The following is a 72,089-nucleotide window of genomic DNA, read 5'->3' as shown; positions in this document are numbered from 1 at the left end:
CTAAGAACTCAGTTGCAAATTCAGTTCTAGCTACAGTCTGACTGTAGGCCTCGAGCGCTGGATCAAATCCTAGATATAAATAAAAAATTGTCATTTTAATATTTCTACCTGTTTTTTAAGGTCCTAGGGTTGATCTAAGCTCACTAGGTTGACCCGGTGTACAGTTGGTCTTCACTTGGAATTCTCTGGGCCTTGCACTGGGCCTTAGGCCTATGTCCCTGTGCATCATCCAGAGTTGGTGGTCTAGGGGTAGAATGGTCATTTACTATATTGGTACATGATCCTAGGTCATATTAGTCTTACAGTGCTGTCCCCAACTTGACAGTGTTGCAGGACCAACACAGGCAGGGTTTCCAAATCCTGCGGGGCCTACTTGGGTTCCCAAAGCATTCCCACATATGAACAAATGTGGGGAGGGGCATTCTGGTCATTTTCCACCTCCCTACACTATATCATGGCCAATGGGTGAAGTCCCCCAAGTCAGATCAGCAAAATTGCCAAATTTCTCACACTGGGCGATGTCTCTGGCTGATGTCTGCATCGCCCAGTGCATCACCCAGAGATTTCAAAAACATGAACAGGCTGAGTTTCCAAGGTTGTTGGCCATGGGCAGTAGCCACATCATTCCCCCATGCATGTTAGGTCATCATGTACCCCCAGGGGTGTTCTGTACACTGGTCCTTGTGGATTTTCAACTGGGCCCACCACTTGGCTGCCAGAGGCTGCCTAGACAGCCCAGTGAATAGTAACCCACGATTTCTCCAGGTACCAAACTTGGTTTCAGCTGCATGCAAGGTTGATTACAGGTTTATTACAATGATTCAAGTCTGTTACCACTTAGGGTCAAGTCCCATGCAGTCAGGACAAGAAACCAGGACTTCAAACAGCCTGTTTTCAGTGTAACTGAGTAGTGCAGCCCAACACAGCCTGGTTCGGTTCCAAATGCAAAACCAGATGTGAAAATCACAATAAAAACCTCAGATCTTCCATGCATCATGCTTGCATGGCAGATCTGAGACAGTACATGTCAGTCCCTAGCTGTTCTGGGCTGCCAGTGACCAGATAACATTCAAATGCATAGAGATATCAAGAGGACAGCAGTGATTCATCAAGGCAGGAGGTATGGATAGAGGTGTTATACCTGAATAGATGTAGGGCTACTCGAATCCAAGGCCTTAGAGGGCAAGGCTGCTTCCTCCCTTCTTCTTCTTCTCTTTTCTTCTTCTTCTTCCGCTCTTTTCTTCCTTTTCTTTCTTCTCCCTTCCCCCACGACTTGAACAGTATCCAAGGGTCTAAAATGAACCCAAGGCACTGGTATTTATAGGCCCAGCCTTGACTAGGGTCTGTTTGGCTGTTAAGGCCCTTTTTTAGAATGCATTTTTTACTGCATTCTCAGCCATTTTGGGCACTCCGGTGGGGTCCACAGTGATCCAGGGGTATGAGGTGGTCCCTCAGACTCCCCTCAACCTATGGAAGGTTCCCATGTCCAATATGAGTGGTTCCCACAGATTAAATCCTTTAAATACTGTTATTTTGCACTCTGGGTGATGTCTGCATCGCCCAGAGAATTCAGCAAGGCTGAAACTCTATGGGCTTGCATGGGGGTTTGACCCAGGGTCAGGGCCTTGTACCCATATGCCATTTAGGGTCTTTTACACACATTTCTAGGAGTGGGACCCACAGTTGTGAAGAGGAGAGAGAATACCTGGAGTCCAGGCAATACATTATGCTATGAGTCAGTGCGCATTGCAAGGGTCAGTTGTCCATCTTCCTCGACAGTATGTAGGAAGACTCCGCACAGGGTTTCTTCATCAATTTCAATCACCGGAGTGATATTCCACGAGATGCTTGGTTGCCATGTCGGGGTTCCTGTCCTTCATTAAGATTTCATCGATCGGGCAAAAGGGGTTTGACAGCTTAGTCATTGGACCCCATATGTAGATATGGGTAATTCGCAATGGCCACAGCCATTGATATTTACTCATGCGAGTTTAGAATCACCAACGAGGGAATTCACTAGTGTGTCGTGGGGTACTTCGCTGCTAAAAAAGGGCACTAGTTTGATTACTTTGAGATCGTGCGACCTACTCTCCAGGTATATAAAAAGCACCACATACTGATGATTCGCGACCACGAGCGATAGGTATATTAGTTCTCTCAAGGGTAACCTTGTTCTATCCTATTAGCCTACCCATTGCTTGCATCATATAGGAAATTAGACCATATACGATTAGGATACGCCATAAACTAACATAGTAGGGCCGAAAGCAAGATTCTCAGTGGTCTAGCTTTCTTAATATGGATTTCCTATCATAAGAAGGGGCTCTATTCGTCCCTCGATAGTCCCTCGTCAAAAATGATATATCCGTCTGGGCTAGTGTATTGAAAAAAAAATTTTACCTCGATTATCCCTCGGAGAATGATACACTATCTAGTATGGTACGTCAATGATAGAGCTTTGATCGTCCCGCTATACAAGGCATCCTGTATTAGCAAAGGATAGACCATTGAGAGATTCTCAATTAGGACGTTTTGTTTGTTGTTGTGTAATGATTCCAATTTGACCTAAACCATCGAACAATGAAGGATTTATGGTGTCACTATAATAATCTGAGATTATAAGGGCCTTCCCTGATTAATCCTGGGTGTCGGTGTAATTACACCATTAATTACCTAAATAAGATGGAACCAAGAGGTCAAAGGCAAATTTTTGCACAGACTAACCTTGTTTGTATATATTTGTTTATGTATATCTTATAGTACAAATAAAAAAATATCAAATATCAAATCATAAAAAAAATCTTCTTAAGTCCTAAAATAAGTTTTGTCAAGCACAATCCACAATAAGAAATATTCCTATTACTCGTGTGGGTCCGTCATGATAATGGGCTAACCCGAGTTGGTCCAATTTGATCCCCAGAGGTCTTAAGTACTTCCATTCCTCCACTCAAGCAGAGTCTAGTAAGGTCATCACCCGATGTGGGCGCCATGAATCCGTCAAATGTCAGCCTGTCAATTGAAGTATTGAATCAGGAAATGGTCAGCATGCGAAAAGAAATAACAAAAATGAAACAGTTGGTCACGTAGATGGTACAGGTGATGTAGGGCCACCAGTTTCAAAAGGGAATACTTCTTTTACATTGCAAGCCTGCAAAGCGGTAGAATCGCTGAAGAAAGTTCTTCATATTCCTCCAATGGAACAGGGACAGACACTGATTGAGGACATCACTGTCACCCAAAGGCGTTAAACTACGATCGTTATCTTCATGAGCATCAGTTTTGCTGGCCTACTTAAAATGGGTCCAGTACCCAGCTCTGGTTAGAAGAGCACTTTTGATAGTACAAACTGCATAGTCCCGTGACAAAGCAATGATAGTACTTCGCTCTTATGTAGATAGGATCTCACTGAAGACGTCATTGGGTCTGCATCCCTTAGGTCTTTTCATTCAGTCAAATTTCCTTCTGTTATCTCATCCACCATGTGTTTTCCATTAGCCGTCAATGAATATGTTTTCTTGTCCTTCTACTCGTTCTCTTTCTTTTCGCTTTCATTCAAATAGCAGTTTATGATGATCTTATGACAGATAGTTTAAAAAAAAATCTACTACCCATTTTTCCAATGTCAAAGTCTTGATGGTCAAGAATCTGGAGCTTTCCATACATCTGATCCCCTTCCAACGAGCCAAAAGCTTAAATGAATATTTCATCTCATAAAGCCTATTAAGGGAGGGCCCCTTTGGCACTAGTCATCCCAAATAAACCCTGAGATAGCAAAATACGCTAGTCCTCAGTTGTGTTGTAGCCTTTTCCTTTAAAAAACTTACTTTGGCCCACCTACACCGCATTATCCATGTATCCTCTTGCTCATCAAAATGTCCCACTAGCTTCTAGGGTCCAACCGGAAGGAGTCTCCATGTTGAAGAAAAATGTCACAAGGGCAATACGTTTCCGAAGGATAAAAAAAAAAAAAAGAGTAGCTCTGTCTCCACAACCAAAGTTGGGCCAATTTTAAAAAAAATGAGAGTTCCATAAAAATAAAAAAAAAGCAAAAAAAAATAGATGATGAAAGAGTTCGGAAAAAATGAGAGTTTAAAAAAAAAAAAAAAAAAAAAAGAGAGCAAAAAAATGAGAGTTCAAAAGAAAAAGAGAGAGGATGGATTAGCTCAAGATCTTGCAAGCAATTGGGAGCAATTAGACCGTGGGGAAAAAATTGCCAGTTATCCTTTGAAGACAATATTGTCAAAATTGTCAGTCAATCTTTGAAGGTAAAGCCCTCAATTAAAATGAGAAGGATTGTCTTACTTCTCGATTACACTTCTAAAGAGAAAAATTGTCAAAATCCAAAAAAAAAAAAAGAATTCAATTACCAGATTCCTGGTAGAATTTGGGAGCAAAAGTGTCAAGTCATGGTTGGACCCTAGGGGCATATTTGAGCCTCTACCATCCTTCGAAACCCAGTCCTACGCCCCATTACAACCTAGTAAAGCCCTCTCGAACTAAATGATGATGAGACTCTCATCCATAGCTTCGAGCTCACCCAGCTATGATAGAACTTAATTATCAAGGCTATGACGTTGGGACATCTTTGTCCTGAACTACGTTCGACCTGATCCCTACTTAGGGTACATAGTCAACTTGATAAAAGAACAATCAAGTTCATTTAGGTCAAACTACGGTTCTGGGATCATGTCATGGTTTCCCTGGGAAACGAATTATAAACCAATTAGGGTATTGCACCCCCTGGGTTAACCTATGGTTTCCCATGGACGCCCTATTTTAATTTTAGGGTTCCCATGGGCGGGTTTGCCCTAATCGCCCATGGGAACCCTAGTGCATCCCAATTAGGGTTTGGTCTGATAAACCAATGACCTGTCCTTCTCTTTTGTGTCCCATGAAATTATGGAACCCAAAAGAGATGGAAAAATTCATCTCTATTCCATCTCATGGAAAGAGGGATCCATCCCATACCCTAATGCGCAACGGAACCAAATCGATTCGGGTTTCTTTCGCATCCCATGAATAATCAATAATTAACAACAAGAGGAATTAACATAGAATTGCTAACCTGATGAGCCTCAAGTGTTGCTCCTCTAATAGACAATGGTTTTTCCTCCGATGAGCACTCCAAGCAAACAGATCTGAACCTCCAATGGCGCAGCAAAGCTTCTTCAAATAAATCCTAGATGCTCTTCAATTCTTCAAACAGATCTGGGTTTACAAAACCCTATCTCTCAAACAAAGTAGAGAGCAAGAAATAGAAGAAGAGATCACAAAAGAGAGAGGGGAAGCCAAAAACCATCCAAGAGGGGGGGGGGGGGCAAGCAAAAACGTGGAGCCTTGTACCCCCACCCCCCTCTGCGTTTTTGGTTCCTTTATATAATACTAGGGTTTTTCAATACCCTGGATGGGAAAATAAAATCCCAGTGAGAGTCAGACTCTCTCTCTCTCTTTGTTTGGCTGTTCTGTTTAAACTCAAAGTGCTTCTAATTGGTGAAGAAGTAGAATCTAATAGGGAATGATATAATTAATTATTTTATTTAATTGATGGATAATTGCAATTAGCATCATATTCATTAATTAAATAAAGAACCAATTATTTTAGCAAATTCCAAATAACTCCCTACATGATAATAAATTATCATGTACAATCCCCCCCCACTAATCAACACCATCATTATGGAATCTAGGGCATGTACACTTATACTGCCAAACCCCATTCCATAGTACATGTCCATATAAGAGTGTCTGTGTATCTGATCGGGTCCCGCAAAACTCGATAAAACACTTTATTCAAATAATTACATATAATCTATTATTTTATGTAAAATAGATTCTACAAAAACCATTTCCAAAACAGCACTGGATCTAGATTTCAATTCGATCGTACACAGACAACTTCAATCTTGGAGTTCCTCAATCGGGCAGTGGTGACCATGTTGAGAAACTCCTTCACTCACAAAGTGTTCACGCATTTTCAGAACACCGGCTTAGACTCACTTGAGTCTTAGTCATTGATGAACCAAAGAATACGGTCAGACTTTGCAGCGACAAGGTTTCCTCAGGTAAAAGGTCTCGGTCACACATGTCTATCCCTTCCTACATTTGGCAGTAATATATATGGGAATCGACAAAGTAGATTCTTCGCCAATACACACATCGATCATGTGAGTACTCGCATTCGTACCTGGACATCACATGTCTAGGTATACCCAATGCGACGACCATATGATAAGGGTGTCCAGCCCAAACCCTAGTCGTGACTACCATTTTAAGTAAAACTTATGGACACATAATGCTCAAAAACTTTATATCGCATGTGATAATATTAAACCAAAATGTATAAAAGTTCAACACAAAGTAAAATCGGATTGAACCAAACCGAACCGGGTTTGATGGACACATATATCCAACAATCTTCCATATGTACATCAAAGCCAATTTCCCATACATTTCCAACCCATGCCCTCCATGTGTTTCTCAAACACTCTAGGAGACAAACCCTTTGTCATGGCATCTGACATATTTTCAATAGTGTCTACTTTGGAGATACTCACGTCGCTCTACTAGATAATCTCTCTGATGAGATGATACTTTCACTACACGCGTTTGTTCCTCTGATGAGCCCTAGGCTCCTTAACTTATGCAATGGCCCCTCTGTTGTCACATAACGGGGGAATAAGGCCTTTGACAAGATCAAGGACTACTCCAAAAATGTTAGGAACTTCTTAACCCAAACACCTTATTAGCCGCATTACATGATGCAAGGTGTTCTTAAAAATTGGGATAGGCTGTAGATTTATGTTTTGCACTCCTCTATACAATGACATCTCCACTCATTAGACTCGTAACGACTCACAGTATCTGCTGCATAACAAATGTTCGGCCTCGTACACAACACAACGTACATAAGACTCCCTACTGCAGAAGCATAAGGAATCCTCTTCATCTCTTCAATATTCGTCTGAGACTGAGGACATTGAGATCTAGAAAGACTGACTCCACGTCAGAAAGGGACACTTCCCCGTTTGGAGTTCTCCATGCAAAATCTGGCCAAGATTTTGTCTATGTAGGTAGCCTGTGACAAGCCTAGTATCTTTTTTTGGCGATCTCTCACGAGTTTAATCCCAAGGATATAGCTAGTTTCACCAAGGTCTTTCATCGAGAATGTTGTGGATAACCACTGTTTCACTAATGAAAGAAACCCCACACCGTTACCCACCAGCAATATGTCATCTACGTATAAAACAAGAAAACATACTGCACTCCCATTGATCTTCTTGTAAACGCATGATTCATCCATGTTTTGATTAAAACCAAAAGATTTGATTGATTGATCAAACCTGATGTTCCAGCTTTTGCAAGTCTGCTTCAACCCATAATGGACCTCTGTAATTTGCACACTTTTCTTTCTTCCTTCAAGAAAGAGGACCCCTCTGGCTGTTGCATGTAGATTTTTTCTTGAAGAAATCCATTCAGAAATGCAGTTTGCACATCCATCTACCAGATCTCATAATCAAAGTATGCAGAGATAGCCAATAAAATCCTGATGGACTTCATCATCGCAACTGGTGAAAAGGTTTCCTCATAGTCTATACCCTCTTTCTACGTATAGCCCTTTGCCACCAATCTTACTTTGAATCTTTTGACCTTTCCATCCACGCCCTTCTTCCTCTTGATGATCTATTTACATCCAATTGGCTTAACGCCAAGTGGTGGATCGACTAGAGTCCAGACCTTGTTGGAATGCATCGAATCGATTTCAGAGTGCATTGCTTCCAGCCACCTAGTGGCATCAACATCCTTAAGAGCCTCAGAGTATGTTATCGGTTCATCATCCGATTCAACCGACACCATGTGGAACTCTTCCACTGTTTGTTCCTCTTTGATTAGAAGAGTAAACCTGGTGGGTGGTCTAATAGTCCTCCCACTGCGTTGAGGTTCTTGAGGTGTTGGTATTTCAGCGGGTATGTCAATTGGTCTCACTTCTGGAAGTGAAGTTCCTGAGTTATCCAATAACTCTTTAATGACTAAAGGTTCGGACCTCTTGGTCAACATTTCTTCCTCCAGATATGTGACGTGTTTACTTACAATGACCTTTTGGTCAACCGGGTCATAAAAGTAGTAACCTATCGTGCCTTTGGGGTAGCCTAAGAAAAACCATCTTGAAGTCCTAGATTCTAACTTGTCTATCTTTTGCTTTTGCACATGTGCTATGCAACCCCATACCCTAAGATGTTGAATGTTGGATTTACGCCTTTTCCACAACTCAAAGGGTGTTTTAGCTACAGACTTGGATGGAACCCTATTCAAGATATAAATGGCCATTTCTAAAACGTATCCCCAGAAAGAGAGAGGTAGCTCACTATAAGTAAGCATCGTCCAGACCATATCCAATAGAGTCCGATTGCGTCGTTCGGATACACCATTTTGTTGTGGTGTTCTTGGATTAGTTAGTTGACTAGTTATCCCTTGCAATATGAGATATTCTCTAAATTTATCCGATAGATACTCCCCTTCATTATTTGATTGTAAGGACTTGATGCGTTTATCGAGCTGTCTTTCGACCTCGGCTTGGAACTCTTTGAATTTATCAAAAGGCTTCCATTTTCTATGTATCAAGTATATATAATCATATCTAGAGTAATCATCGGTGAAAGTTATAAAATACTCATACCCATACCTTGCTTGTATATTTATGGGCTCACACACATCAGTATGTATTAACTCTAACAGATCTATGGCTCTAGTACCTTTATTGCTATAGGGTTTCCTAGTCATTTTATCCTGAAGGCATGAATCACAGGTAGGGAATGGTTCCACCCTCAGACACTCTAAGGGCCCATCCTTTACTAATCTACTGATTCGGTCCAAGTTAATGTGACCTAATCTTAGATGCCATAAAAATGTTGAGTTTACTGAAGCTGCTTTCCGTTTCAAATCAACATTCGAAACAACATTCATTCTAATAGGGCAACCTAAGAAGTACAATCCACTTTGCACATATCGAGATGCCACAAAAGAATTATTAAAACGAATAATTAATTTAGAATTAAAGGAAAAACTATACTCGTCCAAAATGAGTTTGGAAACTGAAATAATCTTCCTCTTAACTCATGTATAGTATGAACTAAAATTTAAAATATAAGTTCCCACAGCCATCGCCATAGTTTCAGCTCCAGTGCCCATCCGAAGACGCACCTCATTATCTCCTTGAACCCTTGCAAATCATTGCAAATGTGAACAGTGGAACTACTATCCCCCAACCAAGAATTTGTCAATTCAAAAGACAAATTAGACTCATAAAGAACATAAACATCACATGTACCTTCTTTAGCAGCCTCAAAATCATCTGGCTTTTTGTCTTTCACAGTAGCCAGAAATGCACGACAGTTCCTCTTCCAGTGACCATTCTTCTTGCTATAGAAGCACTTGCCTTTAGCTTTATTGCCAGACTTCCCACCCTTGGGTTTCAGGGGCTTTCCCTTATTTTCCTTTTTCTTCTTCTTCCCTTTTGAAAAAGGCTTCATATCAGTTGCATTGACCTAAGCCTTATCCTTTTTCAAGGAAGCTTCCGCCTCTACCAATGCATTAGCAACCTCGGTGAGCTCCATCTCCTTATCTGACATCTTGTAAGACTTCTTAAAGGGTGCATAGGCAGAAGTGAGTGATGCCAAGATCACATCAGTCTTGTATCGTAGACCAAAATCAGTCCCCATAGATTCCAATTTCTCAAATAGATTAATCATTTTCATGACATGGTCCATCACTGGAGTCCCCTGGGACATCTTGCAATTATGGATCTGACCCACTACATCTGAGTGTGCATTTGTCAGCTGCCTATTGAACAATTCAGAAATCTTATCCATTTTACCGCCTGAGGTGCGTATATCCTTGACTGAGTCCAGAACTGATTTTTCCAATGATCCTAGGATGTAAAGTGATGCATTGGAGTCCTTCTTGAGGAAATCCTGCATCTCTTCATGTGCCTCAAAATCATTCGGATCAGGTTGAGGAGGAACTTGTTCATCAAGAACTGTGTATAGTCCTTCTACAGTCAGGAGCAATTTAATGCTTCGGTACCAATCGACATAATTTGTACCATTTAATTTGTATTCACTAATGAGTGTTAACAGGTTAGAATTAACGACAACCATTGAGTAATAATCTATACATGTACAAGTAAAAACACATGCATATTAACAACCATTGATAAAAAATTGAGCATACACATCAATGGTCTTTCATGATCTAGGTCTCCCTCATGACCTAAAAATGAATTGGTTACCTACTACCCTTGCATGCATAACTTCCCCTGTCGGTAGTCATTACACACACTGTGGTAGTGTGGACTAAGCTATCTGCCTCATAGGCTTCCAATATTTTCGACCACCTGGGTGTCAATGCCCAGATCCTGTCGGCTGACATACACCCAAGTCATGCATTTACTTATTGCATTAGTTAGAATCATGGACTCATGAAAGATGGCCCACTGTCACAGTGCCCCCTCACTATCCATATCCTAACGTATCTAGATAGAGGTAAATATAGATAACCATGTGATAACGAGCCTGGCAATGTCCTGTCGACGTATGCGGGGTCATATCACATAATCCCTACGTTTATCTTCAATAGGAGGCCATGGACATGTCTACTAACTTAGACTAGCCCATATCATATATGTATTATGATTAAAGAGGGATTAAGCAACTCTCACATGCATATCATGGATGGAATAAAATAACATAATTAATCAACATCAATTAAAAGTGATTATGAGATGGCGGCATTTTTATCAGAAGCAATTAAAGAACCCTCCCAATAAAAATAAAACTAATAACTTTCTTTTAATTATGGGTGCATCAATCATGCCATGGATGTCACGCCTCGATCATCTCTTTCTCCCGATCACGTCTTCAAAGTAGGTGACTTGAATCTCCATAAGCTTTAAGCACCACATGTGGATCATCATCAACATGCCCTGTGAGTCCTAACTCCTCTAAAATTATAATGGAAACCTAGAAAAAAATATTCTATACACTTTCCTTTCCATAATAAAGAAACCATGCATGGAGAAACCAACCCACCATTTTGGGCTGCCCATAGGATGGAGTACATTTGTTTATAAAATAGAAAGAGGGAGAGAGAGAAAGAGAGAGAAGCATCACATCCACCCATAATCCCAATGCATTACATACATGATACATCAAATTACCATTCACATTATTAGATAGTCAATCCCATAATCACATAGACAATGTAACATTATATATGGGGCCCACAATCACATGGATCATTCTAGAAATAAAACATCACATTTCATGTGAAAACATGTACCAAATTCACAATAGAATCCAATTTATTCCTAAGTGAGTGTAGAGAAGAATCTATTCACCCATCTTCTTCCTCCTACCCATAAAATAATAAAACAAATAAAAAATCTTTTTTTTTTTATTTTGGAGGGAAAAACACTGCCAAACATACTGGGCAGCAGTCGCACAAGGCACCATGGGCAGTAGCCACATGGCACCACTGGCACCGTAGGCGGCAGCCACTGGCACAGTAGGCGGCAGCCACTGGCACCGCAGGGAATCTAGGGTACAAACAATTTTGTTTTTTAATTAAATCTGGAATAATGGGTTTTAAACCCTATGATGGAATAAAAATGAAAATATTACAAAAATAAAATTCCATCATCTTACATAGACAAGGTTGTTACAACAGCCATAACCACCCATGTGCACATGGTAAGGTTGTTACATGAATAACTACCTTGTAACCACCCATGTGCATATGAGAAGGTTGTTACAACCATTATAAGCCATGTGCATAAACATCCATCCATATTCTACCATGAATATTTAAATAAAAAGATTGCATCCCATATACAATAATTACATCCAATTAATTATATGATATCCATGGGTGAGAAAAGAGGCTCTAATACCACACTGTAGGTCAAACTACGGTCTTGGAATCATGTCATTGTTTCCCTGGGAAACCAATTATAAACCAATTAAGGTATTGCACCCACTGGGTTAACCCATGGTTTTTCATGGGTACCCTATTTTAATTTTAGGGTTTCCCATGGTCGCCCATGGGAACCCTGGTGCATCCCAATTAGGGTTCGGTCTGATAAACCAATGCCCTGTCCTTCTCTTTTGTGTCCCATAAAATTATGGAACCTAAAAGAGATGGAAAAATTCATCTTTATTCCATCTCATGGAAAAGGGATCCATCCCATACCCGAATGCGTAATGAAACCAAATTGATTCAAGTTTCTTTCGCATCCCATGAATAATCAATAATTAAAAAACAAGAATAATTAACATAGAATTGCACCTGATGAGCCTCAAGTGTTGCTCCTCCAATAGACAATGGTTCTTCCTCCGATTAGCACTCCAAGTAAATAGATCTGAACCTCCAATGGTGCAGTCAAGGTTCTTCAAGCCAATCCTAGATGCTCTTCAGTGCTCAAACAGATCTAGGTTTCCAAAACCCTATCTCTCAAACAAAGTAGAGAGCAAGGAGTAGAAGAAGAAGAAATCACAAGAGAGAGAGGGGAAGCCAAAAACCATCCAAGAGGGGGGGCAGGAAAAAACGTGGAGCCTTGTACCCCCCCCCCCCCTCTGCATTTTTGGTTCCTTTATATAACACTAGGGTTTTTCAAAACCTTGGATGGGAAAATAAAATCCCAGTGAGAGTCAAACTCTCTCTCTCTCTCTTTTGTTTGGCAGTTCTGTTTAAACTCAAAGTGCTTCTAATTGGTGAAGAAGCATAATCTAATAGGGAATGATATAATTAATTACTTTATTTAATTTATGGATAATTATAATTAGCACCTTATCCATTAATTAAATAAAGAACCAATTATTTTAGCAAATTCAAAATAACTTCCTACATGATAATAACTAATCATAAACAACCCCCCCACTAATCAACACCATGATTATGGAATCTAAGGCATGTACACTTGTACTGCCAAACCCCATTCCATAGTATATGTCCATATAAGAGTGTCTATATATCTGACCGGGTCCCGCAAAACTCGATAAAACACTTTATTCAAATGATTACATATAATCTATTATTTTATGTAAAAATAGATTTTGCAAAAACCATTTCCAAAACGGCACTAGATCCAGATTCCGATCCGGCCATACACAAACAACTTCAATCTTGGTGTTCCCCAATCGGGCAGTGGTGACCATGTTGAGTAACTCCTTCACTCACAATATTTGCGCATTCCCAGAACATCGGCTTTGATTCACTTGAGTCTCAGTCATTGATGAACCAAAGAATGGGGTCACACTTTGCAGCGACAGGGTTCCCTCAGGTAAAGGGTCTCGGTGACACGTGTCTATCCCTTCCTACATCTGGCAGTACTACATGAGGGAATCGACAAATTAGATTCTTCGCCAATACATACATCGATCATGTGAGTACTCGCATTCATACCCTGACATCACATGTCTAGGCATACCCAATGCGATGACCATATGAAAAGGGTGCCCAACCCAAACCCTAGTCGTGAGTACCATTTTAAGCAAAACTTACGGACACATAATGCTCAAAAACTTTATATCGCATGTGATAATATTAAACCAAAATGTATAAAGGTTCAATACAAAGTAAAACCGGATTGAACCGGACCGAACCGGGTTTGATGGACACATAAATCCAACAGTTCGGTCCTCCAACATATACAATCCTCCATTCATCCATTTGCTTCTTATCTCTTCTACTCTCCCTATTTCCACTCTATTCCCTCATTCGTTAGTATCTCTCTCTTTGATGTGACCCAATGATAGATAAAAAAAAAAAAGATAGCCTGTCTCCCAAGGTCAAGGGAATTTATGGCTTGGAACATCAGTAGCAGTGTACTCACCCTTTTAACCAGCAAGGTGACCAGGGGAATACCAGAAGAGGAATTAAGTTATCACTAGGGCAATCTCTATCCGAGATGATGGGGCATGAGAAAGAAAGTTTATTTTCCTGGGGCAGTCTACAGGGAAAGAGCATCTAAAATAAGAGGGGTATCTTGTCCATAGAGATCAGTTCCTAATCGTTGACGAACCTCGATGACCACACGGAAAAGAAAGATAATGCTACCCATGGAGGAAGGGAAGAATGACCTATCCACCCATCTTGGTTGCATCCATTCTGACCTACTGGGGTAAAATTCTACCCAATCGATTTTGGCCCCTCAATGTCTGTCGAGCTTATGTGTGTAACATGGACGTGAATAATATGCCTACGTGAAATTGTGCAATAGGATTTCAAAATGAAATACCTGCAAATAAAATGTTTTTTAAAAGAAAAATAAAACTTGAAAAAAAAAAGAGGTGAATCACAACCATAGAAAATATTTGTCTCTACTTAGGTTTTTAGTGCTGCCATAACATTTTTGCACTAACCATTTGTGAAGAATAGGTGTTGTGCAGTATAAAAATGAAGGATATTTGGTAAGCATTTATGATTGTGTATGATTGCTTTTCATTTGCCCATGTTTCCATCATAAATATTTGCATAAAATTGATTATTTCATCTGTTTACATAAAAATTAAAAAAAATAAATTCATCATACATAAGGATTACATTGTCATATGTTGTTTAAAAGTTGATTTTTGTTGCACTCATATATAACCTGATCTCATATCGTTTGGCTCCTACGACACTCACGTATGGCTTGACCAAACCTTCGATCTCTTCTACACTCGCGAACACTTTGATTATTCGATCACTGCTGGATTCATCAATGACCTTTAAAAATTCTGCACTCTTGTGCAATTTGATCCTATTGATCCCTACCCACTACACTCGCGTATGGTATAATCACATGTGAATCTTTTGGTCTCAACCGTACTTGCATACAAATTAATTGTGCAATTTGATCCTATTGATCTCTATTATACTTGTGTATAACTTGATTATTCTTGCTATACTCATGTATAGTTTGACCATCCTATGAATCTGACCCCCCTTGTACTCGTGTACAAATTAGATCATTGACCTTTTTTATCCTCGCTATACTCGTGTATAGTTCGATCACCCCATAAATCTTTTGGTCCCCGTTGTACTCACTTACAAATTGACCCATCATCTGATCATCCTTGCAAGTTAATCATTAACCCTTCTGATCTCTACTATACCTGCGTATAATCCGACCTCCCATGGTCCCTTGATTTCCGCTATACTCACATATAGACCGACCTCCCGTGGTCTCCTAATTTCCGCTATGCTCACATATAGTCCGACCTCCCGTGGTCTCTTAATTTTCGCTATACTTGCGTATAGATCAACCACCCATGGTCCCTTGATTTCCGCTATACTCACGTATAGTGTGACCTCCCATTGTCTCCTAATTTCCGCTATACGTGTGTGTAGTCCAATCTCCTGTGGTCTCCTAATTTCTTCTATACTCACGTATAGTCCGACCTCCCGTGGGCCCTTGATGTCTGCTATACTCGCGTATAGACCGACCTCCCGTGGTCTCTTGATTTCCTCTATACTTGTGTGTAGTCCGACCTCCTGTGATCCCTTGATTTCCACTATACTCGCGTATAGACCGACCTCCCGTGGTCTCTTGATTTTCACTATACTCGCATATAGACCGACCTTCCGTGGTCTCTTGATTTCTGTTGTACTCACATATAGACCGATCTCCCGTGGTCCCTTGATTTCTGCTATACTCATGTGTAGACCGACCTCCCATGGTCTCCTAATTTCCACTATACTCGAGTATAATCTGACTCCCTGTGGTCTCCTAATTTTTGCTACATTTGCGTGCAATCTAACCTCCCATAGTCATCCGATCCCTGCTATACTCGTGTATGGTTCGACCTCCCGTGGTCCTCTGATCTCCTCTATACTAACGTATAGTCCGATCTCCTGTGGTCTTCTGATCTCTGATATACTTGCATATGCCTTACTCACTCATTGAATCCATCCTTCTGGTTGAGTGATGTCGCCACATCCTCAAAATTTAAACCTTGTCGAGTGTTCCTCAAGATCAAACTCCTGCTGAGTATAGCTCAAAATCAAAACTTCGCTGAGCATTGCTCAAAATCAAAAATTTGTTGAGCATCACTCAGAATCTAAATCCTTGCTGAGCGTTGCTCAAAATCAAATCCCAGATGAGCATTGCTCAAACCCAAAACCCTGCTGAGCATTATTCAAAATTAGATTCCTGCCGAGAGAAGCTCAAAACTAGATCCCTGTCTGGCGTTGCTTAAAATCAGACTCCTATTGAGCATTGCTCAAAATCAAAACCCTGCTGAGAGTTGCTCAAAATCAGAATTCAACGAAACATTGCTCAAAATCATTACCCCATCTGATCTGTTGATCACCCATTGTCATTCGATCCCTGGATCGCCCGTTGCCATTCACTTTTTGATCACCTGTTACCATTTGATCTGTTGATCACCCATTGTCATCCGATCCTCGGATTGCCCATTGCCATTTGATCTGTTGATCACCTGTTGTCTCTGATCCTTGGATCTCCCGTTGCCATTTGACTTTTTGATCACCTATTACAATTTGATTTGTTGATCACCCATTATCATCCGATCCCAGGATCGCTCATTGCCATTTGACTTTTTGATCACCTGTTACCACTTGATCTGTTGATCACCCATTGTCATCCAATCCTTGGATCGCTCATTGTCATTTGATCTTTCGATCGCCCATTATCATCCAATTCTTGGATTGCCCCTTGCCATTTGATCTTCGATCTCCCGTTGACACCCGATCCTCTAGATTGACTAATTGAGCACCCATTGCTACCGAATGGTTCACCGAGATAGGTTTTATCGTTCAAAACAAAAGATTTCATTGGACGGTTTGCCGAGATAGCTTTTATCATTCAAAACAAAAGATTTCATTGGGAGGTTTGCCGAGATAGCTTTTATCGTTCAAAATAAAAGGCTTCACCAAGGGATTTGTCGAATTAGGTTTTATCGTTCGAAACGTCGTCACCAATGAGCAAAGTGGCGATAGTAGTTGCTTAACCCGAGGAAGTTTACCGAAAGGTTTACTAAGGGACCTCTGTCGCCTATGAGCAAAGCGATGGTAGTAGTTGCTCAACCCAAGGAGGCTCACTGTAAAGTTTGCCGAGGGAACACCGTCGCCTATGAGCAAAGCGACGGTAGTGGTTGCTCAAAAGATTTGTCGAATGGTTTACTGAGACGCGGTTTTAATCGTTCAACTCTGCCACCTATGAGAAAAGTGGCGGTGATGCCTACTCCTGGTGACAAATCAATTGGTCTTTTGTTTTTACCCTGTAGCTGTTGGAACAGGTCTCGACCAAAGAGGGGCAACTGTAGATGCTGGATTTTGCCACATCCCCAACGATGACGACAATCGAACGCAAAAAATTGGTAATGCCCTTTAAATACCCTTTCCCTTCGGAGTAACTCGGACACCCCCTGTTCCACCTCATTTCCACCCGTGGTCCCCCAGCATCCCTGGAACGACCTTACACGACGCCCTCGCCTGAAGCCCTGACTCGGTGGCATCACGCGCGGCCGCGGTACTGTGTGGTAGCACCGCACCCTACAGCGCCACGCCCAGCAGTGGCATCGTCGGGTACCTTAAACAAAAAAATTTTTATTCGACAGCACCGCCGGTTTCGCCGTGGCGCCACCAAATGGATTTTTTGGCTATAACTACCGCCCACCCCTCATTTCAACAAGTCTCAAGTTGTGGAGAGGGGGGACCCCCAGAGCTCCAGTTTTCAATTTTTTCCCTTTTTTCCTAGTTTCGGGGCCTTGCCCCAGTCCAATTTTGAGCTTTCGAGCCTCGTCCCTCTGTCCGGAGCTCAGGTCCCCCAGACCCACCTTTCCTAACCCATTTCCGCCCAAAACCCCAAAGCCTCCCATGGCCTAGTCACCCTGCCTGACGTCTTAATCCCTAGTTTCTGAAGCTTTCCGACGCCGTTATTCTGTCCAAGGTCCTAGTGTTCGATACTTCGATGTCGTTATTCTGCCCAACATCCAGGTGACTATCTTTCCAACACCATTACTCTGTCCGACAAAGTTCAACTCAATCATTGTAAGCCATTACTCTTTCCGATTAAGGATAAAGCCAGTCGTTTGTCTCCACCAGAGCCGGGGGACGCTGCCCATACTACACTTTTCATAATTGTATTGTTTTAAAGCATACAGGTACACATCGCTTTCATTGCATTTTAATTTTGTAACAATGTACACTTTTAAATTACTCTTGTGTAGTGTACAGTAGTTAATTTAAATTAGTTTAACTTTAAGTAGTTTGTGCATCATTTTAGCTATACATGTGGGAATAAGACATTTATAAAGGGAGAATATTGGAAAACCAGCATCTAGTAGAAAGATCGGTTTTAGCGGGCAAGGTGAGTGCCTTGTTAACCTTCCCACTCTCGCAACCTGACCACTTACCCCGAATCTCTGACCAAACTAAACGAAGTCCTATAGCCCTTCACAGGGCTACACCAATGGGTCCTAGGTCCTAATCCTCGGTGGCGACTCCATTTCACTTGATTGTATGACCCCCATCCCCCGATAAATCATAATCTTCGAGAAGACGTATTCCTTCTCTCTCCAACCAAGGAGCATAACCCGACCCCCCGTCCGAACCAAGCGCCCATGAGGGAACACGGGCACAATTCCCAAGAAATGAATCCTTATAGGGACACCCTCTTTTTTAGTATTGAGGGATAAGAAAGTAAAAGGCTTGCAGACCGAGAGTTGAAAGAAAAGGACTCATGGCATAAGACCAAGACATTTATTATACCAGTTTATAGATTGTATAAGAAAGGTTGAAATGATAATTTACTTTGTGGTTATATAAAATTTGAAATTTCCCTCATGTATTCTTAAATTAAATTCTAAGGTCGCTGGGTTGACTTTGATAATTTACGTTATGCGGATATACATAAGAATCGATTTTAGATATTAATTGTTCAAATTTTTATGGCCTTACAGTCACCTCTCGTGAGGGCTGGACTTTCCCTTATCCCTTGATGGGACATTACAATTTCTTTCCGAGTTATACTACCTCTTTTATTTCATTGTCATTAACCATGTATTTTCCATTCATCTACAATTCATATTCATATGTCATCTACAATTCATATACATCATATGATGGAAATATTCATATACATCATCTCATGATAGTCAGTACAATACCATTCAATCATCAAAAGTATATCATAGAATACAAAATAAAGCTAATATCCATCGATTGGATAATGTTTCACTCACCTTTAGTCACTAATAGTTCAAAAGTCCTCCAATTAGATCAAACATTACTCTTGAATGGAAACAACACCTAAAAATCATCAAAACATAGCAATTCAAACTCACTGAGCACAATACGGATCTAGATTTGCACAATTTGGCTTGTCAGATTTCTTCCCAAGAGCAAATGGCATGGGCCAGATGCTCACCCGGCTAGACCGACAGGATTTGGCTCACCGGCTCCGCGAGCTGCTCAGTCCAGGGGTTTTGGGGATTTATAAAGGGGGTTTCACCTAACCAACGTACTATAACTCAGAATTTGACCCCAACTTGACCTTGGGAAAAACCGAGATCTCGGTCGAGTTGGTCAAATTTTTTTTTTTCAACTCGAAACCTCAACTCGGTGGATTTTAGACCTAGTTTGGGTCTGAAACTTGATATTCAACCTATTTTAGGCCAATTAAACACAATTGCATTATCAGATTTTGCAAAAATAAAGTCCAAATAGGAGTTTTAATTCGGACATTAAGTTGGTAGGCGACGACATACTAAAATACCCTACTCTACACATAATTTAGTTATAGAATGCAAGCAAAACATTCAATTAATGGCTAAACAACTTATATAAGCATTAAAAATGTTAAAGTGATACATCAAACTATTTAACAATGTTACAAGTTACAACTATCATCACATAAACTGAGTTTGAATCAAGTATTCAGTCCCCAGTAGTGCCACATAGTCTTCCCATGACATAGTGTTGTTGCACTATTGCATATAGTGCTCCACAACAAGCATATAAGAGTTGTCATCAGCATATGTCAAGTCCCCTATCCTAGGGTATAGTTGTTGCCATGAGGTGTGAGACGGTTGCAGTGAGGCATGAGATCCACTGTTACTTCATATTGAGGCATGTATAGGTGTGGCTGGTTTGTGGCTGGGAATATGGGCCCAAAACCTGACCCATATGGGGAAGAAAATAGCTTTTGGACAGAACTCGATTGAGAAATATCGAGTTTTGTCGAGTTAGATGACTTTTAAAGAAGTTGATGGGTTGAGATCTCGGTGATCTTGAGTTACCCAAGATCTCGACCGAGAAAATGTAATTTGAGAACTCATATACCAACTCAACTTGACCTCCCAAAAAAATGAGATCTCGCGAGTTCTCGAACTATGCACCTAACACAATGAACACAAAAATATCCCTAAACAAGTTCTAACTTCAAGCATGCAAATAGATTCAAAACTTTTAAAGGATGAGAGATCAATACCTTGACTCCCAGCTCAAGCTTGAAACAACCTTTCCAACTCTATTTTCTATCTTCCAGATCAATCTACAGTTCTTGAATTTCTAAGGATGACACATGCATTACACAAATTCATAACTTTTATCATAATATGCCCTCAAAAGTCAACTTAGTATATTGATTGACTGTTTTGAATGAAACTCAATATACAAAAGGATTTACCTTAGATGCAGTCACTTGTTCTTCAAATCCAACCTTTGAAATTCCAATAAAACCTCTAGTTATGTTGTATATAGCAACTCCAAGTCATACCATTCATTTTCTCAGCTTCATTTTTACAAATAATCTTCATCAATTCATTTTTCTCAACAGATTCCTCCTTCCTTCTCTATTCTTTTCTAGGATTACAATCTTCTCTCAAAGTCTCAACAGCCTATTTCAAGTTAACAAGAACCTCAAAAGAACTGAGTTATTCTATTCAATGCTTCAATTAATCAGAGGCATAAATGTAATAATCTTATTCTTTGATTGAAATTCCTCAAATACCCTTTAAAGATTCTATATATCACTATCTCCTTGGCCCAATAGGCATCCATGCAAGCTCACCTGACTTTTTATTTCCCATATGTTCTTTTTTTAAAACCACTTATTACATGGCCAAGCCATTCACTGAAATTGAACCAAAGGTGAACCCATGGCTGAACCAAACCAAGAACTTAGCACTAAGTCTATAATCAGGTTCATTCCATAGATTAACAAAAGAAACAATTAAATAAATAAGATTAGTTAGAGAAATAAACCATATTAGCCACCAATCAATCATTAAACTATTAACATAATCATCATGATATAATAAGTAAAAACCAAATATTCAAATCTCTAAAAATTACACTTATAAGCATCATTCCATCAAATCTTGGAGGACATTGTTATGACTCCTCCGCTTTGGAGTGATCCCTCTCCTCCGTTGTGAGTGATTTTTCTTGGTTACCCTACCTGAATCTAAGCCTTTCTAGTACTGCCCTTCAATCTCAAGTTAGCATAGCCATAAGATCCCAGAGGAAATGCGCAGAAACCCTTACCCACCCCCTCCACCAAACCAAATCTCCTCTTCCATAGCAGACCAACTGTTGGACTTGTGTGTGTGTCCATCAAACCCGGTTCGGTCTGGTTCAATCCGGTTCTTCTTTGTATTGAAATTTTATACATTTTAGTTTAATATCATCACATGTGATATAAACTTTTTAAGCATTATGTGTCCAGAAGTTTTACTTAAAATGGTAGTCACGACTAGGGTTTGGGCTGGGCACCCTTATCAGGTCGTCGCATTGGGTATACCTAGACATGTGATGTCAAGGTATGAATATGAGTACTCACATGTTTGCTGTGTGTATTGGTGAAGAATCTACTTTGTCGATTCCCTCATGTATTACTGTCAGTTGTAGGAAGGGACAGACATATGTCACCGACACCCTTTGCCTGAGGGAACCCTGTCGCTGCAAAGTGTGATCGCATTCTTTCGTTCATCAATGACTGAGACTCAAGCGAGTCAAAGCCGGTGTTCTAGGAACGTGTGAACACTTTGTGAGTGAAGGAGTTATCCAACATGGTCACCACTGCCCGATTGGGGAACACCAAGATTGAGACGGTCTGGGTATGGTCGGATCAGAATCTGGATCCAGTGCCATTTTGGAAATGGTTTTGCAAAAATCTATTTTACATAAAATAATAGATTATGTATATTTATTTGAACAAAGTGTTTTATCGAGTTTTGCGGGACCCGATCAGATGCACAGACGCTCTTATATGGACATGTACTATGGAATGGGGTTTGGCAGTACATGTGTACTTGCCCTAGATTCCATAATGATGGTGTTGATTAGTGGGGGGTTTGTATATGATAATTTGTTATCATATAGGGAGTTATTTGGAATTTGCTAATTTAATTGGCTCTTTATTTAATTAATGGATATGGTGTTAATTGTAGTCATCCATTAATAATTAAATAAAGTAACTAATTAAAACTTTCCCCAATTAGATTCTGCTTCTTCACCTTTTTGAAGCACTTTGAGTTTAAATAGAACTGCCAAACAAAGAGAGAGAGAGTCTGACTCTCACTAGGGCTTTATTAATTCCATCTGGGATTAATTAACCCTATTATTATAAATAGGGGACCAAAACGCAGAGGGGAGACAAGCTCTCCATGTTTTCTGGCTTCCCCCTCTTGGAGTGTTTTGGTCTCTCTCTCTCCCTCTTGTGATCTCTCTCCTTCTTCTTCTAGTTTCTCTCATCTGTGTTTGAGAGTTAGGGTTTGAGAAAGCCTAGATCTGTGGTGAAAAATTTGAGAGCATCTGGGATTGGCTTGAAGAACCTTGGTAGCACCATTGGAGGTTCAGATCTGTTTACTTGGAGCGCTTATTGGAGGAAGAACCATTGTCTATTGGAGGAGCAACACTTGAAGCTCACCCGGTTAGCAATTCTTTATTAATTCTCCTGTTATTAATTTTTTAATATTCATGGGATGCAAAAGAAACTCGTTTCAATTTATTTCTGCTATGCATTCGAGTATGGAATGGATCCCTCTTGTCATGTGATAGATTAGAGATGATTTTCTTCGTCCCATTTAAGTTTCATAATTGCATCGGACATATGAGGGAAGGAGAAACCCTAATAGGGATGCACTAGGATTCCCATGGGCAACCATAGGAACCCTAAAATTAAAATGGGGCACCCATGGGACACCATAGGCTAACCCAGGACATGCAATACCCTAATTGATTTATAATTGATTTCCCTAGAGAACCATGGTTTGATCCTTGGACCGTAGTTTGACCTACAGTGTGGTATCAGAGCCATCTTTCCCACCCATGGATATCATATAATTAATTGGATGTAATTATTGTATATGGGATGCAATTTTTATTCATGGTAGAATATGGATGGATGTTTTTGCACATGACTTATAATGGTTGTAACAACCTTCCTATATGCACATAGGTGGTTACAAGGTAGTTATTCATGTAACAACCTTGCCATGTGCACATGGGTGGTTATGGTTGTTGTAACAACCTTGTCCATGCAAAATGATAGAATTTTATTTTTTGTAATATTTTTATTTTTATTCCATCATAGGGTTTAAAACCCATCATTCCAGGTTTAATAAAAAAAAATTTAATTTTATACCCTAGATTCCCTACAGTGCCAGTGGCTACTGCCTATGGTGCCAGTGGCTACTACCTATGGTGCCAGTGGCTGCTGCCTACGGTGCTAGTAGCTACTGTCTACGGTGCTAGTGGCTGCTGCCAGTGGAGCCATGTGGCTGCTGCCCATGGTGCCTTGTGCAACTGTTGCTCAGTATGTTTGGCAGTGTTTTTTCCTCCAAAACATTAAAAAAAGGAATTTTTTATTTGGTTTATTATTTTATAGGATGGAGGAAGATGGGTGAAGAGATTCTTCTCTACACTCACTTGGGAATAAATTGGATTCTATTGTGAATTTGGGTACATGTTTTCACATGAGATGTGATGTTTTGTTTCTGGAATGATCCATTTGATTGTGGGCCCCATATATAATGTTATATTGTCTATGTGATTATGGGAATGGTATTCTAATAAAATGGATGGATTGTTATGTATGTGATACATGAAGTTATGGGTGAATGTGATGCTTCTCTCTCTCTTTCTCTCTCCCCCTATCTTTTTTATAAACAAATGTATTCCATCCCATGGGCAACCCAAATGGTGGGTTGGTTTCTCCATGTGGGGTTTCTTTAGTATGGAAAGAAAAGTATAATTTGAGAGGAGGTAGGACTCCCAGGGCATGTTGATGGTGATCCACATGTGGCACTCAAAGCTTATGGAGATGCGAATCACCTACTTTGAAGACGTGATTGGGCGGAGGAGATGATCGAGGCGTGGCATCTATGGCATGTTTGATGCACCCAAGTTATTAGTTTTATTTTTATTGGGAGGGTTCTTTAATTGTTTCTGATAAAAATGCCGCCATCCCATAATCATTTTTAATTAATGTTGATTAATTATGTTGTTTAAATCTATCCATGGTATGTGAGAGTTGATTAATCCCTCTTTGATCATAATACATGTATGATATGGACTAGTATTAATAGGTAGACATGTCAATGGCCTCCTATTGAAGATAAATGTAGAAATTGTGTGATATGACCCCGCATAAGTCGATAGGACATTGCTAGGACTTGTGTCACACGATTATCTATATTTACCTCTATCTAGATACGTTAGGGTATGGATAGTGAGAGGGCACTGCGACAGTGGGTCATCTTTCATGATTCCATGATTCTAACTAATGCAATAGGTAAGTACATGACTTGGGTGTATGTCAGCCGACAGGATCTGTACATGACACCCAGGTGACCGAAAATATTGGAAGCCCATGAGGCGGATAGCTTAGTCCATACTACCATGGTGTGTATAATGACTCCTGACAGGGTAAGTTATACATGCAAGGGTTGCAGGTATCCAATTCATCTTTTGGGTCATGAGGGAGACCTAAATCATAAAAGACCATTGATGTGTGTGTGCTCAATTCTTTTTCAATGGTTGTTAATTAGCATGTGATTTTTACTTGTACATGTGTAGATTATTATACGATGGCTGTCATTAATTCTAACATGTTAACACTCATTAGTGAATACAAACTTAATGGTATGAACTATGTTGATTGGTACCGGAGCATTAAGTTGCTCCTGACTGCTGAAGGACTATACACAGTTCTAGATGAACAAGTTCCTCCTCAATCCAACAAATGGTTTTAAGGCAAATGAAGAGATGCAGGATTTCCTCATGAGGGATTCCAAGGCATCACTTTATATCCTAGGATCATTGAAAAAATTAGTTCTAGACTCGGTCAAGGATATACGCACAGCTGGGGGTAAGATGGATAAGCTTGCTGAATTATTCAATAGGCAGTTGACACATGCCCATTCTAATGTGGTGAGTCAAATACACAATACCAAGATGTCCCAAGGGACTCCAGTGATGGATCATGTAATGAAGATGATCAATCTGTTTGAAAAATTGGAATCTATGGGGACTGATTTCAGCCTGCGATACAAGACCGATGTGATCTTAGCGTCACTCACCTCTGCCTATGCACCCTTTAAGATGTCCTACAAGATGTCTGACAAGGAGATGGAGCTCATCGAGCTTGCTAATGGATTAGTATAGGTGGAAGCTTTCTTGAAAAAGGATAAGGCTGAGGTCAGTGCAATTAATGTGAAGTCTTCTTCAAACGGGAAGAAAAAGAAAAAGGGAAGTAAGGGTAAGACCCTGAAAACCAAGGGTGGGAAGTCTGACAATAACGGTAAAGGCAAATGCTTCTATTGCAAGAAGGAGGGAAACTGGAAAAGGAACTGTCGTGCTTACCTGGCGACTTTGAAAGACAAGAAGCCGGATGAAACAAAGGCTGCTAAAGAAGGTACATGTGATGTTTACGTTCTTTATGAGTCTAATTTGTCTTTTGAACCAACCAAGGAGTGGTTCCACTGTTCACATTTGCATTGATTTGCAGGAGTTCAAGGAGACAAGGAACCTGGAAAGAAATGAGGTGCGTCTTCGGATGGGCACTGGAGCTGAGACCATGGCAATGGCTATGGAAACTTTTATTTTAAATTTTAGTTCTGCTTGTTTAGTTTTAAAGGATTGCTATTATGTACCCTCTTTTAAGAGGAAGATTATTTTAGTTTCAAAACTTGTTTTGGACGGGTATAATTTTTCTTTTAATACTAAATTGATTCTTCGTTTTAATAATTCTTTTGTGGCATCCGGATATATGCAAAGTGGTTTGTACTTTCTAGATTGCCCTATTAGAACGAATGTTATTTCAAATGTTGATTTGAAACGGAAAGCAGCTCCAGTGAACTCAACATACCTGTGGCATCTAAGATTAGGTCACATTAATTTGGACCGAATCAGTAGATTGGTGAGGGATGGGCCCTTAGAGAGTTTGAGGGTGGAACCATTCCCCACCTATGAGTCATGCCTTCAGGGCAAAATGACCAAGAAACCCTTTAGCAATAAAGGTGCTAGAGCCACAGATCTGTTGGAGTTGATACAAACTGACGTGTGTGGACCCATGAACATATAAGTAAGGGATGGGTATGAGTACTTTATAACATTCACTGATGATTACTCTAGATATGGTTATATATACTTGATGCGTAGGAAATCGGAAGCCTTTGATAAATTCAAAGAATTCCAAGCCAAGGTCGAAAGATAGCTCGATAAACACGTCAAGTCCTTATGATCAGATCATGGAGGGGAGTATCTATCGGATGAATTTAAAGAATATCTCATATCACAAGGGATAGTTAGTCAGCTAACTAATCTAGGCACACCACAACAAAATGGTGTATCCAAACGACGCAATCAAACCCTATTGGATATGGTCCGAACAATGCTCACTTATAGTGAGATGCCTCTCTCTTTCTGGGGGTATGCTTTAGAGACGGCAATTTATATCTTGAATAGGGTTCCATCCAAGTCTATAGCCAAGACACCCTTTGAGTTATGGAAAGGGCGCAATCCCAGTATTCAACACCTTAGGGTATGGGATTGCAAAGCACATGTGTGAAAGCAACAGACAGATAAGTTGGAATCCAGGACTTCAAGATGCTATTTCTTAGGTTACCCCAAAGGCACGATAGGCTATTATTTCTATGACCCGATTGACCAAAAGGTCATTGTAAATAAACACGTCACATTTCTGGAGGAAGAAATGATGACCCAGAGGTCCAAACCAGTAGTCATTAAAGAGCTATCAGATAGCTCAAAAATGTCACTTCCAGAAGTGAGATCAATTGACATACCCGCTGAAATACCAACACCTGAAGAACCTCGACGCAGTAGGAGGACTATCAGACCACCCACCAGGCTTACTCTTCTAATCGAAAAGGAAATAGTGGAAGAGTTCCACATGGTATCGATTGAATCGGATGATGATCCGATGACATACTCTAAGGCTCTAAAGGATGTTGATGCCACTAAGTAGCTGGAGGCAATGCGCTCTGAAATCGATTCGATGTATTCCAACAAGGTCTAGACTCTAGTCGATCCACCACTTGGCGTCAAGCCGATTGGATGCAAATAGATCTTCAAGAGGAAGAAGGGTGCAGATGGAAAGGTCGAAAGATTCAAAGCGAGACTGGTAGCAAAGGGCTATACCCAGAAAGAGGGTATAGACTATAATGAAACCTTTTCACCAGTGGCGATGATGAAATCCATTAGGATTTTATTGGCTATCGCTGCACACTTTGATTATGAGATCTGGCAGATGCATGTGCAGAGTGCATTTCTGAATGGGTTTCTTCAAGAGGAAATCTACATGAAACAACCAGAGGGGTTCTCTTCTTTAGAGGAAGAAGGAAAAGTGTGCAAGTTTCAGAGGTCCATTTATGGACTGATGCAAGCTTCCAGGAGCTGGAACATCAGGTTTGATCAATCAATCAAATCGTTTGATTTTGATCAAAACATGGATGAACCATGCATTTACAAGAAGATCAGTGGGAGGGCAATATATTTTATTATTTTATACGTAGATGATATATTGCTGATTGGTAATGATGTAGGATTTCTTTCATCAGTAAAATAGTGGTTATCCACAACATTTTCGATGAAAGACCTTGGTGAAGCTAACTATATCCTTGGGATCAAACTCGTAAGAGATCGCCAGAAAATGATGCTAGGCTTGTCATAGGCTACCTATATAGACAAAGTCTTGGCCAGATTTAGCATGGAGAACTCCAAACAAGGAAGTGTTCCCTTCCGACATGGAGTCAGTCTTTTCAGATCTCAATATCTTCAGCTTCAGACAGACATTGAAGAGATGAAGAGGATTCCCTATGCTTTTGCAGTAGGGAGTCTTATGTACGCTATGTTGTGTACAAGGCCAAAAGTTTGCTATGCAGTAGGTATTGTGAGTCGTTACGAGTCTAATGAGTGGAGGTGCTATTGTATAGAGGAGTACAAAATAGAAATCTACAGTCGATCGCAATTTTTAAGAACATCTTGCATTAGGTGATGCGGCTAATAAGGTGTTTGGGTTAGGAAGTTCCTAATGTTTCTGGAGTAGTCCCTGATCTTGTCAAAGGCCCTATTCCCCTGTTATGTGACAACAGAGGAGCCATTACACAAGCTAAGGAGCCTAGGGCTCATCAGAGGAACATGCACATGTAGCGGAAATATCACCTCATCAGAGAGATTATCTAGCAGGGCAACGTGAGTATCTCCAAAGTGGACACAACTGAAAATGTGTCTGATGCCACGATAAAGGGTTTGTCTCTAGGAGTGTTTGAGAAACACATGGAGGGCATGGGTTTAAAATGTATGGGGAATTGGCTTTGATGTACAAGTGGGAGATTGTTGGACTTGTGTGTGTGTCCATCAAACCCGGTTTGGTCCGGTTCAACCCGGTTCTTCTTTGTATTGAACTTTTATACATTTTAGTTTAATATCATCACATGCGATATAAATTTTTTGAGCATTATGTGTCCATAAGTTTTACTTAAAATGGTAGTCACGACTAGGGTTTGGGCTGGGCACCCTTATCATATGGTCGTCACATTAGGTATGCCTAAACATGTGATGTCATGGTACAAATGCAAGTACTCACATGTTTGATGTGTATATTGACAAAGAATCTACTTTACTGATTCCTTCATGTATCCTGCCAGATGTAGGAAGGGATAGACATGTGTCACCGACACCCTTTGCCTGAGGGAACCCTGTCACTGCAAAGTGTGATCGCATTCTTTGGTTCATCAATGACTGAGACTCAAGCGAGTCAAAGCCGATGTTCTAGGAATGCGTGAACACTTTGTGAGTAAAGGAGTTATCCAACATGGTCACCACTGCCCGATTGGGGAACACCAAGATTGAGACTGTCTGGGTATGGTCGGATCGAAATCTAGATCTAGTGCCGTTTTGGAAATGGTTTTACAAAAATTTATTTTACATAAAATAATAGATTATGTATATTTATTTGAACAAAGTGTTTTATCGAGTTTTGCGAGACCCGATCAGATGCACAGACGCTCTTATATGGACATGTACTATGGAATGGGGTTTGGCAGTACATGTGTACATGCCCTAGATTCCATAATGATGGTATTGATTAGTGGGGGATTGTATATGATAATTTATTTTCATATAGGGATTTATTTGGAATTTGCTAATTTAATTGACTCTTTATTTAAGTAATGGATATGGTGCTAATTGTAATTATCCATTAATAATTAAATAAAGTAACTAATTAAAACTTTTCCTATTAGATTCTGCTTCTTCACCTTTTTGAAGCACTTTGAGTTTAAATAGAACTGTCAAACAAAGAGAGAGAGAGTCTGACTCTCACTAGGGCTTTATTAAATCCAGCTGGGATTTAATTAAACCCTATTATTATAATTAGGGGACCAAAAAGCAGAGCGGAGACAAGCTCTCCACATTTTTTGGCTTCCCCCTATTGGAGTGTTTTGGTCTCTCTCTCTCCCTCTTGTGATCTCTCTCCTTCTTCTTCTAGTTTCTCTCATCTGTGTTTGAGAGTTAGGGTTTGAGAAAGTCTAGATTTGTGGTGAAGAATTTGATAGCATCTGGGATTGGCTTGAAGAACCTTGGCGGCACCATTGGAGGTTCAGATCTGTTTACTTGGAGCGCTCATTGGAGGAAGAACCATTGTCTATTGGAGGAGCAACACTTGAGGCTCACCCGGTTAGCAATTCTTTATTAATTCCTCCTGTTATTAATTATTAAATATTCATGGGATACGAAAGAAACTCGAATCGATTTATTTCTGCTGCGCATTCGAGTATGGGATGGATCCCTCTTGCCATGTGATGGATTAGAGATGATTTTCTTTGTCCCATTTGAGTTTCATAATTGCATGGGACATATGAGAGAAGGAGAAACCCTAACAGGGATGTACTAGGGTTCCCATAGGCAACCATCGGAAACCCTAAAATTAAAATAGCTCACCCATGGGACACCATGGGCTAACCCAGGGCTTGCAATACCCTAATTGGTTTATAATTGGTTTCCCTAGGGAACCATGATTTGATCCCTGGACAGTAGTTTGACCTACACCAACATCATCGTCTCCAGCCATTACACCCCTCACGGCAATCACCTCAACAATGTCCAACACAAGCACCACTACAAACCCCAAACCCAACACCCATTCCCTCCCCAAAACCAGAACCTCCCTCAAATGAAGAGGAGCTTCTGGTTGATGAAAGTGTCGAAGATGAAGCAACAATGAATTGGTCCAACACTTTAGTGGGGTTTGTCCTCCCTGTGAAGCCATGCTGCCAACAAGCAGTCACGGAGGCTTTGCCAGCGGCCTAGAACCCTAGATGCCTGGTTGAAGTCTCAGCCATAGAGGCTAATCGCTTTCTTTTTCGATTTCAACACCAAACAGACTTGCAAAACATTCTTAAAGAAGGCCCTAGGACCGTGTCTGGTAATCTACTTCTTCTGAAATAGTGGAGAGACGATGGCATTTGGCAATTCCAATTCACAAATATTTAGATTTAGTTTCACAAAATTCCCATTGATCTCCTCAATTTGGAATTTGCCCACCAGCTTGCTGGTATGATAGGCAATTCTATAGAGGCCATGATTATTCAAGGAACTCAATATGGCGGTCGGATTCAACACCTAAGATGCAGGGTCAAGGTGGACATTTAAAAAGCCCTTAGGCATTCCCTCTCAGTGCAGCGTAGATCAGGAGCACGACTAAAAGTCTTAGTAAAGTACGAAAGGCTTCCAATGTTCTGTTATATATGTGGATTTATTGGGCATGAGAGCTCCTACTGTGCTAGACTGTTTGAAGAACAGAGCCTGCAACCCACCTCCATTTCTAGCGCTATAGACGAACTGCTTATAAATCAAAGTAGTTTCGGGCCCCAACTATGAGGAATACCACCTGATGCAAGGACCCTAGGGAAAGCACCATGTCTAATGTATGAGGACTCAGCGGTATTCAAAAGGAAAGAAGGGAGAGACACCGAGGATACGAGCTGGAGTCACCCGGCAAACCCTACCGCCATCGGAGAAGAAGTTCAAATGGAAGAAGGTATGGATGGTACGACCCTTATAGTGCCTTTAACACGTGCCCTCACATAACTGAACCAGAGCCTAGCCCGTACTGCCCCCCCTAATCTGAATCATCAGGACCTCAGCAGAGCCAGTTGGGCGTCGTCTTCCCAAGGCACGCACAGACATTCCAAATCCCTACTAGCCATGAATCGGAACAGAACCTTCCACCAAGGATTTCCCCAACATCATCGAATCACCAGACATCCCAACCCACCCCACAACAGCTTGTGTCCATCATCTCCCAGTTCCTGTTCCCTCATAACCACACCCTCACTACACAAATGCCACCTCCTCAGCAAAACCTTTCAACCCTTCTTTTATCTATCCTACCGCACTTAGTCCAAGTTTCAATTAATGGACTCAGTAACCAAAAGCCCACTATGAGTCAAAGCCCACCTATTTATTGCCCTACCTTCCCTCAACAGCAAAGCCCATTAATTCTTAATCAAAATTACCCTCTGCATAACCTAGCCAACCCAAACCTCAACGAGGCTTATGCAATAGCCCAACCCCTGTATCAAGCTTTACCCCCCTCATACCTCTTCCTTTCTTCCCGAGAGAGAAGCTCCCACCAACCCTCACTGAAATACCAGATACCCAAATCCCTAGAGTACCCTCCGCAAAGAATATTGATTTGATAACATCCCAATCCCAAAGGACCAGACATTCCAAAGAAACCAATAGGATGTTACCAGGGGAACCCCGTAAGGCTGCAAGGCAATGTCTGGCAAGCTCATCCATGAAGATGAAAGCAAAGAAGAGGAAGAGAATTGAGTAGATCAGGAACCCTTAAGGCAATCGGGATACAGAGGAAGATCCTTTTTTAATGTCAAACCTTGTGGACGCTGTCGGCAAGCAAGTCCACTGGAAGCAACGAGAGTTATTAGCTAGAACTGGAGGGGACTGAGGAGGCCCCTGACAGTTCGAGCTCTTCTCAACCTCTCCAAATCTGAGAAACCTGACTTGGTTTTCCTAATGGAAACTAGATGTTCCCAAAAGAAAATTGATACTGTGTCTAGGAAACTTAAATCGGCAAAGAGCTTCTCTATTGTGCCTACTCTGTCTACTGTCGGCGGCTTGACTCTAATGTAGAATGAATCTTACACGATGGAAGTACTATTCTAAAATAACAGAATCATTGATTGCAGCGTATCAACCCCCAACTCCCAAGTCCTCTTCCTAATGGCAGTATATGGTGACCCAATCAAGGCAAATAGGCAAAAGATTTGGGATACCCTTATTGAGCAGAGCCATGGAAGGGACGATTGCTGGCTATGTCTAGGGGATTTTAATTCTTTCCTAGCATGGCATGAGAAGGATGGGGGTAACTACAAATGGGGGAGGGATGTTCATAACTTTAGGAATATGGTGGAGGCCTACCATCTTATGGACTTGGGGGCTCAAGGTCTTACATTCACTTGGAGCAATAAGAGACAGGGATCGGCCAACATTAGGATCCGCCTCGATAGGGCTCTCTCAAATGCAGCCTGGAGAGTGAAATTCCCTGAAACTTTTGTTTTCTCTAAAACTGTTGTAGGTTCTGACCATACCCCAATTCTGGTTGACATTGAGAGTAAACCAAGCAAAGGCCCAAGGCCCTTTAGGTTCCAATCCATGTGGACTAAGCACACAGACTGTATAAGGATTATTTTAGAAGCTTGGTCTTATACCAGCTCCGAAGACCCCACCTCTGCTCTTCAAATGAAGTTGGGTAACTGTGAGACTAGCCTTAAGGAGTGGAATAAGACTACTTTCGGTCACCTGCAAAGCTCAATTAGGAAGCTAAAGGAAGATATAGTCCAACTCCAAAGCCTTCCTATTGCTGCAGCCTCTCAAGCCAAGGAAAACTCTCTCTCTAAAGGTCTTGAAGAGCTTTTAACCTGTGAAGCAGATTTCTGGCATCAAAAGTCAAGATTGGATTGGATTCAGGGAGGTGATTTGAACACTGCTTACTACCATGCTTCAACTATTCAAAGGCATCAACACAATCGTATTTTGCACCTCAAAACTGCTGCAGGTACTTGGACAGAATCAAAGGAGGAAGTATATAAGGAGGTGGAGAGGTACTATCAAGAGATTTTCATTTCTGAAGGGGTAGATGAGGAGGCTATTGGGAAAGTGTTGCAGTCAGTTCAATAAAGAGTTACTGTGGAGGATAATCCTCTACTCAGCTCCATGCCCACTTTGGAGGAGACCAAAGTGGCTCTCTTCTCCATGGGACCACTCAAATCCCCAGGTGTTGATGGATTTCCCCCTCTTTTTCTAAAAATTTTGGGAGTTAATTTATGTGGAGCTATTTGCATTTGTTGTTAGTATATTTTCTACAGGTTTTATTCCCACCACATACAATGAAACTCTGATTTGCCTGATCCCGAAGGTTGCCAATCCTGAGTCCATTGAGCACTATAGGCCGATCAATCTGTGTGGAGTGCCATCAAGGTTGTCACCAAGATCTTGGCTACTAGGTTGAAGTCTATCTAGAGCCAACTCATTGATCCTGCTCAGTCAGCCTTTGTTCCAGATCGCCAAATATCAGACAACATCTTCATGGCACATGAAGTCTTTCACGAAAAAAAGGGAAAAAGAAGTTTGTCATCATTAAAATGGATAAGAAAAGGGCATATGACCATGTCAAATGGCCTTTTATTGAGAAGCTCCTGGTGCATTTGGGTTTCGAGTATATAATGGTTTCTCTCGTCATGAGCTACCTCACATCAATGAACTACTCCATTTTAGTTAATGGAGCTCAGAGATGCACTATCAAGCCCACTAGAGGAATTCATCAGGGAGACCCCATCTCTCCGGCCCTGTTTGTCATTTGTGCCTAAGCTCTCAGCTGCCTTATCAATCAAGAGGAGTCAAATGGTAGCATCCAAGGAATCAAGGTTCGAAATCGCACTCAGCCGTTGTCCCATCTTCTGTTTGCCAACGATTGTCTTCTCTTCTCAGAAGTTCAGCTCCAAGAAATCCACAACTTGAAGGATTGTGGGGACACGTACTGCAAGGCTATGGCCAAGCTATTAACTTAAGTAAATCCGGCCTTTACTTTAGTCCAAACACCCCGTTAAAAATCAAAAGATGGTTCTCTAGGATCTTGAAGATAAAGTATGGGGATGGTCCCTACAAGTACCTTGGGTTCCCAACCAGCCTGGGAGTTAACAAGATGGCCCTCTTCCATGCAATCTCCAATAGGACTACCAAGAAGATGAGTGGATGGTCTCAGAAGTTCTTATCACATGTCGGGCACGAAGTTCTCCTAAAATCAGCCATCCTCCCTTGCACCAACGTTGCGGCTATGCACTTTAACCTTCCCATGTCTACACATGATTGTATCTACAAGGAGGCTACTCAGTTCTACTGGGGGGGCCAGGAAAACTCCAAAACCCCTTGGATTTCTTGGAATAAGCTCTATCACTCGAAGGAGAAAGGTGGCTTGGGATTCAGGGAGCCTACACTTCACAACAAAGCTTTACTATCTCGGGCAGCCTGGAATCTCTTTAATAACCCTTAGTCTACGGGCCCAATTTATGAAGAGGATTTATTTTCCTAACTGTGATTCATGGAAGCGACTTTAGGGAGTAACCCTTATTAGGCATGGCGGAGTATAATGGAAGGAAGAAAGGTTCTCTCTCAAGGTCTGTTGTGGAAAGTAGAATGGAGAGGGGATTCGAATTTGGGAAGACAATTGGGTGCCTACACTTCCTTGCTTCAAAATTTAGTCTAGTCAGCCTACTACGTAATCGAAAGTTTAGGTCTCTGATCTGATTGATAAGGAAAATATGCAGTGGAAAGGGGAACTCTTAAACTCCCCCTTTGGTGTTGAAGAAGCCAAGGCTATTAGGAGTATTCGCCTATCTTTATTCCCGGTCGAAGACAGGAAGATTTGGGGGGCAGCAAAAAATGGGAAGTACTCGATTAAAATGGCTTACCATCTACTGTGTAACACAAGGGATGCGAAGACTAGGGCCTCTCCATCATCCTCAAGGGTAGGGAGATGGATCTCTATGCCATCTTCAGTGTGGACAGCGCTTTGGAAATGCCAAACGCTCCCCAAAATTCGATCATTCTTATGGAGAGCCTGCGCAGGAGGTTTAGCTACAAGGGAGGCTTGCTCTTTGCAAGATTTCAAGTTGGATCCCCAATGCTTCAGGTGTGGCAAGAAGGTGGAATCCATTGAGCATATCCTCCTCCATTGTTCATTCGCTAAAGCAGTTTGGTTTGGGTGTCCTTTATTGATCAGAATCCCTTCCGATTACAACTGCTCTTTGTCAAGTTGGATTGAAGAGTGGATCAATCTCAAAGATATGGATAGTAAGGATCAAAAGCAGGCCAACAGCCTCTGCAACTTTATTGCGTGGACTCTGTGGTTAGCTAGAAATGATGGTGCACTTGGAAGTTGTCGTTTGTCCTTGGAAGAGGTAATTTTATCTGTTACAGCTGCATTTAAGGAGTTCAATTAGGTCCACTCTGCGTCCAAGAAAACTTCTTCTCAATCTGGTGTTGCCCCTGTTCCCTTAATGGAGCTATGGAAGCTGCCATCACACCCCTTCTTTAAACTGAACTGTGATGCTTCTAAAAACCCAAAGAGTGAGAAGCAAGGCATGGGGGTGATAATTAGGAACTACGAGGGCCATCCCGTGCTTGCCAAATTAGAGATAAGCTACTTTGTGGACATTGATGAAGGGGAGGCCTTGGGGATTAGAACTGGAATGCTGGAAGCCATGGCCATGGGGGTGGATTTCCTTGAGGTTGAGTCTGATTGCAAAGGAGTTACTGAGTTGATCCTGAATCCAGGTAGAGCAGGTGCTCTACAAGTTCAGCCTATTATCTCAGATATCCTCTTCTTGGCACCTTATTTTTTTGAATGTGAATTTTCCTTTATTTCTAGGGAGGCAAACCTAGCTGCCGACTCCCTAGCATGGAAGGCCCTGTCTTTGCAGAATACAACAGTTTGGCCATTACCAATCCCTGGTCGAGAGATATTTGTATCCCCCAAATCAGAAGTGCTTTTTCTGCTAATGTATGAGATGATCTTTACCAAAAAAAAAAACATCATTCCATCAAATATTACATTCATTAATCATATTACTTACAAAGAATTCTATGGCCTCCCAGTCGGCTCTACAACAGACATACCCTTGACCTTCCAGTAAAACCAATAAAATATTATTATTGAAAGCTCAATATGTAGGGCATCACACTTAGGGTACACCTTGGTCTCCAAGGAGACTGCTTTTTTGTACCACGGATTCGTGGAGAGAACCATGCAATTCCCTGTGGAGCCATGAAGAGAACTGCAATACCCTATGTGGCACTCTCCACGGAGCCGCGGAATGCCAAGGGATCTCCTGCGGAGTATCCCTTGCATTGCGGGAACTACACCTTTTGGGAAGTAGGTGTTCGGAATGAAAATCGGTGATCAGGGGAGTGGGTCCTTCTCTAGAGAAATGTAGATGTTTGTCTATGTTCTGTAATCGTCATAGTAGAGGGGTGGCACAATACAATGTATACACCTATCTAGGTGGTGACTCCTAAAATTGACAATCCTCTAGGTAAGGGTGTTAAATGGTCCGGTTCAATTTAAACCATTTAATTAAACGGTCTCAATTTTGAAACCATAACTGAACCATTTATTAAACTGTTTCACGGTTTCAGTTTATACGGTTTGGTATGGTTTCAATAAACATTTTCTATTTGATTTTGGCACATTTAAGTATATCTTAGAGTGTTAAATGGCCCGGTTCGTTTTAAATCGTTTAATTAAACGGCCCCAATTTTGAAACATAATTGGTTATTTATTAATTGGTTTCACAGTTGTAGATTAAACGGTTTGGTTTCAGTTTGCTTTTGACACCCTTACTCTAGGGTGTAAATTGGGTCAATCAAGCAACACTTCGATCCTGCCGCCATCTAACCTTGCATGGGGGGGGGTATGTCCCCTTGTATCCCCATGAGAGGGAGGGGAGAGAGGAAGGAGGGAAGGTGCATCGATACTAGCCACTTGCAGCAAGTGGGTGTTGGGATGGGATAGGTTGAGAGCAGGGGAGAGATGCAGGGTGGCAGTTGTAGCAGTGAGAGAGCGAGAGAGAGAGACGTTGGTGCAATGACAGTGGAGGTAGAGAGATACCGGTATGGATGGATTTAATGTTTGAGATGCTTTCTGTTACATTCGACGGTCAATAAGGATCTGTATGGTAACTCTCTGAAAAATTGATTCTGGTGTTTTTTCTGATTTTAGGGGCAGAATTTAAATAGATTATGTATGTGTTGTCCGGTCCATTTTTGTGATTTTTTTATACGGGCCGGATGATATAATAGATTCTTGCAGGGTTTTGAGAAACACCAAAATCATGTTTCTCACTTCTCAGAATTGGTTCTACGAAATCACGGTGAAACAACTTGCGGTTAAGTTATGGGGGGCATTTGATGGAATTTACCATCAAAACATAAAAACATAACCCTAACGACCATTTCTTCGTTGCAATTGCACAAGGGCGAGAGCCGTCCTCTGCAACTCTCTACTTCGTGCAAAGGGTTATGACTGGGTCTTCTCTAGAATCTCATTGCTAGGATTAGATCAACCTCCTTCTTACGACCTCTGCTCCACCGTCTTCTTCTTGTGACCATTTTCAGCAACTCTACTCCACTGTCGGCGATTCCTCTTGCCACCGTCTTCTTGCAACCTCTACTCCACTGTCAACGACGATCAACAACTCTGCTCCACCTTAGTTTAGCAGGTACAGTGTCTCCTTCTTTTTTGGTTTATTTCTTAGATCTGATTAGATCTTCTCTCCATTGCTTCCTTTTCTTTTCTCCTTCATTGATTTGTTGTTTATTTGTTTTGTTTGCTGTTTTTTTCTGTTAAAATGGCAATCCATACATGTTTATGTTTCTTTGTAATAACAAAAACAATTTTTTACTAGGTTTATCATACAACATTTCTTGGTACAGAATTACTTCAAAAATCTAGAAACAGAAAAAATCGATTCTGATTCAAAACCAATTTTTTGAACAGAATGGTTGCCATACAGATCCTAGATGCTGGTGTGTAAAATTCTAATATACAATTCTAGTGTGTACATCCCTCCCCTTTAGTAATTTGACAAACTTCGAGCTAAAACTTAATTATGCTTAGAAAACCTAATGGTTTATGTGGGGTTTAGGCGTCCACAAAATTTTGATTTCTGGGCCCACATTTAACACGTATGTAGCATTTGGTATGCATTCTAGGTCGATTTTGCATTCTTGGATGATAAGAATAGTTGTTTTTATAGCTCGAGAATCCCAAATCACTCTAGAATGCATACCAAACTTTGCCGTAGTAAATATTTAGGACGATTTTGCACCAACAAATAGAAAATGTTTAGGACGATTCTACCCCCCAAAAAAAAGATAAAAAGGGTAAATTACACGACACCCCCTGAAAGTCGAACGATACTCAACTCACCCCCTCTTTTTTGAAAATACTCACCTGTCCCCCTGCATTAGAGCCCTATATTACAATTTAGTCACTACCATTAGTTTTGTGCGATTAACTTATGAAGTCAGCAAGTTAAATATATTTAAATCCCTAAACTACCCTTGACCAATGTAGAGTTAATATTTTACCCTTGAATCTAAAAACCATAAAATAGATCCTCTTTTCCTCACACCACTCTCTTCCTTGTCGATGAGGCCGGCATAGCCGTAGGGATTGAAATCGAAAGCGTTGTTATGGTCGGTGTTGTTGACTAATATAACTAACTATAATAAGCCCTTTAGAATGCAGGTCAGTCGATGCCTGTGCACTGACCGCTGATCACATCAAATTCCGTCATGGAAAACATGCTACACCCATTCTTGAAGTAAGTGGAGGTGCCCTGGAGGGTTCCCTGGGTGTCACAACCTTGAGCAGTGAATCTGTTTTCTGTGTCAGAGAACGTGAAGGGTGTGTTAGTCACAGATTGCAGCCCATGTGTTCGATAAAATCGATGCCTCGATATTTTTAGCAATCTTTAGTTACAGGGCTTGATACGCTCAGTTGGCCTTCTAATGATATATTAAAAACTTGGGAAATTCATGAAACACCCCCTGAAAATGGACCGATACTCAGATCACCCCCTCTACAGTAACGATGTTAGTCTGCTGTTAATTATTGTTGTAAAAGGACTATTTTAGCCTTGTACTAAAACTTTAGAATTAAATTTACAATACTACCCTTTCTTTCATCTTCAACCTAAAATACTCCACCACCTCTGCTTTGCCCTGCAACACCGCCGTCGCCGCCTCTGTTTCGCCCTAACCTTGTGATCATGCCCATGCTCTTTAGATCTCTCTCCGTCGTCTTCTTCCTCACATGACCTCAATCAATCCATACCATGCCGAATTGCCGATCTAACGGATCCAATGCATGTTTCGTAATGGGAAAACTCGATCCTTAAAAAAATAAATAAAAGAAGAATAGCTCTTGGACTTACCAGTGTTATCCCCTTAAGAGCCGTCCTATCGATCTTCACTTCCAAATTAGGATCATCGGCCAACCGCAGCAACACATCAACCATATCGTTTTCTCCCAAAATCTCGACATCTTTTGTCCTCATCTGATGCTTTCAAATTACTTTCTCCAGAAACCCATCAAATCTCTTCCCCAAATCCTTCATCTGCTTCACATACCCCTTCAAATCCAAGAACCCCAACCAAGGAAAACAATCCCCAATATCCAATACCCCATTTAAGAAGTTTAAGAAGAGCAATTCCTCAAACATCTTCTTGAGCTCTTCCAATGCCGCAGCTAGTTCATCTGAAAACTTCTTCCCCATCACAATCCGACTTACAAAGCTCAGATTAGCATTCCACAGATGGGTTTTCAATGTAATTTTTTCCCCTGATGAATCATAGATTCTCCTTAGAAGCAAACCCGTCTCTTCCATTCGTATTTTCTCGTGGAAATCGAGACGTTTGGGGGTGAAAAGCTCAGTGAGGTATATCTTACGGAGGTAGCGCCAATAGGGGCCATAGGAGGACCAGATCATTGCGAAGTAGTTGTAGGCGGTGTGCTTGCCTGCAGTAGTTTTGGGTCGAGAAGCAAAGTTGTAATCGTGGTTTTGTAGTAGTTTGGCCATGGAGACAGAGGAGGCAACTACGACTGGTACTGAACCGAAGCGGAGTTGGATTAAAGGACCATATTGTTGGGAAAGAGAGTGAATGGAACGGTGGGGGAGAGGACCTATGAGGTTGACATTTCCGATGATTGGCCATGGTTTTGGGCCTGGTGGTGCGTTTCGTTGCCTACGACCGAGATTGGTTGAGAAGAAGAAGAGGAAGATGACGATGGAGAGAGATCTAGAGAGCATGGGCCTGGTGGTGCGTTTCGTATTTGAAAATACTCAGATTAAGTTGCAGAGATTAAGTTGCAGGTCATGTGAGGAAGAAGATGGATATTGGGGGTTTTAGATTCAAGGGCAAAATAGTAACTCTACCTTAGTCAAGGGTAGTTTAGGGATTTAAATATATTTAACAGTGTAAAACTAACAGTAGGGTGTAATGTGAGTATATGGCTCTAATACAGGGGGTGATCTGAGTATTTTCAAATATGAGGGAGTGATCTGAGTATCAGCCCACTTTCAAGGGGTGTTTCATAAATTTCCCTAAAAACTTCCATATAATCTCCCATATGTATCATTTTCTATGAACAACTATGTGTTGTTGCAGGTTAGATTGAACCTTTTTCTGTAACACTTTTGATCTCCAAAACTAAATGAGTAGGGAAATGAGTTGTTGCCACATTTATCTTAGCAACCAGCAAGAGCAATTGATGAATCTAAAGCTGATGTTGTAGCTATAGCCATACAAGGATGAGGAGGAGCTAGCTCGTGAAGCACTACAACATGACCCATGGCTTAGTTCTTCATTCTTATGATTTTTCTCTAGTTACCTAGTATATATATTTTTGAGTTGGTTTCAATACTGGAAGAGCAACTTCTTCTTGATCTTGTGTGTCAAAGAAATTGAAGTAATTGAGAAATGTAAGCAATGGTTGGTTGGACACTTCTTGATGGTTGGACACTTCTTGACTTTGACAAATTCAAGTACTTAAAAGAGATGGACTTACCGTAGCAGAGCAACTGAGAATGCCCTAGCAGAGGAATGGGTTCAGGTTCGTTGCGATTGCAGCTCCATCCAACGGTAAAATGAAATCAATTTTCCTTTGTTTTTATTTGTTTAAATCTAAAGGGTAAATATGTCATTTCATGTTTTGGTTTGATTTAAGTTAACACCGTTACAAGGGGGACGATTGAGTATTTTAAAAAACGAAGAGGTGAGTTGAGTATCGTTCGATTTTTAAGGGGTGTCGTGTAATTTATCCAAATTAAAGAAAAAAAAAAAGAAAAGAAGATTTAAGCAGCATAAGCGGACCGTTTTCAGAAACCTTTTGAGTTTTATGTTCTGAGTTTTTGACCCCGACCCTATTGTTCTTCGGTTCTTCCGTCTCCCACTGTTCCTCTTGTCTCCGTCTCTGCCGCGTTCTCACTTTCTGTAATCTTATTTCTGGCACTGCCGCTGCAAACACGAGCACTTCCTAGCCATTCGGCGAAGACAGCACTCTCCGGCGTCTCAGGTAACCTTTCCTCCCTCTGCCCTTTTTTATCTGCAAGTGTTCCCTCCGATCCTTCTCTATATAGAACTCCATAATCACAAAGCCGTTAACATACCTGTTTACAGTTCTAATCGTGACTACCTGACATGATGTAGTCATTCAGTCAATCTCCATTACAGTAAATGTAATGCAGGAACTAAGCATTAAAGATATCGGAAATGCGTTTGCGAGGCTGACCTCTTCATTGATTTGAAATATTGACTACATGATTAGTGTAATTAGACATTTTACCAAATCAAACGAATCAGGGGGTGCTACATCATTATCTCTATAGGTTCGAAAGCAGAACATGGGCAAAACACAGCACAATATTTGACCTGTGGTTGAGGTTGAAAAGTCCAGATTGATACCTTAAGGACAACTCAGGGTTTTGAATTTCTGAGGCTGAATTACAAGGAAAGCTGGTGGGAAAAGTTTACAACTAATTAGGGTTTAAACTTTGAAGAATGTCAACAGATTAAACTCCCCCTCTCCCCCCTTCCCCCCAACCCCTCCCCACCCAAAAAAAAAGAACATATATTATCAAAAAATGAATCTGAATTCTGAAAACAAGCCGAGTGCCTTAGTGAACAGAACTCAATAAATTTAATAAATTTCACCCTTTGGTGGCCAGAAGTTAATTTTTTCCCTTCTCTATTTTGAGGTGCTTGTGTACAATCTAGGATTTTGATTGGTTGCTGGGGTTGGTAATAGGCAAGTAGGTAGCCTTTTTTTTTTTCCCTGATAGTTAGGCCCGAAGGAGAGCTGAACGTATGACCTCTTAAGTGTAAGGTGTTACTCCTTGCCAACTGAGCTATCCCCTTGGGGTATTAATAGGTAGTAATGTGAGACTAGAACCAGAATAGGTATTGCAGGCAGAATCAAATAGAAAAACTCCAGAGTCTTAGGAGAAAGAGGCATGAACCATATATCTCAGAGAGGTCGTATTTCTTTGGGTTGTTAGTAATGGAATGGTTTCATTATCTGTTGAAGCTGCAATTGAAGTTGAATAATCTCTTGAAGAATTAAGTTGAAGTCCCCAATAGAAGAAACTGATGCAATGATCTTGATGTAGTAATCTTCAAGAAATCGATGTGACAATCAGTTGAAAGAAATCCCAGCAGCTTGCACTCTTGAGATCGATTTGAACAAAATTAGGGTTTGGATTCAAGAACCGATGGAAGGGGATGGGGAAAGGTGGTGTTGGCTATCTCAGTCTAGCCTCTCACCCATCCTATCTCAGGATTTTCACAAAGGCTCAAGCCAATAGTTCATTAATCAAATTCATGTACAATGCTGGCCTCCCTTACAAACTTATAGTGAAGACTCAAAAATAGACTTAGACACTAAAAAAGAAAGGCCTAACCCAATCCTTAACTAATAAGGTAACCTAAATTGACTAGGAAAGTGGAATAATAAAGGAAATAGACTCAAAACAGGATTCTAACTAAACTAATGAAGTAAATCTCGTTTCCTACTTTCTACCCATATTTTAGGCTCATTAAATTGACTAATTACAAAGTAAACTCATGGGATCAAAAGCCCATCATCTACATAACCCAACCCAAAGCTTATTTCCAATAAAATAAGCCCCTTATATGACTTATGTGCATCAATTCTCCCCCACTTAGAAAAAACTCGACCACGAGTTTTGGTAAGTTGGGGACTAATCTTTACGTGGTGCATGTCCGTATTTGATCCATAGCAAAATTCAGGTGGTCATGGGGCTGTTTGATAATACAATTGTAATTGTATAGACACGGAGGGCGTTCTTCAAGGTACTTTGAGGGAATAACAAACTCCACCTGCTTAGCTTCAACATCCGCAGGTGTATCTATGGAATCATCCACATATGTGTCAGCGACCATTTTTGCTTCAGACTTGAACTCTTTCTGTAAATGTGATGTAACAGAACAGAACCCTAAGTCTGATCAGCAGCAATGAAGAAACAAGAAGAAGAAAGTAGAGAAAGAGAAGAGAAGAAGAAGAAAGAGAGATCGATTGAGAGGGTAACCTCCCTTACGATTTGGTTGAGAACAAAGCATGGGGAGGGCAATCTTATTTATAATATCAGTAGCAAAGAAACACAAATATGACTAAAATACCCCCAAAAATCTGTAAACTCTAATCGACGAATCTTAACACTCCCCCTCAAGCTGGAGCGTAGACATCACCGACCGAGATCTAGCTTGGAACAAACACTCAAGAACTAAGGTCGAAATAAAGCCTTCGTAAACATATCTCCAAGCTGAAACTGTGAACGAACAAAAGAAGTAGTAATTAGCTTCTTTTGAACCGCATCTCGAACAAAATAACAGTCAACCTCAATGTGCTTGGTCTGTTTATGAAAAACAGGGTTGTTGGCAATATATGGCAGCTTGGTTATCACAGTACATCTCCATGGGCTGATCATTAGAATAACCAAGCTCATGAGCAAAAAAATGAACCCACATCAATTTTGTAGCTGTATGAGCCATAGCTGTGTACTCAGCCTCAGCATTGGAACGAGCAACAATGGTTTGTTTCTTGCTCTTTCAAGTAACCAAATTACCTCCAAAGAAAGTACAATAACCTATAGTTGATCTTCTATCGCCATCAGACCCAACCCAATCAGCATTAGAGAATCCAACAATGCTGGTATGACCATGGCGACAATAGACCAACTCCTTACCTGGAGCACCCTTGAGGTAGCGTAAAATGCGACAAACAGCATCCCAATGAACTTGCTTAGGTGTCTGCATGAACTGACTAACAACACCCACAACAAAGGAGATATCGGGACGAGTAACTGTAAGATAGATAAGTTTACCGACCAGGCGTCGATACTGATGTGGGTCACTAAATTCCTTGTCATCAGAAACACCAAACTTGACATGGGGATCCATAGGTATATCAATAGGCTTGCAACCCAACATTCCTGTCTCATCAAGTAAATCAAGAACATACTTTCTCTGGGACAGGCTAAGACCTCGAGAACTACGAACTACCTCAATACCAAGAAAGTACTTGAGGTTACCCAAATCCTTGATCTGGAAGTTATCATGCAAATACATCTTCACTTGTATAATCCCAGAAGCATCAGTACCAGTAACAATAATGTCATTGACATAGATTGCTAAGGTGACCATGTTAGACCCCTGGCGTCTAACAAAGATAGAGTGATCAGAATAGCACTGAGAAAACCCACAACCAGCCATAACTGCTGAATTTGTCAAACCATGCACAGGGAGACTGTTTCAGTCTATAAATTACCTTATGAAGGTGACAAACCCGGACACTATCCTTCCCCTGAGCAACATAACCAGGAGGTTGCTCCATGTACACTTCCTCCTGTAGATCACCATATAAGAAGGCGTTCTTCTCATCCATCTGAAAGAGAGGCCAATCAAGATTGACCGCCAAAGAAAGCAAAATACGGAAGGCGTAATTCTCATCAATCTCGCAACAGGAGAGAAGGTCTCGAAATAGTCGACCCCATAGGTCTGGGTAAACCCCTTGGCAACCAAACGGGCCTTGAGCCGCTCCACAATGCCATTTGGATTGTACTTAACCGTGTACATCCAACGACACTTAACAAGGTCTTTACCAGGCAGTAGATCAACTAATGACCAAGTCTTATGAGAGACCAAGGCATCCATCTCCGCATCCATAGCATGTTTCCACTCCGGGTGGGATAAGGCATGCGTATAAGAGGTGGGAATAAAAGTAAATTGTAATGCAACAATGAAAGTACGATAATGGGGTGGGAGATGTGAAACAGAAACATAATTGGCCAACAGGTAAAGAGGATTTTGAGTGCAAGTGTGAATACCTTTCCTCTTGGCAATAGGGAGATCATCAACGTCTAAAGTTGGATCCGCAGGCAAGGAGTCAGCTGGTGGCGGTGGAGCGGCAGCCACAATAGGATGAGGTGGTAGTGGTGGTGGCTGCTGTGGGGTACGGTGTATGTAGACTTGCATCTGCGTGGAACTAGGATTTGCAACTAACGGGATAGGAGGAGGGACATGCTCAGCAACAACACGACCAACATCACCAATATCAATAGCAAGATCAACATTAATGGGAGTACCAGCAAAATAAGGAGTGTTTTCGAAGAAGGTAACATTAGCGGAAACAAACTGTTGGCGAGAGACAGGATCAAAACACCTATAAGCCTTCTGGGTACGAGAATAACCAAGAAACAAACACTTGATAGCACTAGGAGACAATTTATCATGACCAGGGCGAAGCACATGAACAAAACATTGGCAACCAAAAACACGAGGGGGACGAGAGAAAACAGCCCGATCAGAAAAAACAACATTAAATGGAATTTTATTATTAAGAACAGAGGAAGGCATACGATTAATCAAGAAACAAGAAGTCAACACTGCATCAGCCCAATAGAGTTTAGGGACATTCATATGAAACATCAAGGACCTAGTAATGTCTAACAAATGGCGGTTTTTGCACTCTGCCACACCATTTTGTTGGAGTGTGTAAGAGCAACTAGTTTGGTGAAGGATGCCATTGTCAGAACAAAAAGAGGATACCTCACGTTAAATTATCTCTAGGGCATTGTTTGTACATAGAATTTTTAAATGAACACCAAATTGAATACGAATTTCATTATAAAATTGTTTGAAAGTGGGAACAAATTCAAATCGATCCTTCAAGAGGTACAACCATGTCATACGAGACTGATCATCAATAAAGCTAACAAAATAATAAAAACCTAACCGACTCTTGACCTTACAAGGACCCTAAATATTAGAATGAACTAACTGAAACAAAGAAGTACTCCTAGACTTTGGACTCGAAGGAAAAACAGTACGATGATGCTTGCCAAGCTCACAAGCTTTATACTCAATGCGGGAGATAGATTTGCAGCTAGGAACCAGATGGCGCAACTTGGATAGGGAAGGATGTCTTAGCCGATAGTGCCAATGTAAAGGAGATACGCCAGAAGAAGTAGCAACCACCACTATGGAAGTAGATGCCAAATCAAAATAGTAGAGGCCACCCTTCTCCTGCCTGCCACCAATTGTCGTCTTTGTTGCAAGATCCTGAAAGACACAATGAGAAGGATGAAAGGTTATAGAACAATTTAAAGACTTAGTTAATTGAATAACAAATAAAAGGTTAAGAAGAACATTAGACAAAGAAAGATCAGAAGATAAGGAGATATCCCTATGACCAGTAACAGGGATAAAAGACCCATCGACAATAGAAATCCTAGATGAGGTAGTAGACTGATTAAAAGATAAAAATAAATTGGGCTTACCAGTCATGTGAGAAGAGGCACCGGAGTCAATGACCCACAGAGAGGATGAGGAGGCGAAACATGCAGTAGTACCTGAGTGGGCAAGAATAGCTGTAGATGTAGAAGAGGATGCCTCAAGTTGCTGAACTCGTTGTAACAGTTGAGAAACCAGATCACTAGAAGGACCACCACCATCAGTAGAAGACCCATGAGTAGTGTTAGGAGGATGCATAGGATCAGCCGCTCCATCAGAGACTGTGGGGTTTGCAAATTGCTCTCGTGCCCATTGTGGTTTGGCATGTTTCAGCCAACATTTGTCAATAGTGTGGTTAGGATGACCACAATGAGAGCACTATCGAGAGCCACCATCACGAGAGGATGAACCTGCAGGGTTTGAAACAGCCCCATGACCACCAGAACCAGCCCCACGACTACGACCTGCCCCAAAACCACGACCTTGAGAAGAGGTACCACCACCGCGACCACGCCCTCTAGTAGAAGTGAAGAGGGCAGAGACAGGAGCTGGATTAGATTTCACCACCGAAGGGGAAACAACTCTCTGGATTTGACAATATGCTTCATTCATCGATGGGATCTTCTCACCAGCCAATAATTGGCTTTTGACGGATTGAAGATCAGAATCCATTCCAGAGAGGAACTTAGCAACCAGGAACTCAGAACGTTGGGATTTAATCACAGAAGCATCAGTAGAGATGGGCTGGTACACATTGAGTTCCTCCCACATACCCTTCAATGAACTGTAATATTCGCCAAGAGACTTTCCTTCTTGCTTGAAGGAGAAAAATTTCTCATATAAATCATAAATTCGTGACAGATTGGTATCTTGAGAATAGCTCTCCTTGAGTTCTTCCCAAACACCTTTGGCAGTTTTATGAAACATAACATTAGAGGCTATGGAGGGTTCCATGCTATTCCAAAGCCAACAAAGAAGGGTTGCATTTTCTGCCTTCCAATCTTCATATTTGTTATCAGTAGGAGCTGGTGGTGTCATAGTAAGATAAGACATCTTCCGGCGAGCAGTAACATAAACTTCAAAGGCTTGAGACCAAAGAAGGTAGTTGGAGGCACCATTCAACTTGATGGTAGTAATTTGAACATTAAAGTTGTCCGTAGGAGGCTTAGAGTCAGCTATGAAATCAAATAAATAATGTCAAATGCCTTGGAGAGGTAGAGAGCAGAGACAGCCAACAAATAAGGAAGACAAGGCAAATATCGATTTCAGCCCAAACCCAGATTAGGGTAAAATCAATAATCCTGAGGAATAAGGCTGAACAGCCCAATATGTAATCAATTTCTGGTGCAGACAATCATCAAATAATGAGAAATAAACCCTCAAACCAGCAGCCAATGTGGAAGAAGAAATCCCAGGAGAAAGAGAAAATCGATTTCCATGGGATATGGAGAAATCTATTTCTCAGATGGAGGCAGGCATCACTTCAATCAACAGAAATTCCGTACAGCATCAGGCACAAACCCAAATACAACAATCTTCAGCATATCAGGGATCAGGGAACCCTAGTCCTTCATTAGGGTACGACTAGGGTTCAGACAAGAAGGTACAGCATCTGGTTTCTATGGACCACGATAAGAGAGCAAGAGGGAGGAGAAGCCTTCAAACCGGCAATAAAAAAAAAGAACTGTTGATCAGTTTTTAGTGCTCTGATACCATGTAACAGAACAGAACCCTAAGTCTGATCAGCAGCAATGAAGAGAGAAGAAGAAAGTAGAGAAAGAGAAGAGAAGAAGAAGAAAGAGAGAGATCGATTGAGAGGGTAACCTCCCTTACGATTTGGTTGAGAACAAATCGTGGGGAGGGCAATCTTATTTATAATATCAGTAGCAAACAATTACATCTGAACTCCCCAAAATACCCCTAAGACAATAGAATAAACTAGAAACACAAATATGACTAAAATACCCCCAGAAATCTGTAAACTCTAATTGACAAATCTTAACAGGTGCTACATCTGATTCTTCACTAGTTGTCAAGAACTCCGGGTAAGGTAATACTAGTAACGGCTTTTCAAAATGCTATCTTTTATTCATGATTGCACTTGTTTGCTGTTGATGGCTTTTAGATTCCTCCTTTTCTGGTTGCTTCTCAAGAATAAGCTTCAACAGTTGTTGGCACTTTGGCTTGGGCAACCTTCAATTTTAGTTTCATGGCTGGCACGTTGAGTGGATTAAATACCAATGGTTTTCCCTTGAAATCATAAAAATATTGATTCTTGGTACCTCCCACCAGCACATTATTGTTATACATCCATGGTCGTCCAAGTAAAGACATCAGTTAATACCATAGGTATGATGTCACACCAAACATCTTCGTATTATCTCTCAGCGGTATCGAACATTGTTGATTTACCTCCGAAGTGTTGTTGTTGAGGAGGGAAACTTATAAGGTTGTGGGTGAGCCTCTATTTTCAACTTTCCTGCTATGACAAAGGCTTGAGGTACAACATTTACACAGCTTCCACTATCCACGATCACCTATGATGTCAAATGTCCACTAGCCATTAAAGAATAAAAAATACAATGTCGGTGCCAATCCTCACCTTTTGCTTCTGTACCAAAATTCTATTTACAACATTGACTTCATAGATCCCTTTAGTATCATCATCCAAGAGGTCATCATCATTGTCACCATCAAGGGCTGCATTGATTGCCAATCATCATCGACCTGAGGCTTGCAAATCTGTACATCGGGGTTAGCTTCCATACCCGCAATGACTGAATTTTACCGTCTTCATGGCTGGCCACGATAGGCTCTGGTACTAATGTAAGACTAGAACTAGAATAAGTCTAATCCCAGGCAGGATCAAATAGAAAACCTCTAGAGTCTTAGGAGAAACTAGAAAGAGGCATGAACCGTATTTCTCAGAGAGGTCGTATTTCTTTGGGTTGGTAGTAATGGAATGGTTTCATTATCTGTTGAAGCTGCAATTGAAGTCGAATAATCTCTTTAAGTATTAAGTTGAATTCCTCAATAGAAGAAACCGATGCAATGATCTTGATGTAGTAATCTTAAAGAAATCGATGTGACAATCAGTTGAAAGAAATCCCAGCAGCTTGTATTGCTCTTAAGATCGATTTGAAGGGTTTGGATTCAAGAACCAATGGAAGGGGATGGGGGAAGGGAATGGGGAAAGATCGAGTGAAATAAGTTGAAATTGGTGAATTATCTACGTTTCCCCTAGGGTCAAAAATATGAAGCAAATTTGGTGAAATTCACAAATTTTTTTGGGAGAAATTTGTTGAAATTCACAAAATATTTCTGCTTCCCTAGGGTTCCAAATCAAGCCCCCATTCGAAATTTCGAACATTGGACTCAATGAAAGGCACTTTAGCTAAACTAGATTTGACTGCTAATTAATCTCAGATAGACAAATACCTCCCCCCCCCCCCCCCAAAAAAAAAAAAAAAAAAAACCTTAATTTTAAATGAGGCCCATTACAAAATATTTCCAATGGACTCAAGCTAGATATAACCTAAACCCAACTTGAAAAAGGTCCTAATTAGGATTATGCCTCTTTATACAAGTCCCAAGCCTATCGTCTTTGAACCAGGCCTCTTATGTGGAAGGATAGAAAGTCCAATGTGCCCATTCTGTCCAAGTCTACCTGATGCAGATAAGTCATCTAAGGGGCTTATTTTATTGGAAATAAGCTTTGGGTTGGGTTATGTAGGTGTTGGGCTTTTGATCCCATAGGTTTACTTTGTAATAAGCCAATTTAATGAGCCTAAAAAATGGGTAGAAAGTAGGAAAACGGGATTTACTCCATTAGTTTACTTAGAGTCTTGTTTTGAGTCTATTTTCGTTATTATTTCACTTTTCCTAGTCAATTTAGGTTATCTTATTAGTTAAGGATTGGGTTAGGCCTTTCTTTTTTAGTGTCTAAGTCTATTTTTGAGTCTTCTATATAAGTTTGTAAGGGAGGCCAGCATTGTACATGAAATTTGATTAATAAAATATTGGCTTGAGCATTCGTGGAAATCCTGAGATAGGATGGGTGAGATGCCCAGGCTGAGATAGCCAGTAGAGAAATCAGTAAATTTCCTAGCCATTGATTGGTCTGAACCTCTAGACAACTTGATTAGAGTTCTAGGGTTTTAGTAACCAAGTTTAGGCGATGTATCTGTCTCTATTTTGAATTTCAATTTCTTCCTAATTTTTAAAACTGAGTTCAGATTCATCACCTTTTCTTCTTACCAATTCTGCTATTCATTTAGCCGGTTTCCACTTTAAATTATTATTGTTGTCGGTTAGGCTAGTTTGTTCTCTTAGGTCCTAGTCTTTTTTGGGCTGGTTCTTTTATCTTAAATCCTATGATTAGGGCTAGGATATTATCTTCTGCTTTGTTGGGGAGGGAGGGAGGGAGAGAGAGTCAACTCACGCCATTGGCCATCGAACCAAAAAGAGTCAGTCAATTATAAACTCTGGCTCCGTCTCCGTCTCCGTCTCCCTCTCCCTCTCTCCACCAGCTAGGAACAAGAAGTTGGAGATGGGTATTTAGCTGCCTAGGAACAAGAAGTTGGAGATGGGTATATAGGGTTAGCAATGGGGAGTAGAGAAGTTAGGCTTTCCTACAAAGAGTTGTAGTTAAATTGAAGTTTATTGTTTCTATTTCTCTGCAGCTGAGGAAGAAGAAGTTGAATATGGGGAGATAAGTTTCGGATCAGAAGAGAAAGTTAGAGCTCCCTTCTCTCTTTTTCACTTGACAAAAATACCCCTGAGAAATATATCATAAGACAAATATCTCTTCTTTCCTTTATACATGGGATATTATATATAATCTTGAACTTTTCCCCCCATCGGGATGGGACTAATCACATATAATCTTATACTACATGATATCTTAATCAGATCAGATAATGATGTCTGGATTTTACCCAGATTTTTATCTGTTTGGTAATCAGATCATTTTTAATTTGGTTGGAGCTTGGTCTGATTAGACCGATCAATATCAAGTATTTGCTAATCAAATTGGATCAAATTCAGATAGGATATTCAAGATTGTCATCGGATTCGAACTTGAATATTTTTTTAGAGATTCGTCAAATTATTTGATCAATCGAATCAGTGGATTTTGTTGTCGTGTTCAAATCAGATAAGGGTGATTGGACTTGAATCTAACCTGTTGACAGCCCTACTCTTAGCATACCTTGGAGAGACTTTGTTTTTGTTATCTTGTATTCATCATTCATACTCATAGTTTACCCAAACCTTAGGCTCTCCACTTGTGTTCTCCATTCTGCGAGACTGCAGCTTGATTCCAGTCAGTGAAAAGCAAAAAATTCTGTAACTTGATCCAGCTGGAAAAAACCATCAGTCTTAGTTGACTTTTATACTAGATCGATGATACCATCTCTCTCTCTTTCTTCGACCAATTCTTTTTTTCTGGTTGTGGCCTTAAGGTTTGATCCCAAGGAATGATGGAGTAGATCATGATAGTTTATTCATTATCTACCGATTAGTAGAAATAGTCTTGGATAGTTTGTTCTTTGATTCCAAGGGAATGATAAAGGTAAGTGTACATTACTCTTTTTTTTTCCACCTTTTTTTTTTGGGTTCTTCGGCAAGTCTTGATGATCCATGCGAATATTGTCTATGCGTAAGTATCAATATCCTGTTGCATTTATGTGTGCATACTAGTTGCTTTTGTTTCTGTATTTAGATTTTAATACTGTGTTATGTATCGGAGCCATCTGCAATATAATATGTGATTTAATTGATCCCCAAACTGGGGTCTTATCTGAGTCCTTCACAACCTAATCGTATGCATTTATAAAAAGAAATATTTGGTTTTAGAAATTTCCAGTTGGTAGTTGTGCTTATATATATATATATATATATATATATATTATTATTTTTTTTTCTTGCGCCTAAATCTCCTTATGGTGCAATATTCATTTGTTGGCAACTTAGCAGGTAGTAATACTGAAATATCACTTCTGATCTTATTTTTTGGGGTGCTACACTTCTGACCTTTAAGTAAGTCTTTTGAACTATTTCTTGGATGAGCACCCTTGGGCATTGAATTATAATTAAGTGTTCAATGAAATACACACACTTAATGACTCAATTAACAAATGTAACTGAGAGGTGATCTGAAGAAAAACCACTGATTGATTGAAACATTTTCTCTTTCTTCTTCTCAATTTCAGTGTTTGCAGATGAGAATTAGGGTTTAAGGTTTCACTCAGAAGATGTTCATCTAATGATGAGGAATGAAATCTCTGAGAAGAACACTAGAATATGCTCTCTCTGCGTCCTGTTCGCAGATTCTGTGTTTCAACCACTTCAGTTGCTGCTACTACTATTTCAACTCAAGTCTCCAAGCCCAAGACCCTAGACGAGCCTGCATTGGTTAAGCTCAAGGCCGAGAGAGATCCAAATAAGCTCTTCCACCTATTCAAGGCCAATGCCCACAACCGTCTCGTCATTGAGAACCGCTTTGCCTTTGAGGATACCGTCTCTCGCCTAGCTGGTGCCAAACGATTTGATTACATTGAGAATCTCCTTGAGCACCAGAAAACCCTTCCTCAAGGCCGACGGGAAGGCTTCGTTGTCCGCATTATAATGCTTTATGGGAAAGTTGGCATGGTGGAGCATGCCCTCCAGACATTCTATACGATGCATCTCTTCGGCTGCGAACGGACTGTCATGTCCTTCAATGCTGCTCTCAAGGTTTTGGCTCAGACCCTTGATTTAGGGACCATTCAAGTCTTCCTTGATGAGGTTCCACGACGATTTTGCATTTCCCCTGATGTGTTCTCTTTCAATATCGTCATCAAGGGTTTCTGTGAAATTGGTATTCTGGATTCAGCTTATTTGATTATGGTAGAGATGGAAAAGGTGGGAATAAGACCTGATGTAGTTACATACACCACGCTTATATCTGCCTTCTATAAGAATGGTAGATCTGAGATTGCCAATGGGTTATGGAATCTAATGGTACATAAGGGATGCCTTCCGAATCTGGCTACCTTCAATGCTAGGATCCAGTACTTGGTTAACCAGAGACGAGCATGGAAGGCTAATGCATTGATGGCTAAGATGCAGTTACTTCGGATAAATCCTGATGTCGTGACATTTAATTTGGTGATCAAAGGCTTTTATCTGGCTGGATTTCCTGAAATGGCGAGAAGGGTTTATTTGGCTTTTTGTGACAATGGTTACAAACCCAATAGGATGATTTACCAGACATTGATTCATTATGACTGCATGGCAGAGGAGTTTAATTTGGCATTCAGAATGTGTAAGGATAGCATGGAGAGGAATTGGTTCCCGAATGTGGATACCATTTTTAAGCTACTTGAAGGTCTTCAGAAGAAAGCAGAGTACAGGAAGGCCAGGATAATCATGATGTTGGTTCAGAGAAGAAAACTTCCTTATTCTCCAGATGAACTGGGGATTTTTCAATCAATAATATCTGAGGGTTGAATAAGATGAGTGATAACAACTGGGATTAATTCATGCATGTTGACATCGATCTGGGGAAGGGGTGAGGCTTCTTGTTCTTATTATTCATACTGATTTATTCATTTATTGATGCATGACCTATATAATAATTCTTAGAGGATGATTATTGGAGCGGAAGGTAACTCCAGGCTTGTCCATCGAGTCTGTTGTACTATGACCTATCAAGGAAGTTTTGGAGGCTACTCACTGAATTCTTGTAAGTTATAAGAGGGCAGGCTTCTCTTTTCTTTCAGTTACTAATCGTTAGCCATTCTTTTTCCCAGACAGTATCCGAATGAAATAAAATGTTACTACAATAAATACGTTGAATTCCGTGATTACTTCTATGTGATTACGTGTGAGTGGTTTTATGTCTAGTTCAATACTTTCCGCTTGGGTGGATCAAGGAGAGAATGGTGAAGAGAAACAAGGACTTCTTGTTGGACATCATTCAATTTAAATAGAGGTAATAGTCTTCAGTGCTGATTTGTTTCATTTCTTGAACTTCTCTTCTCTATTATGAAAATTTCAGATAGGTGTGGTTATATATAGGTAGTGTTTGCTATGCATTCTCAGGGCAGAGTTCTGGGCCTACATCATGTTTTGGAATGACATAATGCAATTTGGAGTGGATTCTTTGTTCTAAACTCGAAGAATGGGTCTTGTTCTGGAGCATGCCCAAAAGCCCATTTCATGTTCTGGGCATGAATGGGAATGGGCTCATCCATGCAAAAGTGATCTAAATATTAAAAAATGCATGTGAAGGGTACTTGTGTCTTTTCAGCTTTGAAAATAAAGAACTTTTCATCAATTTGAGAGAAAAAGAGAGGGAGACTCGCAGGGGGCCTTTACCTCCTTTGTCTCCGACTCCGGCTGCTGAAAGGCCCTATTTTTGAAGGATTTTCTGGATATTTTTATTGGTGATCACTGGAAAACTTCCTTTCCATCTTTTATCATTATCTCTCTTTCTATATTGATCCATTTTATTTTCCCATCTTTACACTATTAGGTCGATTCAAATCTCTCTCTCTCTCTCCTCCCCCATATTTGAGTATGTGTTAGATTAGGATTCTCTTACTTGAATATGTCAGCTAGAAGAAGTGAAAATTGTTCTATGTTATTCCATAATAATGCTCCATCATCAAAACTGTTTAGCAGAATTATATTGCAGGGAAAATAATTATTTGAGGATTTAATATTCTATTTTTTTTTTGCAATACTGCCATAGTTCTATAACAAAACCTCATTATATAAAAGATAATCAGTCTTCATTTTCATTTTCCTTAAAGTTTGAACCCCCATGATCTCAAAATAACGTTCTAACAAAAATTAAGTTACATGTAAACAAATGAGATTTCTTTATCTTTATTTTTGTGGTTGTGAAAATACCGAAACAAAACTAACCAGCATCAGCATGGGGTAAGAAGAAGAAAGAAGAAAGAAGAAAAAAGAAAAGAAGAGAAGAGAAGGTAGGAGAAAAGAGCATATCGATTAGGGTATTCTCTAAACGCTAACCGATAGCAATAGACATATAACATTAAGATAAAGTTCAATAATACTGCCCTTAGTATATGAGTAGTTACTTATTTACTTACATACTAATATATCCTTAAAAACAAAAGAAACAATACATGAAACACCATAAGTATGTACCTTCCTACAATAGCACTATAACTTCAACACTCTTAAGCTAGAGAATAAATATCTTCCATGGCCAACTTGAAACAACCTTGAAGAAACACATGTCGAATCAAAGCTTTTGTATCCTAGCCATCAACTTAATTAGAAACACATGTCGAATCAAAGCTTTTGTATACTAGCCATCAAGTTAATTAGTGTAGACACTGAATTTTGCCATTCTCAACCAACCCTCGCAAGCAAAGGTTGTACCCATCATGAGGTATGAGCAATAATACCCTTTCTAAGCAATTAAGTTACTGGTCTTCCCCTTCTGGACATTTCCGACCTGATTCCCAATTTACCTCTGATATTAGTGCCATCGGACAGTATGCGCAAAAACCTTTCCTACGATACATGGATCATCAAATTCCGATGACCAGATTGGGAGATATCGCTTCCAGGAGTTTTCCTGTAAAAAAAAGAACACAAAAATGCACTAAAAGCGAATTCTGACAGGAAGAGAGGACCCTATTAGAATTCACCAGCAGATCAGACGATTCAACAGCGAAGAAAATCCTATTTTTGCTGACGAATCTCCAATTTCACTGGCGAAAGGGCCTTTCACCGGCGAAAACCCTGTTTCACCAATGAAATCTGCCCCTCCCTCATGCCCTCCTGCACCTATAAATAGAAGGCTAGGAAGAAGAAAAAAAAAGAGAGGATGAGAAGAAAGAAAGACAAATAGAGGAGGTTCTGGGGAATTTCCCCTTGAAATTCCCAAAATACCACTCTAGTCTGGATTATACTAGAATCATCGTAGACGCGGTGGAACTCCACCCAACCGATTAGGTTAGGCTCTTGGGCCAAATAGGTAAGTTTCCTCACCCTCCTTTATTTAATTACTTTAAATGCCACAATATACATATCCTTTCCAGTAGCTTTCCAAAATCCACTATATATGCCATTATAATGCTAGAATTGCCATAAATAGGAATTTTCTTAAAATCCCTTATTTATGCCTTTACAATGTCAATTTAGGGTTTTCAAAATAATTGTATGCTTGCTTAAGCCAAAAGGCTGCCCAAATGATTTCCAAACCATTGAAATAACTATCTTGCATATGACATTGTACTGCCAAGTGGAAATATATGGCTTGGTTACTAACCCTGGTCCCAAAAGGAATCTTTCTAGGGAATCTCGTTAGACACATGGTCACCGTTAACAGATTCCCTTGATTACCATAGTGAGATGACTCCTGAAATGTTCGAAGCCATGCCCAATTTCTGGCACACTTCACTTTACCAACAAAGAAGGCTAAAAAGGAATCTTTTGCCATGGGTTCATGATCAAGGTATTTCCTACATTTCCAGGCTTCCAAACGAGGCATGTAGGTTTATGTTATTTATTTTCAGTACCTTCCAATGCGTAGTATAACATATAACTGTTTTCAAAATGCTTTTGAACTACGTTCGACTTGATCCCTAGTGCGGGTACGTAGGCATTCTGGGCAGCTATACTATATTCCCAAGTTTATTCATCCCTCCCCCCTTTTTCATATATAATACTCATCCTAGTTACCTAGACTGGGATTAGATTTACTGTTTTATGATGCATGCTAGTTACTAATAGTGTAAGTGTGAATAGTCTGAATAGAAAGAGATCAGCCTCTGATCGGGCAGGGTTGGGTGTGTAAAAGCTTTCCAGCATGTAACTTTGAACATACCCAGAGATCTGGGAAGACCTCTGCCTTATCCATTGTGAGTCAACTCTCTTCCCCGAGAGGGGGAGACATGTATGGGTCCTAGACCCTTATCTAGGTGGTGACTCATTGACATGAATAGAAACCCCAATCATCCCCCTCCCTCATGAGAGCGGACGGGACGGAGGTGCGAAAATCCATTATCTATGTCAGCTTCTTTGTGTATGATAGACCCCAGATATCGGGAATAGTCACTTGGTGGTAACTCTCTCTCCTCAATTTTCACCATGTCATCATCCATCATAGTGTGGCTAAAGTTACACATCATATACTCCGTCTTTGATCTACAATCGTAAAGTCACTTGCTTCCAAGGTCGATATCCACATCTCTAACTTAGCGTTAAACCTTGCTTTTTTCTTGTCCTCCAAAATGATATCATCGGCGAATAGCATACATCATGATACCTCGTCTTGGATGTTCTTGGTTAATTCATCCATGATAAGCGCAAACAGATAAGGGCTTAGGGCTGATCCTTGATGTAACCCAACCGTAATTGGGAATTTTTTGCCCTGGCCTCCCACAGATCTCACACTAGTCACCACATTCTCATATATATCTTTAATTATACCTACATATTTACTCGATACCCCTCTCTTCGCAAGAACATGCCGGATTAAATCTCTAGGGACTTTGTCATAGGCTTTCTCCAGGTCAATAAAAACCATATGGAGGTTCTTCTTGCTAGCTCTACATCTTTTTATGAGCCTCAGTAGGTAGATAGCTTCAGTCATGGATCTACCTGGCATAAAACCAAATTGATTCTTAGAGATGAGTCTCTCTTTTCAGTCGGGTTTCAATAACCTTCTCCCAAAGTTTCATAGTATGACTCATTAGTTTTATGCTTCTAAGTTATTGCAGCTCTGGGTATCACCCTTATTTTTGTAGACTAGAATTACAATACTTCTCTTCCAATCATCCGACATTTTCCTTGTAATCATAATCTTGTTAAATAACTTGGTTAACCAATAAACCCCACATGATCCTAGGGCCTTCCACACTTCTGTTGGGGATTTGGAGTCTCATCTGGGTCTGGTGTCTTGCCCACTTTCATCTTTCTTAAGGCTTCTTTCGCTTCTGCGATACCAACCTTTCGTACATATCTATGATGTGTGGTGTCTTGATGACTAATGTAGTTAACCGAATCGGTCATATTCGAACTATATCCATTTCGAACTTCACAAATATACTCATCCCATCTCCTCACAATGTTCTCATCCCTTACCAATACTCTTCCATCCTCCCCTTTTATACATCTCACCTGATCGAAATTTCTACTCTTCCTTTCTCTCATCTTAGCTATCTTATAAATAGTTTTTCCCCTTCCTTTGTGTTTAGATTAATATAGAGCTCCTCATATTTCCTCGCCCTACCCATACCCACCATCTTCTTAGCCTCGCTTCTGGCCTTATTGTACCTCTTTTTATCTTCTGTTTCATTTGTCCGTTGCCAAGTCTTAAACCTCTCTTTCTTGGTCTTGATATCTGCTTGGACCTCCTCATTTCACCACCTGGTCTCCCTAGGGGATTGGCGCCTACCCTTGCTTCCCCTTGAACTTCTTTGGCAACCCTCTTAATATAAGTCATCATCTCGTACAACATCACATTGGTGTCTCCCTAAAAGTCTCACTTTCTTTGTTTGACCACATTTTTAGTAAATGTGCCTAAAGTACATAGGCAACCCTCCTGTCCACTGAGGCACATATCTAAGACCACCAATCTATGTTGGGTGGTCAGACTCTCCCCAGGAATAACCTTGCAATCCCTACACTACATCCTGTCTGCCCTTTTAGTTAGGAAGAAGTCTATTTAACTAGTATGCATCCCACTTTTATAGGCAACTAAGTGTTCCTCTCTTTTTTCAAAGAAATTGTTCACAATAGAAAGATCATAAGCTACCGCAAAGTCTAGGATTGAGGTCCCCTCCTTACTCCTTTCCCCAATCCCAAAGCCTTCATGAGCACCTTCATAGCCTCTATGATCGCTCCCAACATGGCTGTTCAGGTCACCTCTAATAATAATCGCTTCATCTTGACCAAAACTCTGCACTAAATCATCCATGTGGTCCCAAAATTGGCTCTTACTATTGTTATCCAATCTTATTTGGGGTGTAAGCGCAAACAATAGACAATCTCATTCTCTAACTCTAGTTTGATGGATATAATCCTATCACCTAGTCTTTTGACCTCCACTACATCTTTCTTTAGATTGTTATCCACAATTATCCCCACTCCGTTTCTATTACTTTGATCTCCTGAAAACCAAAGTTTGAAGTCGTCCAACACTTTAGCTTTGTTACCTTTCCATCTAGTCTCTTGGATTCAAGCTATATTAATCCTTTCTCCTCATAACATCTATCAACTCCAGGTTTTTACTCGTTAAGGATCCAATGTTCCAGGAAGCTAATCTAATTCTACGTTTCTGGGCTGGCAAAATTCCTCTCACTTGTCCTTGCCTACTTATCACTGCATCCGGGCGTCGATATGGCGCATCGCATACGGGGGACGCCTGAGCTAGATAAGGACAAGAAGACATGATAACAAGAAATCAAAACATAAGAGGATCTATGCAAAAAGGTGATTGGCTTAATAAATAAAGTGTTGGCTGCCTACCTGATTGGCTTATAAGAATACGTAGATACAAAAGTGTACTTAATGCATTAAAAGACACTCAAACAACTGAAAAAAAAGGTGCATATTCAAAGAAAGCAAGATGTTGGGATGGTACAACAATGCATAGAACTAAACAAATAATGTTGGAATGCGTAAATATGTTATTCAGACACAATAATAAATATCTCGGAACTTCCCACACCAAATGAAAAGAAAATGCTACCAATACAGTGGAGCAACTTGTGCCACACTAAGCAAGGGGTGATTAAGCAATAGACTAAGCAAAATATATGAAGCAAGTAAATAGACAACTAACTATGGAAATATACGAGATAATGTCAATGTGAAGTATAAGTATGAATATAGGTGTAAAGTGATTGTGGAAGTGAAAGTGGGGATTTGAGTGTAGGTGTTAGTTTAGGTGTAGCTATAAGTACAAGTTCAAAAGATATCCCTTACTACTCAGGGTAATCCGAAGCCAGCTGCCTAACACCAAAAATGTCGACAGAGTGATGCGGAGGCGGAGGGTCTAGCGTATCACAGGTGGTGGGTGGAGAGGCCAAACACTGTTCGCCCTTCTATAGGGGGAGGTCAAACAACATGGAGAGTGTCTGGTATGAATCTGCTCACCCTTCTCACACTCCTGTATGGGGTCAAACAATAGGGTGAGATTGGTTAGAGGAGTAGGGAGCTGAATCAGATAGGTAGTCAGAGGACGAGAAGGTAGGAGTCAATGGCGTTGGGAGGTGTGAATCTGTTCACCCTTCTCACACTTCTCAGAGTGCAAAATCAGATTGGGATGGTCTGAGTTGGGTTTCGGTTCCCCAAGGGAAAGGGGGAGATCGAGATGGTCAGTGTTAGGTGTGGTTCTATAACAAAAGTTCAAAAATAGGTGGGATCATGGAGCGAACAGCAGCAGGGCAGAGGGGTTACTTTGATGTAAGTGAGATCAGAGAGAGATAGAGAGAGTCGATGGGTGGGGGAAAACTAGGGTAGTAAAGATAAAATCGATGGTGAGTCGTGTGAGGTTAGAGAGAAAATATGGGTTGAGTTGGGATTAGAGAGTCGTGTGGCTGGTCGGTGCTGGGTTTGGGTTCTGGTAGTGAGAGACGATGGGCCTAGATATCTCTCCTCTTCATCCATCCTATTTTAATTTTCTGAGAAACATCATCCTCTATATCACCTTCTGTTGAATTATGTACACCAGAATATTGTGGGGGTATTCTGGTCATTTTACAGTTGTATTTTTATATTCTTTGTACTTCCTAGTTAATTCGGCTATGCTAGGGGTGTTTTGGTCATTAGGATGTAATCTCTTCTATTATAAATACAAGCATTGTTTGATCATATTGATCATCCAAGCAATTACTCTCTAATTCAGGTCTGCTAACATGGCATCAGAGCAGGTTTCGAATTAGGTCAGTCTCCTCTTTTCCATTCTCGATTTCCCCTTCTCCTTCCTTTCATTCTCGAACTCTTCTTCTTCCCTCTTTCCCCTTTTGTTCTTCATTCTCCCACTAGGGCAGCACTGATGAGGTGATCTACAAATCCAATTGCTGCCCTCCATTACCTCTTTCCATGTTATAGAAATTTCAGGTCGATAGGAGCTTGTACTCTGACTGCCACATTTGAAGACTTCAAGGTTTTGGACTGATTCAATCTAATCTTCCAAGGGATCTTTCGACATTATTGAAGCTCAAGAACTGCAACAGATTTATATTGGACAAGGTTCTATCTCCAGCCATACTGCGGCTTCTCTCCCTGATCGATTTTGCTCTCATCTTGGTTTTTTTTCAAAACCCTGCAAATATCGATCTTGGGTTTATACTTCTCTGTTGATGCTGATTTTTGGAAGGGTAATTCAGTACTACTAGCAGCACTCTCGATCCAAATTTTTGCTCTTTCTGCTGGTTTTTTTATTACACTATGCCCTACATCGATCTCACCAGAATCAAAGTCGATCTAGGGGATTGCCCTGTCTGTTACTGCTGTTTTTTGGAGACAATTCTTTCTATATTTAAAGAGGTCTCTCCTCCAATTTCCAGCCCTTATCTTGGAGTATTTATTGGGTTTCTCATCACCACAATGCCTCTCTGCGATTTGGGTTTCTCTGTTGAATAATGGTTGACTCTGAAGTCTCTATTGGCACTTCTGCTGCTGATGGGTATGGTAGGAATGACACCCGTGACCTTCTTCGTAATCCTATCAAACTGGATGGGAGCAATTACCTGATATGGTCTCGCTCTGCATACTCTGCCATTGCTGGCGGTGGGCTTACTGGCCATATTGATGGTACTACTGTTATGCCAATTGAAGCAGGTCCTCTTCTGAACAGGTGGATCTCCAGTAATGGTATCCTCATGTCTTATTTGATTGGCTCCATACAATCAGACCTTGCAAGTGGATTTCTTCTTCTTGATACAACTGCTCAGATATGGTTTGCTTGTAAGGAAACTATGGACAGCTTGGTAATGATGCCCAGGTTTATGAACTCCGGAAGAAAGTCCTTCATACCATTCAGGGGGAATTATCTATCTCCAAGTACTATGCTACTCTTCGCAGCCTTTGGCAACAGTTGGATCATTTTTCTGATTACCATCCTTCCACTCCTGGTGAAATTGTTGCTTATAAGAAGCATGTTGACAAGATATGGGTGTATAACTTCTTGGTTGGATTAAATATGGATTATGAATAGATTCTGGTTTAAGTGTTGGGTCACTCTCCTTTTCCCACACTTGAACAATCCTATGCCTTGGTCTCCCCTGAAGAAAACCGTAGGGCTGCTATGCTCCATCCTCCACCTACTAAGAGATCAGCTCTCCAGACTGCTTCCACGGCCATTCCTGTCACTACTGGTAACTCCTCTTTTGGTGATTCTACCAAGGGCATTGTCACTTGTGAGCACTGTAACAAGCCCTACCACACCAAAGAGAAATGTTGGAAACTTCATGGGAAACCGGCAGACTTTGAAGCCAAACATGCTGCCAAGATGAAACCAAACAAGAAGGCCCATCACTCTGAGTCTGTTGCTACAACCCCTGCTGCTAGTGACACTGGTTTATTCCAGGAGGATCTACAGGCATTCCTATGTGTGCTAAAGACTTCCGCTGCTGCTGCCTCTTTTACATCCGCTACTGCCAATTCCCCTACTCCTTTAGGTTCAAACTTTGCTCAGTCAGGTATTTCATTTGGTGGTCATTGTGCTTCAGTAGCTTCCCATCCTTGGATCATTGATTCTGGAGCTACATATCACATGACCGGGTCCTCTAGCCTTTTCCATCGCTATTCTCCCACTTCTGGGAAAGACAAAGTCAAGGTAGTTGATGGTTCCCTTTCTTCCATCTCTGGAAAAGGAATCATCAACTACACTTCATCTCTTCCTTTGTCTTCTGTTTTGCACATTCTTAATTTTACTACTAACCTTCTTTCCATTATTATTATTACTCATGATCTTTACTACAAAGTAACTTTTTTTCCTTCCCATTGTGTTTTTCAGGATCTAGCCTCTGGGAAGACGATTGGATTGGGTAAAGTGCACGGTGGATTGTACCTGCTTGATGATGGTCGTCTCACTCCATCATCATTACCTTCTCCACACCAGAAATGTTTAGTCTCTTCTGAAATTTACCAATGACACTCTAGATTAGGTCACCCTCCATTAGGAAATTTAGCAACTTTATTTCCTACTTTGGTCAAAAAATGTGATAACAATGATTTTTTTATGTGAGGCTTGTGTTCTGGCCAAATAGACACGTTCAACTTATTTTATTTCAAATAAAAGGAGTTCTTCACTTTTTCATTTGGTGCATTCTGATGTTTGGGGCCCTAGTCGTATAACTTCTTTTTCTGGTCATCGTTGGTTTGTTTTCTTTATTGACTGTCACTCTAGACACACCTGGGTATATCTTATGCACACAAAAAATCAAATTTTTTCATGTTTTTAGCATTTTCATAAAATGGTCCAAATTCAGCTTCAGGCTACTCTCAAAGTTTTGAGAAGTGATAATGATGCAGATTTATCACCAAATTGGGCTTCTTTTATTAGGAATAAGTCTAGGGTTGGGTTATATACATGTTGGGCCTTTGATCCCATGGGTTTTTTATGTAATAGGCCACTTTAATGGACCTTAATTATGGGTACATAGGTTGCATACGGGATTAGCCCTATACTTAGTTTATTTTCATGTTTTTAATGTTTTAAATTGAACCGGTCCAAAGCTGGTATGAACCAGTGGTTCAATTTAAATGATTTTATTAGTTTTTCTTTTAATTGTTTAGTTGGGCTGGATTAGGACTCTATTTTGAGTCTATTTCAGTTTCTTAGTCAGTTTAAGTTACCTAATAGGTTAGGGATAGGGTTAGGCCTTTCCTTTTTAGTGTCTAAGTCTAATTTTGAGTATTCTATATAAGTTTGTAAGGGAGGCCAGCATTGAACACGAATTTGATTAATGAATAGCTTTTGTTTGCTGCCATAGCTGCTCCTTTGCTCCTTGTGAGTGTGCATCCTTGTGAATCTCAAGGTGGATAGGGTGGGTGGACTCCTGCGACTCCGCATTGTTCATCTTCAAAGCTGCTACCATTGAAGATCAGTGTTCAAGTAAGTACTTCACAGTTTCAGTAATCACCCTTTTTCTCCTAATCCTCTAAACCCAGCCCCATTAATCCCCATTGCCAATACTCGATCATTACTACTTTCCTCATCTACCATTAATACCATAGATCCATTAGAACCCTAAGACCTGCAACTATTCTTCTTTCCTTCTAGAAGGTCACATGTAAGGTGATTTTCGTGAGAATTCTGCTCAGCCAAATCTAACCGTTAGAACCTGCTAAAAATTTGATCGAATCTTCCTCAAACCCTAAGAGAGACTCGATTAAAATTTCAGCACCATCCACCTAGCCGATTATTTGAAATTACAGTTTTACCCCTCTCTCCTACTTCTACTAGGAAACCTCCATAACTCCAGATTTAACCATTTGATTTAGCTGTAACTTTCAGCATATATTCCCCTCCACCCTACCCACACTAGACCTAAAGCCCTTGCCCTATCTCCACCTCTAAACCCTAGATTCCATCACTTCCCTATTGCCCAAAACCCTAACCCTAGTTGCTGCCCAATTACATCTAAACTACTTCTACTCATCCAAAACCAACAAAACCTAGTTCATTAGACTCCCTTAAACTTGCCTAGCTTTACCATATAAGACTCACCCCTAAACTAGACCTACAACTCCAATTCTGTCCCATCGAACCAGTAGCTCAATAGGTCTTGGATGTCTGGCTCCTAGTAGGTCCCCTACCTATCTAGGACTACATTAAGTGGTATCAGAGCCATGGATCAGCATGGCAATCCAGTACTGAATCCAACCCTTCCACCTCCACCAGATGAATAAGGTTTATTTGCCCTACCCCCAGATGATAGTGATGATGGGGCTGATTACTATGAAGACTTGGGTGAAGATTATGAAGATACCCGAGGAGTACATGTTGTAGTACGTATGTTGATGGTTGAAACTGAAGGTGAAGATTGGCGATGTAGCTGCATATTCTATACTCGTATGAAGGCTGGAGAACTAACTACTCAGATTATTGTTGATAGTGGCAGTTGTGTTAATGTGGTTTCTGAAAGATATGTGCAGAAGGCCAATCTAAAGTGTGAAAAGCATCCTCTACCTTGCAAGGTTGCTCTGCTGAATGGCAGCAAATTAGAGGTAAATAGAAGGTGTTATGTTCCTTTACAACTCGAACACTATGCTGAAGAGGTTTGGTGCGACATCATCTCAATGCAAATGACTGATGTGTTATTGGGAAGACCTTGGTTATATGATAACGATGTTGCTATTTTTGGAAGAAAAAATCAGTATGTGTTTTAACATAAGGGACAACAGATCATTCTAAATCCTCTTAATCTACCCTCCGAGATGCTCAAACAGCAAATTATGCGCAGCAACTAGAAGGAGACAAATTGTGAGAGTAAAGTCTTAGCTGTGCCACAGAAGGAATTTGAGCAGACCAGCCATGATTCAGGTCTGATCTTAGCCGTGGTTACACAACAAGTTACTGCCCAGCCTGAGGTCAAGTTAGCACAGCCCATTAAGGAGTTATTGCATGATTTTTCAGAGGAGCTGCCAAACGAGTTACCCCCATTGAGAAATATTCAGCATGTAATTGATTTGGTGCCTGGTTCTATTTTACCAAATCTACCAGCCTACAGAATGAGTCCTACAGAGCATGATGAGCTTAAGAAGCAAGTCGGAGAGCTGCTCCAAAAGGGTTTCATTCAAGAGAGCCTAAGTCCTTGTGCTGATACAGCAGGAAATGAAGAGGTGATTCCACAGGAGAACAATGACTTTCAAGATGCTGTTCTTGAAGAGGTGGAGCTTGTGTCTCAAGCATTAGATGAGAAGGTTGCTAACACTGAAGACTCTATGGACAGGACATTCACAGTTGTTGTTGATTCAGAAAAGGAACATATAGAGTTTGTTATGCCACCATGGTTCTTCGAAGAGAAAGCTCCACGCCTTGAAGATTTTATTCCTAATGTCCCTGCCTCACCAGAATTTTGTGTGGGAATGGTTAAAGCTGCTACTCACAAGTTGTTTCCCCCTCATCACTGCAAAATTCGAGGACAAATTTTTTCAAGCTGGGGAGAGTTGATGCTGATTTATCACCAAATTGGGCTTCTTTTATTAGGAATAAGTTTAGGGTTGGGTTATATAAATGTTGGGCCTTTGATCCCATGGGTTTTCAATGTAATAGGCCACTTTAATGGGCCTTAATGGGCCTCAAATATGGGTACATAGGTTGCATACGGGATTAGCCCTATACTTAATTTATTTTCATGTTTTTAATGTTTTAAATTGAACCGGTCCAAAGCTGGTATGAACCAGTGGTTCAATTTAAGTGATTTTATTAGTTTTTCTTTTAATTGTTTAGTTGGGCTGGATTAGGACTCTATTTTGAGTCTATTTCAGTTTCCTAGTCAGTTTAAGTTATCTAATTGGTTTGGGAAAGGGTTAGGCCTTTCCTTTTTAGTGTCTAAGTCTATTTTTGAGTCTTTTATATAAGTTTGTAAGGGAGATTAATAAAAATTAGCTTTATGCTTGCTGCCATTGCTGTTGCTCCTTGTGAGATTGCATCGTTGTGGTTCTATCAAGGTGGAAGGAATTGGTGGATCTCCAATCGACTCCTTGCATCGTGAAGATCGGGATGCCCCATTGTTCATCTTCAAAGCTGCTACCAGTGAAGATCAGTGTTCAAGTACGTGCTTTCCAATTTCAGCAATCACCCTTCTTCTCCTAATCCTCTAAATTCAGCCCCATCAATCCCCATTGCCAATACTCAATCATTACTACTTTCCTCATCTACTATTAATACCATAGATCCATTAGAACCCTAAAACCTGCGATTATTATTCTTCCTTGGGAAATTTACGAAACACCCCCTGAAAATGGGTCGAAACTCAGATCACCCTCTGAAATTTGAAAATACTCAGATCACCCCCTCTACACTAACGGTGTTAGTCTGCTGTTAGTTATTGGTGTAAAAGGACTATTTTACCCTTGTACTAAATCATTAGAATTAAATTTACAATATTGCCCTTTCCTTCATCTTCAACCTAAGATACCCCACCCCTTCCCTGCAACTCCGCTGGCAGCACCACCACCACCGCCGCCGCCGCCGCCACCGCTGCTTCTCTTTACTTAGGGTTTCAATAACCCCGCGAAGAGAAGTTGAAAAGAAATCCTGCGCCCTTTTGTTGCTTCATTTGGGAACGAAAATCACACGATTCCTCCGAGAATGGTGACTCAAAAGAAGGCATTGCCATGAGAGATGGGAACTTAAAGAAAAATTCACAAAATTTAATTCCTGAGATTTAAAATGGAAAATCCAAAATGAGAAGGTTCTAGGGTTTTGGTTCTGCCGATTTCGATTTGTGCAATTCTTGGGTTGGGAATTTGTTCTGTTGATTTTGGAAAGGTTATGCGTTTTCTGATTTCTCATATGATTGTCTTCATCATTTTAAGGGCTTGAAAAAATTTGGTTTGTGCGATCAGGGAGAAGAAAGAAGAAGATCTATTTCCAATCTCTGATTCGCTTCCTCTGGCTTGGTTTTAACTTTGAACTTGGGTTACAGAAATGCAACCTGTTGGTCTTCGATGCTTTAGTCCTTATTCGTGATGTCCGTTAATCGATTTCCATAAATGATAAATCTTGATTTAAATTAATGAGTTAATTATAGAACAAAAATGGTGAGTCTTAGAAAAAGGTTTTTTTGGCAGGTGGAGAATCTTGGAAGGAAAATGAAAGGGTTGTCGAATTCTCGATGATGATCCGATCGAGTAAACCCAGAATTAATCGACCACCGATCCTTCGTAAATGATGCTCAGCCTCATTCGAAACGATCTGAATAGCAAACTTGGTTCTTCTGGAAGAATTTCTCTGCAATTTCCTAATGGACTCAGATCTTGAAACTCCGATTCTCGACTTGTCTTTGGAAGTCTTAAACAAATCATATCATAATATCCATCAGACCCACCATTCCCGAATCTCTGGTTGTTCAGTTCCAAAACTAGAGATAACTGTATTTTCTTATTCCATTGAGCGCGGTGCTAGCCTTCACAGCGAGGCGATACTGTAGGCGACTAGTATGGAGGACGAAATAGATCTGATCCGCCAGAAGTTCATCAAAGGAATCGAGGGCGGGAATACAGTCATCGAATAAGAAACAATCATGGTTGAAGGAATCAAGAGATGACTTTGGCTGTAGACGGATCTGAGGTATATAACCAGTGGCGTCTGAAGAGAAGCATGAACCCATCTCCAGATTTGCAGTCTCAAGTGCGAAGAAGAAGAAAAAGCAGTTTTGAAATCCATTTCAGTTTTTTCATTGTCATTCATGGGTTTTGAGAGGGTAAACAAAATCAGTTTAGGGTTGCAGGTCGGTAGTGGTGGGTTGCAGGTGAAGCCCTTAGCTTTGAGAAACTGTAGGTTGCAGAGCTCAGTTAGGTAATCTGGAATCAGATATTTTTCTGCAATATCTTCCGGTTCTACTCTTCTTCTTCTTCTTCCTCCTCCTCTCGCTTCAGTTGTTCAGATTCAAATTTTTTTTTTCTAGTGTTGTTCCACCTTTAAAAAAAAATTTCTTCTCTCCGGTGAAGTGAGATTAAGTTGCAAGTGAGGAATAGAGTGGTGTGAGGAAGAAGATAGAATTCGAGGTTTTTAGTTACAAGGGTAAAAACGTAAATCAACACTGGTCAAGGGTAGTTTAGGGATTTAAGTTTATTTAACTGGGTGACATCATCACTTAACAACATAACACTAACGTCAGGGACTAATTTGGTATTTTGGGTCTAAACCAGGGGGTGATCTGAGTATTTTCAAATTTCAAGGGGTGATCTGAGTTTCGACCCATTTTCATGGGGTGTTTCATAAATTTCCCTCCCTTCTTCCTTCTAGAAGGTCACATACAAGGTGATTTTTGAGATCAACCAAACCAGCCATCCGATTGAACTCAGGTTTTCACCATACCTCTATTAACCCTAATTTGGGAAGTGATTCAAATTTGACCTAATTCCTGTGGCCTGATTTGAATATATTCTCATATTTCCCATTCTGCCCCTACCTCCATTAAAGCACACTTTCAGACCTTCAACCTTACTTGATTCTGATTTCATTCTCAGAAAAAGTAGTTGATATCATGAGATGTTAATTCTGAAATTAGTAACCTGATCATATCTCTTAACCCTAGTTCCAATACCCTATTTACCATAATACCCTCACTCCTACCCTAACTTCAAATCTGTCCATAAGTTTCAAACCAAACTTTCAGCATACATCCCTTACATCATTATTGACACTCGATCCAAGTTTCATCAGACCCCCACCACCCTAAACCCTAGAATCTCCTTCTCCTACCTCCATTAGGAATTGTCTCAAATAACCTTATCTTGCTGTCCAACTCGTCTAAACTACTTCCATTCACTCAAACATCATAAAACCTATACCATTAGACTTCCCTACACCTGCCTATCATTACTGTTAAGATCTATCGTTTTATGTTTACCATTTTCTGGGGGTATTTTAGTCCTGTTTATGTTTCTAGTTATTTCTATTGTCTTAGGGGTATTTTGGGGTAATTGATTGTATTTTAATTATTGCTGAGATTATAAATAAGACTCCCCTCCCCACGATTTGGTTAATTACAAATCGTGGGAGAGTTTCATACTCTCTATCGATCTCTCTCTTCTCCTTCTCTTTATTCTCTATTTTCTTCTTCTTCGTCTTTGTTCTCTACTGCAGATTAGCCTAGGTTCTGTTCTGTTACATGGTATCAGAGCCCTAAGTCTGATCCACAGTCCTCCTTGGTGTTGTGGTTTTGAAGGCTTCTTCTTCTCCTTGCTCTCTTGCCGTGGTCCACAGCAACCAAATGCTGTATTCTCTTGTCTGAACCCTAGTCATACACTAATGAAGGACTAGGGTTCCCTGATATGCTGAAGACTGATCGTGTTTTGCACCTGCTGCTGTCCAAGATTACTGCAAATTGAAGTTGTGTTTATTTTCATCTGAGAAATCGATTTCTCAAAACCCTGTGAAATCGATTTTTTCTCTTCTCCTGGGAATTCTTCTTCACATTGGCTGCCGGTTTGGGGATCTTTATTCTCTTTATTTTGGTGATTATTTACACCAATAATTGGTCACATATTGGGCTGTTTTAGCCTCCTCTGCAGATTGTTGATTTTTACCCTAATCAGGGTTTTGGCTGGAATCGATTTAGTGCCTTATTCCCCTTTATTGCTGGCTGTTGCTGCTCTCTATCTATCCCAGGAATTATTTCACAGTTTTACTTGGTCTCATGGCTGAATCTAAGCCTTCTACGGACAACTTCAATAGTCAGATTACTACCATTAAGTTAAATGGTGCCTCCAACTACCTTCTTTGGTCTCAAGCATTTGAAGTTTACGTTATTGCTTGCCGGAAGATATCTTATCTCACTATGACACCAACAGCTCCTACTGATGACAAATATGATGATTGGAAGGCAGAAAATGCCACCCTTCTGTGTTGGCTTTGGAATAGCATGGAACCTTCCATTACCTCTAATGTTATGTTTCATAAAACTGCCAAGGGAGTTTGGAAAGAACTCAAGGAGAGCTATGCTCAAGATACCAAT

The 72,089-nt window shown here is 40.6% G+C and overlaps 2 protein-coding genes and 1 pseudogene across 2 annotated transcripts; 2 read left to right on the top strand and 1 right to left on the bottom strand.

Moving 5' to 3' along the window:
- Positions 1 to 35,181: 35,181 nt before the first annotated feature.
- On the top strand, positions 35,182 to 39,575 carry LOC122662977. Its single transcript, XM_043858685.1, has 4 exons — positions 35,182 to 35,222; positions 35,738 to 36,005; positions 36,048 to 36,607; positions 39,356 to 39,575. Exons 1-4 carry the CDS (start codon positions 35,182 to 35,184, stop codon positions 39,573 to 39,575), a joined length of 1,089 nt encoding a protein of 362 aa, XP_043714620.1.
- A 357-nt stretch (positions 39,576 to 39,932) lies between these two features.
- LOC122662976 lies at positions 39,933 to 40,919 on the bottom strand (annotated as a pseudogene).
- Positions 40,920 to 42,113: 1,194 nt separating this feature from the next.
- Positions 42,114 to 55,261, top strand: LOC122660854 (pentatricopeptide repeat-containing protein At1g80150, mitochondrial-like). Its single transcript, XM_043856105.1, has 2 exons — positions 42,114 to 42,184; positions 53,640 to 55,261. Exon 2 carries the CDS (start codon positions 53,722 to 53,724, stop codon positions 54,907 to 54,909), a length of 1,188 nt encoding a protein of 395 aa, XP_043712040.1. The 5' UTR covers positions 42,114 to 42,184; positions 53,640 to 53,721; the 3' UTR covers positions 54,910 to 55,261.
- Positions 55,262 to 72,089: the final 16,828 nt, after the last annotated feature.

This window comes from Telopea speciosissima, chromosome 5 (assembly GCF_018873765.1).
Source record: "Telopea speciosissima isolate NSW1024214 ecotype Mountain lineage chromosome 5, Tspe_v1, whole genome shotgun sequence".
NCBI lineage: Eukaryota > Viridiplantae > Streptophyta > Magnoliopsida > Proteales > Proteaceae > Telopea > Telopea speciosissima.
This window is presented reverse-complemented; position numbering and strand designations above follow the sequence as displayed.

Excerpts from the sequence above, each read along its gene's own strand:
- LOC122662977 (XM_043858685.1), top strand. The coding sequence starts at position 35,182 with ATGGCGGAGTATAATGGAAGGAAGAAAGGTTCTCTCTCAAG. Across the intron at positions 35,223-35,737 it reads AAGAAAGGTTCTCTCTCAAG|GTGTGGCAAGAAGGTGGAAT; the intron begins GTCTGTTGTGGA and ends CCAATGCTTCAG. Across the intron at positions 36,608-39,355 it reads GAAGTGCTTTTTCTGCTAAT|GTCAGTCGATGCCTGTGCAC; the intron begins GTATGAGATGAT and ends TTTAGAATGCAG.
- LOC122660854 (XM_043856105.1), top strand. The coding sequence starts at position 53,722 with ATGCTCTCTCTGCGTCCTGTTCGCAGATTCTGTGTTTCAACCACTTCA.